This window comes from Loxodonta africana, chromosome 3 (genome assembly GCF_030014295.1).
Source record: "Loxodonta africana isolate mLoxAfr1 chromosome 3, mLoxAfr1.hap2, whole genome shotgun sequence".
Classification (NCBI taxonomy): Eukaryota; Metazoa; Chordata; class Mammalia; order Proboscidea; family Elephantidae; genus Loxodonta; species Loxodonta africana.
In genome coordinates, this window is record NC_087344.1 from 128,525,346 (window position 1) to 128,597,434 (window position 72,089).

The window sequence follows — 72,089 nt, forward strand, 5'->3', positions numbered from 1 at the left end:
TAGCAGTCCTTCCATAAGGCCAATCTCATAAGGTTGATGGGGTTTGAATGAGAGTACAATGTACCATTGCTGATATTTCATAAACAGTACCATAAAAAATATGGTATTATTACTATTATCTTACCCCACTTCAAGGCCAACCCAGTCACAGAATTAACAAGTGTATGCTGAACCTAAATACTGCTCATTTGATGTATCATAATATTGTAAGGAGCCCTGGTGGCTAAAAACAAAATTATAATTATTTTCTTAGGTCCTTGGATATTGGGTGGTTCTAGATGCTTTATCTTCATAAGGGCAAATAAATTAAGCAAACAACAGCAAAAAAAAAAAAAAAATGCTTGCATTGTTTAAGCTCCTTGAAAAACTGTTATCTGAGTTAGGAGAAATATGCTGAGCAAAATGCATATAAGATTTTATTGGTCCCCAGAGACCTAGAGAATTTAGTTTGATGAACTCTAAACATATCCTGTCCCCAGTCCAAAATGAACATTCAGTGACATTCAAAGTGGTTTATGAGGCTAATGAAAAGGAAATGTCTCCTACTTTGTGATTTTAATAAAGGCATGTGTGGGTCAAAAACAAATAGCAATAATAATAATAATAAAATTTTTAAAAATCTGAATGGAATCACATCATTAATTTAAGCCAATTAAGGTGACTCCAGTCTGCCTAACTGTGTATTGGGGCAGATTTCTATAACGAATTTTTAATGCTAAGGTGACTTCTTCCAGCCACCAGAATGTTTGTAGGTTATTCAACAGCCCTCTGTATGGTGTGCTTGCAGAATGCAGAGTAAGTGAAAACTAGTCTAATACACACAGTGTTAAAAACGACAATTTTGGAACTAGGGAGCCACATTGGAGGAAGAAGGGGACATTGGACTAGGGGTTAGGAGACCTGGGTTCTAGTCCCAGATCTGCTATTGTCTTCCCTGCAAGATCTTGAGCGAGTCTCTTAACCTCTCTGGCTTCAGTTGCCTCGTGTAAAATAAACAAGTCTGACTAGAAGTTTATTGAAGCATTCAATTCCTATGATTTTCTAAGAATTCATTCACTTGGTCTATGTGTGCCACAGCTTCCCTCCATCATTCAAGTAAAACTCACAGCATTGAGTTATAAATATTCTAAGATTTTAGTCTGGTTATGGTTCTCTCTCAGCTGTATAATGGGCTGGGAACTGCTGTTTTTCTTAAGAATTGTCAAGTTTGCTGATTGTTCAGCCTTATAGTTTAAAGTTTAAATCACTCTCACTGTGTTGCCTTGTGGAAGTATCTCCCCTCTAGGAATAGGACCTCTACACCAGCAGAGCCTAGAGTTGAGGAGATAGAGAAGCTTACCAAATGGGTTACTGGGATTGGTGGTAAGTGGGGCCATTCTTATTTCTATCCATTGGTTACCATACCCGTGTGTTCTACCCACTGGGGACATAGCACCTGTCTTAGTCATCTAGCACTGCTATAACAGAAATACCACAAGTGGATGGCTTTAACAAAGAGAAATTTATTTTCTCACAATCCAGTAAGCTAGAAGGCCAAATTCAGGGTGTCAGCTCCAGGGTAAGGCTTTCTCTCTCTGTCGGCTCTGTAGGAAGGTCCTTCTCATCAATATTCCCCTGGACTAGGAGCATCTCCATGCAGGAACCCTGGGTCCAAAGAACACACTCTACTCCTGGTACTTCTTTCTTGGTGGTATGAGGTCCCCAACTCTCTGCTTGCTTCCCTTTCATCTCTTATAAAACAAAAGATGGTGCAGGCCACGCCCCAGGGAAACTCCCTTTACATTGGATCAGGGATATGACCTGAACAGGGGTGTTACATCCCACCCTAATCTTCTTTAACCACAGGCAGAGATTATGATTTATAACATACGAAAATCACAAAATAGAGGACAACTACACAATACCGGGAATTATGGCCTAACCAAGTTGACACATATTTTGGGGGGACACAATTCAATCCTTAACAGCACCATATATGAGTCAAGCATATCTTGCATCTGAGAGGATTGTACCCCATCATCACAGAGTGTCATCTCCAAGTTAGTGCCTCAGTTGTATCTTCAAGAGACTATTCTATCAATCAGTCAGACCAGCAGCTTCTGGGTAGTGCAGTATGTGATAGGACAGTGGGTCTTATGGTCATTTGCTTGCTGCCACATCTCCTTTGCAGTAAAGTGGGTCCCTTGGTCTGAGTGATGTTATGCAAGATTCTGCAAGCCCTTGAAAGGTGATTCTGGCTAAGTCCCTGCAGGCATGAAAGGCAAATCCTGTACTCAGAATATGTAATCCAGATGAATCACTGCCTCTTTTAGAGTTAAAAGAGTCCAGTGTATTTAACTTGCTACCAAGTACCTCATTCATCTTCTCAAGGATTGGTGCCATATCAAGTTTTCATTTGGTATTGGTCTCTACTGTTGGGAGGTTGGATATTTGTTAGCAAGTTATAATCAGTCATGAAAAGTGGGATTCTGTGTTTTAGAGACCATGTTCATCCTCTATGCCTGCTACTATAGCTACTCTATTCATGATCTCATTGTGCCAACACTTGGATGGCCAATGACAAAAGCTGGCTAACATCAACTGGCCAAGTCCTTCTATCTACTTGATTACTTGATTGTTTAGTGACTCTTCATGGTTGATGCTCTTTGGTGCACATTAATATACAGTACAAAGATCTTCCCCTTTTGTGTCCACTCTCGTAGATCTATTTACATATCACTTCCTTCTCAATCTCTCAGTCTTTCTCTTTCCAAGTGCCTGACAACCAAACAAGCCACTGCCCATGAGGTTGTATACATCATACACCTAGGGCCACTTTTCTTTCCACATAAAGCAGGTGACCCTTTGGTACATTTCCAAAAGCTGTACCCTTGGGAGGATTTCCCTTCAGGACTGTCATAAGTGTGACCATAGGTGTGAGGTGAAGGAGAGGTGCTGGGGAAACAGTAGTGGATAACATGGGGGTCTGGGCCCCCTGCTCCTCGTCTACCTTATTTGTACCCTCCGATCCTGGATCTGTCATTTCCATCTTACAGTGGATTGCTGCTGGGCCTTTACTTGATGTGTATGATAGAACCTAGCTGATGATTACCAGCTGTGCCACAAAGTCCCTTGATGTCCCATGGTCAGATGTTCTGTCTTTACCAGGGCCCAGAAGCTATTTTTCAAATGGTGAATAATTCTCTGTTATGGGTAGTATGGCCTTTCTCCCAAAACCTATTGGGGCTTACCAAAAGCCCCACACAGCATCTTTACCAACCAGAGAAACCTCTAATAGCATAGGATCTGCTGATTCATATGGCCCACAAAACAGGAATGCTTGTATCATGGCCTAGACTACTAAAGAGCTTTTTACTGCTCTGGACCTCACACAAAACTGGAAGCCTTCCTTATCACTTAGTAAATAGATTGGAGTAGTATTTCCGAGTGTGGAATATAATGCCTCCAAAAAATGAAGAGGCTACCAAGCACTGTGGTTTCTTCTCAGTGGTGGGAATTTTGAGATACAATCATTTGTCCTGAAATGCCCGAGACCAGGGGTCAGAAAACTTTTTTGTAAAGGGCCAGTGAATAAATATTCTAGGCTTTGAGGGCCATATTGTCTCTGTTGCAGCTACTCAACTCTGCTATTATAGCACGAAAGCAACCATAGGTAATACATAAATAAATGGGCAAGGCTGTGTTGTTCCAATGAAATTTATTTACAGAAACAGATGTTGAACCAGATTTTTCCAACCCTCGCTCTAGGTAATTGGAGTTCTAAAAAACGTCACTAATGTAATGGAGCACTGATGGCTTTATCTAGCATCCTGTGAAGTACAAGTGTCATTTCTTGCTCACCCAGTCCAATTAACATGATATCATCAATAGAGTGGACCAGTGTGATATTCTGTGGAATGTCCAGGTTTCTCATACACCAAGGGCAGGAGGGTTAACATAGTCCTGGAGCAAGACCATAATTGTATACCACTGGCCATCCCATGTGAATGGAAACTGCTTCTGTTCCTCCTTCCTAATTTGAAGATCTGGTGGGTTTGTCAGATTGAAGGCCACATCCTGTGTTTCTGAGGCCATGCTAATCTGCTTTAGCAAAATACCACATATGAAATGGTGGCTGCAACTATGAGTTCTACTCAATTGATTTTTTAATAGTCCTCTGTCTTCCTCTAGGATCTTTTAGAGATCATACCGCTGAATTAAATGAGGATATGATGATTACCACCTCCCTCCCCGCCCCCCCCACATGGGAGGTAGCATATGATCAGGAACTGATGGTACTGAGGGAAGAAGTCCAAGCTGCATTGAACGCACTGACGAAAAACAAGGCTCCAGAAATTGACAGAATATCAGTTGAGATGTTTCAACAAATGGATGCAGCACTGGAAGTGCTCACTCATCTATGCCAAGAAATTTGGAATACCACTACCTGGCCAACCAACTGGAAGAGATCCATATTTATGCCTAGTCTCAAAAAAGGTGATCCTACCTAATGCGGGAATTATCATTAATATCACACACAAGTAAAATTTTGCTGAAAGTCATTCAAAAACAGCTGCAACTGTGTAGTGACAGGCAACTGCCAGAAATTCAAGCCAGATTCAGTAGAGGATGCGGAACCAGGGATATCATTGCCGATGTCAGATGAATCCTAGCTGAAAGCAGAGAATACCAGAAGGATGTTTACCTGTGTTTTATTGATTATGCAAAGGCATTCGACTGTGTGGATCATAACGAATTATGGCCAACATTGTGAAGAATGGGAATTCCAGAACACTTAATTGTGCTCATGAAGAACCTGTACATAGATCAAGAGGCAGTCGTTTGAGCAGAACGAGGGGATACTGCGTGGTCTAAAGTCAGGAAAGGTGTGTATCAGGGTTGTATCCTTTCACCATACCTATTCAATCTGTTTGCTGAGCAAATAATCCGAGAAGCTGGACTATATGAAGAAGAACAGGGCATCGAGATTGGAGGAAGACTCATTAACAACCTGCATTATGTTGATAACACACTCTTGCTTGCGAAAGAGGACTTGAAGCACTTACTGACGAAGATCAAAGATCACAGCCTTCAGTATGGATTACACCTCAACATAAAGAAAATAAAAATTTTTACAACTGGACCAATAAGCAGCATCATGATAAATGGAGAAAAGATTGAAATTGTCAAGGATTTCATTTTACTTGGATCTGCAATCAACATCCATGGAAGCAGCAGTCAAGAAATCAAAAGATGCATTGCATTGGTCAAGTCTGCTGCAAAAATCTCTTTAAAGTGTTGAAAAGCAAAGATGTCACCTTGAAGACTAAGGTGCGCCTTACCCAAGCCATGGTGTTTTTCAGTTGCTTCATATGCATGCAAAAGCTGGACAATGAATAAGGAAGACCCAAGAAGAATGGACACCTTTGAGTTGTGTTGTTGGTGAAGAATACTGAATATACCATGGACTGTTAAAAGGATGAACAAATCTGTCTTGGAGGAAGTACAACCAGAATGGTCCTCAGAAGCAAGGATGGCGAGACTACGTCTCACATACTTTGGACATGTTATCAGGAGGGATTAGTCCCTGGAGAAGGACATCATGCATGATAGTGGGTCAACGAAAAAGAGGAAGACCCTCGACGAGATGGATTGACACAGTGGTTGCAACAGTGGGCTCAAGCGTAACAATGATTGTGAGTGTGGCACAGGACCGGGCAGTGTTGGGTTCTGTTATACATAGGGTCACTATGAGTCGGAACTGACTCAACAGCATTTAAAACAACAACAATGATGATTATCACTCTTCAACCCTTTAGGTCCTTAAGGGTAGCACTAATCTCTGCCACTCCCCTTGGAGATGTAATATTGGTTTTTTGTTTTACTGTGGTAAAATGTATCGAATATCAAAACGTTTGTAATTTTAACCATTTTTAAGTGTAAAATTCAGTGACAATAACTGCATTCACCGTGTTATACAACCATCCCCACTAACCATTTTCAAATGTTTTTTTTTTTTTTTTTAATCTCTCTAAATAGAAAGTAAGTACACATTAATAATAACTCTCCATTTCCCCCTTCCCCTAGCCCCTGGTAACAAGTAATAAAGGGTCATCTCTATGTAATTCCTATTCTACTTATTTCATATAAGTGGGGTCATACAGTATTCATCCTTTTGTTTCTGACTTACTTCATTCAGCATAATGTTTTCAAGGTTCATCCACGCCATACCATGTATCAGAGCTTCATTTCTCTTTATGGCTGAATAGTATTCCATTGTATGGATATATTACATTTTATTTATCTACTCATCTGTTGATAGACACTTGGATTGTTTCCATCTTTTGGCTATTGTGAACAATTCTGCAATGAACATTAACGTACCAGTATTTAAGTCCCTGCTTTTGAGTCTTTTGGGTATATACCTAGGAGTGGAATTTCTGGGTCATATGGTGATGCAGTAGTTAAGTGTCTGGCCGCTAAGCAAAAGGTGGGCAGTTTGAATCCACCAGCCACTCCTTGGAAACCTTATGGGGCAGTCCTACTCTGTCCTGTAAGGGTCACTGAGTCAGTATCTACTCCATGGCAATTTTTTTTTTCAGTATGGTAATTCTATGTTTAACTTTTTGAGAAACTGCCAAACTGTTTTCCACAGCAGGTCCACCATTTATATTTCTACCAGCAATGGATGAGGGTTCCAATTGCTCCACATCCTTGCCAACACTCGTTATTTTCCACTTTTCTGATACTAGCCACCTTAGTGGGTGTGAAGTGCTGCCACATTGTGGTTTTGATTTGCACTTCTCTGATGATTAATTTGGACTCAAAATACCAACTATAATGAAGATGATGCAGGACCAGACAATGTTTTGTTCTATTATACATAAGGTCGGCATGAGTCAGAGTGGACTTGACAGCAACTAACAACAACCACAACTATTAATAATGTTGAGCATCTTTTTATGTGCTTATTTACATATATTCTTTCGAGAAATCCCTATTTAAGTCCTTGGCATTTTTTAATTGGGTTGTCTTTTGTTGTTGAATTACAGGAATTCTTTATAAATTTTGAATATTAAATCCTTATCAGATATATGGTCATCAAATACTTTTTCCCATTCTGTGGGTTATCTCTTCACTTTCTTGATAAAGTCCTTTGATGTACAAAGGTTTTTAATTTTGATGAAATTCAATTTATCTTCTTTGTCTTTTGTTGCTCAAGCTTTTGGTGCCATATGTAAGAATGCATTGTCTAAAACCAGGTCTTGAAGCACTGGTTTTTTCTAAGAATTTTATGGTTTTAGCTCTTATATTTTGATCATTGATCCCTTTTGAGTTAATTTTCATATATAAAGTATGGGTCCAACTTCATTCCTTTGCACGTGAAGATCCAGTTTCCCAGTGCCATTTATTGAAGAGACTATTCTTTCCCATTGAATGGACTTAGCACCCTTATCAAAAATCAGTTGACCGTAAATGTATGGGTTTATTTCTCTCAATTCTATCCTGTTGGTCTATATGTCTATCCTTATACCAATACCACACTGTTTTGATTACTGTAGCTTTTGAAATCAGGATGTTGAGTCCTCCTACTTTGTTCTTTTTCAAGATTGCTTTGGCTGTTAGGGGCCCCTTGCAATTATTTATGAATTTGAGAACTGTATTTTCCATTTCTTCAAAAACACTGTTGGGGTTTTGATAGGGATAGCACTGACTCTATAGATCACTTTGGGTATTACTGACATCTTAATAATATTAAGTAATCCACTCCGTGAGAAAGGGATGTCTTTCCATTTATTTATGTATTCTGTAATTTACTTTAGCAATGTTTTATAGTTTTCGATGCACAAGTTTTTCATCTCTCTACTTAAATTTATTCCTAGGTATTTTTTCTTTTAGAAGCTATTGTAAACTGAATTTTCTTAATTTCTTTTTCAGATTGTTTATTGTTGTTGTATAGAAACACAACTGATTTTTATGTGTTCATCTTTACCCTGCAACTTAGATGGATTCATTTATTAGCTCTATTAACTTTCTTGGGAATTCTTTGGGATTTTCTATATATAAGATCATGTCATTTGTGAATAGTTTTACTTCTTCCTTTCCAATTTGGATACCTTCTCTCTTATTTTTCATTTATTTTTGCCTACTTGCTCTGGCTAGGACTTCTAGTACAATGTGGGATAGAAGTGGTGAGAGTGGTATCTTTGTCTTGTTCCTTATCTTAGGGGGACAAATTTCAGTCTTTCACCATTGAGTACAATGTTAGCTATGGGCTTTTCATAATTTCCCTTTATCATGTTTAGGAATTTCCTTTCTATTTCTAGTTTGTTGAGTGTTTTTATCATGAAAGGGTGTTAGATTTCATCAAATGCCTTTTCTGTATAAAGTGAGATGATCATGTAGTTTTTCTTTATTCTATTAATGTAGTGTTTTACTTGATTTTCATATGTTGAACCACCCTTGAATTCCTAAAATAAATCCCACTTGATCATAATCCTTTTAATATCCTGTTGGATTCTATTTGCTAGTATTTTGTTGAAGTTTTTTTTTTTTCCTTCCTTCATCATTTTCTGTGTCAGCTCTAGCATTTCTACTTCATTTAACACCACCCATAGCTTTTACAAATGTCTAAGTTTGGAAAACATTTTTCCTAACATCCTAGCAGCATATTAACACTGTCTTCTGGATCCTTGTCAAGGTGTTAAATCCTAAATCATGAGGAAGTATTCTCATATTGATAAACTCTCCCTTATCCAAATTTATATTCCGTTCACATTCATCCAGCCTTCTCAGGATCCAGTCCCCCTATATAATCTCCCAGCTCCTGTATATATTGGTTTCGTCTTTGCAGCTCTTTTGGCAATGGCCCCTTTCCTTCCTTAGCAGGCCCAGCATGTCTATGACTGGTTTGTGATGTGATTTGACCCTATATATAGGTCTGGGGGCCAAAAGGGGTGGTGATAATAGATTCCAAGGGGGCATGTAGTGTGTTGCTAAGCAGATGTCTCTGCATTGTCTTCATGCAAGGGGAGTAGTGATAGCTTTTAAGAGGGAAGAGTAGACAACTTCTGCAGGCACAGAGGGTTTTGGGAAATCTGGGGATTCAAGGTTTCAATTGCATCAATCAGGGCCCTGACCTTGGTGTAGTGGACCTGCCAGGGTTGAGAATTCAGTCTTCTAAGCAGCTCTGCTACTCTTATAATTAAGTCCTGGGCCTAATCCTAAGTTTTTTCTGCCATCCGGCTACAAGAAAGTAGAGTCTCTTTATATGCTGTCAGGGATGCCCTCTTGCTTTCACACTTTGCCTTATATTGGTTATTAATCACCTCCAGTACTTCACTGTCTTTCTTCAGTGCATTAATGGCCCCCGGAAACAACTCTCTAAATTCCATAGTCCTTATAATAACTACTTCCCCAAACCTCTCAGATATTGTGCCTGCCAATATATTGCCTTCCTCCAGTAGCCTAGCCAATTCACCTTCGGTGTAGGTTTTAACATGACTACAGCATTTTGGGACTTATCCGGACCCCATCTCCAATGGTGGGGTTCTCACTGTCAGTTGGCAGTGGATGATCCAGCTCCCAAATTCCATTTTAGCGTGTCATTCCTAGAACTTCTCCCGGTTCAAGGTCGACTTCCTAAAGAAAAATACATGCAGGAGGTTTATTGCCTGTGAAGAGTAAAGGAAGCAGAATTGGGCAGAGGGAGAAGTTGAACTGCAATGCTGTTGCAACAGAGGCCTCAGCCAATCAGGAGCTCTGGAGCTAGAATGACCCTTTAGGTCTGTCCCTATTGAGACAAGAGAGTCAGAATGTTGTATCTCCCACACTGACTAGACATTGATTGTGCTGCTTGCAGGGAGTGGGTGTAAACAGATTCCTTTAGTCAAGGGTAATTCCTGGAGAGGGATGGAACTATAAGCCATCAGAGGTCAACACTTCCGGTATCTGAGAGGATGAGTGTTTGGCCCTAAGGGAGATCTGGGCAGCCTACCACAGCATCCATGACAGGAGTTTACCACCATTTTGTGGCCACAAGAGAGATATTATTACACCCTGAGGACGATAAAACAAAGGATGGGATGAACCCTACTGCTTAACGCTGCCATTAAGCTGCCAAACCAATCCAGGCATACTCTACCTCTAAACTTATTAAATAAACAAGATGTCCTTTCAGTTTAAGATACTCCGTAGGCATTCAGTTACTTGCAACCAAAAGCCTTCTAACTCATAAAAGTATTATCTCAGTTAATCCTCAATTATTCCATGAGGTAGGTATTATTATTCACATTTCACAATGAGAGAACTTAGGCATTATTATTCCCATTTCACATATGAGAGAAGCTAAGAGAGGTAAGTAACTTGTCCAAGGTTACACAACTACAAATTAGTGGAGCTCAGTCTAAAACTTAACACTATCTGGATTCAAGGCCCATGTTTTTCACCCTTTTATAAATGTCTACATGATAGCTAATCAAAATGGGAGGGGGATGTGACCATCCCGAGACCTGAAAGAAAGAGTAGCCTGGGTACAGCTAAAGATACAATGTGTACCAGAAGAGCTGCCTGCAAAAGAAAGCTTACTGTCCCCTTACCGGTCCATGTCCTAATTCCTGAAAACTGTAAATGTTATTTTCCATGAATAAGGGTCTTTGCAGATACAATTAAGTTAAGGACCTTGAGATGAAGAGATCATCCTGGCTTATCTGAGTGGGCCCTAATCTAATGAGAAGTGTCCTTATAAGAGACAGAGGACGTTTGACAAACAGAAGAGGAGGCAGCAATGTGACCATGGAGGCAGAGATTGGAGTGAAGCAGTCACAAGCCTAAAATGCTGACAGCCACCAGAAGCCACAAGATGCAAAGAACAAAATCTCCCCTAGATCCTTTAGAGGAAGTGTAGCCCTGCCAATACCCACTTTTTGGACTTTTGGCTTCCAGAAATGTGAGAGAATAAATTTATGTTGTTTTCTGACATCAAGTTTGTGGTGATTTGTTATGGCAGCCTCAGAAAACTAATAGGCCGCAGATCCTTCTGTTTTATTCTAAATATACTTATCTACTTTCTCAGGCAAAGTTGGTCAGTATGCCTCTCTTCTAAGTTTGGATGTATACATTCCTTATGTGGTAAATTTCTATTGGAATCCTTTGTACTTAAAGGATAGAGTATAAACTATTTCCTTAGCAGAGGCCGAGGCACCTGTAGACACATGAATGGATATTTTTCTGGGAAGAAGATCTATAGATGTTATCGTCTCAACAGGATCCAAAAAATTTTAAGAATTTCTATGTGGGTGTAGAGAATGAGAGGCAGCCTGAACTCTGAGAGAAATGAGAACAAAGACCATGAAAACTACAAAGAGATAAGTTTCAAATATTTGGAAACGGGGAACCAGTGTGTTTGGTTAGAAGGCTTGAAAGCCCCATCTTCAGAAACAAGCTTCAGTTCCTCATAAATGCAGGTGAGGAGGCAGGAATTACAATGGTTTTGCAAGGGAGACCACAAAGGGCAACTCCATATAGCTCAGAGTCCGAAGGAAAGTAAATGCTTTCTGGAAGAGGGTAAGGAGGTTACAGAACAGTTCAAATTCCATTAGTTAAAAAGTAATTGAAAAAGGTAAATCTTGTTTCAGTGACAAGTAAATTATTGTCTCTAAAAGAGTCATTTCTATTATATTGGGGGAAAGGAAGAGAAAGCAGGTGCTAAAAATAAGGAAAGGTATGATCTTAAGTCTCACTCTAAAAAGGAAGAGGAGCAGGATACAGTTTCTGGATCTGTCGATATTGAAAAGTTATGAGATGAAATTTAGAGGATTTGGAACAAGTCTTAGCCATAATCTTAACTGCCAAATCCACAAGCCCCTTATGATGGCCTGCTCCATTAAGTACCATGCAAACTGCCTCACAAGCAGTACGTGGGCTGGAATCACCTGCATTATTCCTCTGTGAAGGGACATGGGTGGTTCAGTGGCAGAATTCTCACCTACCACATGGGAGACCCGGGTTCAATTCCAATCAGTTCACCTCCTGTGCAGCAACTACCCATCTGTCAGTGGAGGCCTGTGTGTTACTATGATGTTGAGCAGGTTTTACCAAAGGTTCCAGACTAAGATGGACTAGGAAGAAAGGCCTGGCCATCTCCCTCTGAAAATCAGCCAATGAAAACCCTACGGATCACAACATTTCATTGTGCATGGGGTTGCCATGAGTCAGGAGCTGACTCAATGGCAGTTACTGGCAATTCCTCTGTGAAATTACTTGAGATCCCTGTTGGGGTAACGGTAGGGAGAGAGAAGAAGGGTCAGTGTGAGACAGCAGCTTGGCTTTCCAGAAAATTGGCACAGAGTCCCCGTAGCCTTCCATAACAAGATTATAAAATGTTTGCGTACAAATTACCTCACAGGTGTTTACAGTTCACTGCCCACCTGCCTGCCTGCCTGCAAGGAGCTGACAGGAGCAGGTGAAACCCCAGGTCTGGTTTTCAGCACCTAGTTTACAATTCTAACCACAAGAAAATATCCTTCACCAAATAGGAACCCGGCCCTTGAAAATGTCACAGACTATAGCCTTTCCTGCCACACACCTGGGATATAACATCAAATAGCTTGTTTGGAACCTGTTACAATAAACTGTTTTAATAGTTCACAAGAAGTAAAATGCATATACATATGCCGTGGGCCACAATTTCTGTCTAAGGATTCTGTTCTAACATCAATTTCTTCTCTGGAGAAAATATACTATTTCCAAAACTTACATGAAGAAGAGAACATCGAGTAAGAAAGGGCCTAATTAAGTTTTGGGGTTTTTATTTTATTTTGTTTTTTCTTTAAAGGAAAAGTCGTACTAACCTCTAAGTGCCTCGTTGAAGAGAATTATCAAATTAGCAGAGGAAAAAAATGTACCAGCCATTTGGCCATGTGGCCATGCAAGTTATATGACATAGCAGCACGTTTTTTAACATGAGAATTCAATGTAGCACAAAACCTTCCTTATCAAATTATTTCATCCTTCTTATCCCACATTCTTTCTAAGCAGGTGGTAGTTTGTAAATGGCCTCCAGCATCTTCTGGGGTTTGCTGCTCTCAGATCCCCCATATCCTCTCTTACTTCACCCACAAAACCCAGTGATGACTTTCTACTTGGATCTAACAATTAAGAAGAAGTAAGGTACTTATTTCATTTAGCATACACATATAGAATTTTATATGTGTCAGGCACCAAAACTTCCAGAGCACTTTATAAACATTAACCCACTTAGTCCTCAAAATCCCTATGAAGTAGGTTCTATTTTCACCTCCATTTTATGGTTGAGGAAACTGGGTCATATAGCGAGTTAGAAGTAGAGCCAGGATTTAAACTGAGTTTGTGTAATTAATCACAGCACCATGCTATCTATTAAGCAGTAGTATTATAAAGGAGAATAAAGCAGAAGTATTACCAAATAGGAAACCCTGGTGGTGTAGTGGCTAAATGCTACAGGTGCTAACCAAGAGGTCGGCAGTTTGAATCTACCAGATGCGCCCTGGAAACTCTATGGGGCAGTTCTACTCTGTCCTGTAGGGTCGCTATGAGTCAGAATCGACTCGACGGCAGTGAGTTTTTTTTTTTTTCATCAAATAACACTCAATGCTCATACATAAGCATTTAGTTTAAAAGTGAGATTCTTCAGGGAGCTTATCTATAATGTTCATTTGGACAGCTTTTCATCATGAGTTTCTAAAATTATAACTCATGAAGTTTTATGCTATGTATACAATGGTAGCATTAGTCAACTGATATAAAGATAATCACCCCTCAAGTCTGTATGCATTTTTAATCATCAATTATATTTATTCCTCTGATTATAAAAACAATAAATGTTCATATTGGGAAGATTCAGAAAAGCAGATGCAAAAATAAAAATCATCCATAATCCTACCATTTAGAAATCATCAGTGTTGATATTTTCATATATATACTCTCTAGTCTTCTTTCTATATGTATATCCATCCATTTGTATATTGACGTTTATTAAAAGTGGCTCTTTGTGCCAAAGTGATGCATTATTCACATAAAGACAATTTATATTTCGTCAATGCCTCAGTGTGTACTAAATATTCTCTAAGCATTGTAAAAGTCATAAAATCAATACATTTAGATTACAAAAGTACTATCAAGTAGAAATAAGCTCCCAGTACTACATATGTGGAACATTCTTAAAAATTCAAATATTCAGTCAAATTTAAATTATGGTAGTGATATATTTCAGCCTGATTTTGTCACTACATTTTCTGCATTACCCAGAAGCAAAGTTTTGCCATCCATAGAACAAACACAATGAATATTTGCTTCTTAAACTAATACACAAGTTAATCGATGTGACACCTCCGTTAATTCATGATTATTTTCTTAATTGATTTTAAGGCTTCTCTAGAATAAGAAGGCATAAGACAGCCAAAAAGAAATACTGATTTATGACTGCTGTCGTACTGCTTAGTATTTTTTAAGTAAACTGTATCCATAAACCATGCGATAATTACTAATCAGGTAATCCACAAAGCACCTTGCTGAGCTAGGTGTGGAACAAAGAAATTACTTAATGCAGGAGAAAAATGAACACTATAAATCAATCTACTAGGTGGAATATTTGCATGGCTACGCAAAACAATCTCCAGCATCACGTGAGTGGCTATAAGGCATTCCTCAGCTGACAGTGGACTCGTACTGGTGGCTACCATGTCACAGCCGTGAAGACAGCTTCCTCTTGAGTGTACCAGTAATTTTGCCATATGGGTTGTCTAAAGGTAGCAAGACCTGCAGAAAAACCACACGTTAATCTCAGAGGCATTAAAATACCTCCCCTCCTTTTTCTGTGAATCAATATTTAAACAGCTACAACCTGTTTAACAGGAAATTGTATGTGCTGTGCAGTAAAGTTACTTCAAACATGGCAGTGCATTATTTTTTCGGCAATGGATGAGAGAGGAGTTGATTTACCAGAAGATTAGAGAGTTTCTGAAAAACGTTTAATCATTGGGATATAAATGTTTCTGAAATGCATTACATATCCCTGCTTTTCCAATGAAGTATAGAGAACATAATTTGACCTTTTCTTGATGACTCACTTTGCACATCAATCATCGTCCAGTGCTGTGATATAGCCGTGCCCTCAGGAGCATATGAGGTCCGCAGGGCTGTTAGCCCAATGCTAATGGCTCCAGACGGCTGTGCTTTTAGAGTTCTTCCATCTTCCCACTTTGCCGTTTGTCACTTCTCTGCTGTTGTCAGTGTGTCCTGACTCATTGCTTCTTGTGTGTTGCCTTCACTTTGTACACACCTGCTGGGTCAGAGCCTGAGGGTAGTTCCAGCCAGCCCCACAGTGCAGACTCAGACTGGGACAGCTTGTTCAGCCTTGCACAGGCCTTTATGCAGAGCCTTGACTCACAGGAGCTTGGGTCTTCCTGCCTCTAGGTCCCTGGCTGGACTCTAGGAGGGAGCTGGGAGTCTGGCTTCTTGAATGAAGGGACACTACTGCCTCAGCCCACTGGCAAGCCCTTGAGCTGGATCAGTACAGGCCTAAGGTGTCAGGGGGCCCTGAGGATGCCCTTCTCATTCTGCCTGGGGTCCTGAGCTGAGCACTGCTCCAACTGAGTCATGAAACCTGACCTTTTTCCTGCTTGTGCCCATTTGTTTTGCCTCTGGTGGACATGGAATCCCTGGGTGATGAAAATGGTTAACATGCTAGGCTGCTAACTGGAAGGCTGGAGGTTCGAGTCCACCCAGAGACACCTCAGAAGAAAGGCCTGGTGATCCACTTTCAAAAAATCATTGAAAACCCTATGGAGCACAGTTCTACTCTGACACACATGGAGCCACCATGAGTTGGAATCAACTTAATGGTAACTGGTGGTATTTTTGTTTTTTCCTGGTGGACACAGCAAGGATTTCTTCCAGGTCCATCTCTTGCCCTTGAGAAGGTAATTGTTTAAAAGGGGCTTTAAGTTTGAAATAATGAAATTTCAGTAGTCAACAAACACCCTTTCCTTCTTCTGAAGTACACAGTGCTGCCCTTCTTTCAGCTAAAAGAACAGCCCATGGGATCAAGGTCACTCTCTCCTCTGCCACTCAGGGCTCTCTATCACCTACGGCAGGCACCTAAGCAAGACCTTTGTTCTCCAAAGCTGCCCCTCAACCACTACCAGCTACTGATGGCAGGGCAAAGCCAGGGAGTCTGCCAACAGTCACTGCAGAACAGAGTAAGGTATCTGACAGAGGGATTGTGACTACTGAGGCTGCTGAGTCAGCAGAACCAGAATGTAGGCTCTTCTTGAAGAACTGTTTATTGGCCTTCACCCACCAAAGGATATGATTCCAAGGAAGCAGAACTGTGTTAATTGATGGTCCCTTCTTTACCTTATTCCCCCATACACAACAGAAGAAGTTACCCAAAATGGAGCTTTTTAAATTATAGAACTCTGGGAGGATGGATCAAATAAAGAAATCGTATCATTTTAAAGTAGGAGTCCCTGGATGGCTCTTGACTACAAGACAAAAAGTTGGTGGTTCGAACCCACACAGAAACCTCAGAAAACAGGCCTGGCGATCTGCTTCTGAAAGGTCACAGCACTGAAAATGCTATGGAGCACAGTTCTACTCTGCACACATGGGATCACCATGAGTTAGAATCAACTACGGGGCAACTAACAACATCATTCTGAAATTGGTCCAAGAGTGAAAGACAGTTCTAATAGCCGAAAATTGACCCCAGAGACTATCTTGTCAGGATTTCAGGCTATCTAGTTGGATTTTTTGTTGTTGTTGTTGTTGGATACACAAGGAACCCTGAAGGGACAGTGGTTAAATGCTTGGCTACTAACTGAAAGGTTGGTGATTCGAACCCACCAGCCATTCTGCAAGAGAAAGATGTGGCAGTCTGCTTCTGTAAAGATCACAGCCTTGGAAACCCCATGGGGCAGCTCTCCTCTGCCCTGTAGGATCAGGTTGCTATGAGTTAGAATCGACTCCATGGAAATGGGTTTGGGTTTGATAATCGGATATACTAAGTGGTTTAACTTTCTGCCATGGCTAAAAATGGGTCAAGGTTTTTTCCATGACAAGGTTTCCTTTCAGAAAATGAATTTCTTCATCCTGCCTTCTGTAATTGCAATTAGAAACACAAATACTCTTTCATCTTTCTGTGTGTTGTGTATACTATTGAATTGACTACTTAATCAAAAGGTAGAGATGATGGAAAAAACTGAAAATAGCATCTTTTTCTCTCCCCATTGCCTCATGATGGAAGAATAACGAAGCTGTAACCTTGTGTGGCACCTTTTGAGGAAGCAGATCTCAGAGCTGTTTCCTTGGGCACACTCTGTTTTTTTTTTTTTTTTGTCTTTCCTTCTGCAGCTTCCAACCCTCCTCTATAATTATTCACCCACTTCTAGGGTACTCTAGCTGCAGGCATTGAAAGGCCCAGGGTCTGAGAGAGCTCTAATCAGTGGCGACTATAAATATTCCCCAAAGCAACAGCTGCTAAGAGTTTTAGTTGGTGATACTATCATTCCAAGTCTATAAAGAAGGTTGGGGGTGCGCTTTAAATATTTTTTAGAGTTCTCTTACCTCTTCCTTGTTGATCAGTCCCATTTTGGACATGTCTATGTTAAAATAGTGAATGTTCGGCAGACTGGTTTCCATGTCTTCTATCTGGAATGCACAATAATATGTATCACATTGGGCAATTGTGAGCCTCTCTCTATCACCACCCACCCCCTACCTTACTCAGGCTCCACCTCTGTCTCTGAGGCACCCTCTGCTGCCTCTCTTTGCCCTACACTCTTCTCTCCTACTTGTTCTGGTTTTAAAGGGTGGGCCCACTCTTCTCAGTGTACAAAATCTGTTCCTCTGAAAAGTGAAGGGTTCCTTGGGTCACAAACCTGGAAAACCTCTTAGATGTCCAACTGGTCTCTATATGCTGGCAAGTTAACCTCCCAAATTCCTCCTACAACCATTCCCTCCTCTCTACTACACCTTTCCCTAACATTTGCAGGCTCGGGGATAAGACTACAATTAGAGGCCCGTATTTGTTTTTGTTTGTTTGCTGTTGCCATTGAATCTATTCAACTCATAGTGACCCTATGGGACAGAATAGAACTGCCCCATAGAGTTTCCAAGGAGCGCCTGATGGATTCAAACTGCCGACCTTTTGGTTGGCAACTGTAGCTCTTAACCACTACGCCACCAGGGTTTTCTAGAGGCCCGTATAGCAGATGCCTAAACATTTGAAAGTTATGAATCAAACTAACAAACTGTTTGAAGTAAAATATGTTCTAGCCTTCTAGCCTTACAAATATATCTTTATAATGACCTAGAAGGTCAAGTTCAAATTTAAAATTCTCTCATTCCTTGGAGTCCTAGGCCAAGACATGGCAGTGTCGGAAAGGCCAGCCCTCAGCCCTGGCCCACCCACCTTTCTCTCTTGGACTCACATGGGTGGACACCCCAGCCTGCACATCTTGTCCCATTCATGTCTCCTGCAAACAGCTGCCCCTTTAACAACCCTCTAGCCTAAGGGTGTATACGCCAATGGCATGATCTATTATTTAAAGAGTAGATCTGAGGAAGACAATTGTACAGGTTCAGAAGTAGGCTCAGGGCAGGAAATTTTGGAGGCCCAGGTATACAGAGAAGGGTCTAGAAAGGGATGTGTGGGCTCTTAGAGGGCTTGTTCCCTTGGCCCCACAAACTTCACCCAGTGGACAGAGGCATAGCCAGAGGAAGGCCTGAAGGCAGTCTCTAAAGTACTGTGTCACAGCAGGAGTCCCTCTTGCCCAGATTTATGCAATAGCCTCCCAACAGGTCTCCTTGCCAGTGATCTGTCAGCCTTTTAATTCATCATACTTCTTCAGAGTGATCTTTCTAGAGTGCAAATTTAGTCATGCCACATCCTGCTTAGACCCTAAGAGCTCTCAGGATAAAGTATAGACTCTATGGCTAAGCCCAAAATAGTCCTTCCTGATCTGGACCCTGCCTTATTTTTAGGCACATGGAAATACTTGCACTCCTGGAGTTTCACATATGGTCAACAAGCTCAGCAGTAAATAATTATACCATGCTGACCTCCTGTCCCCATAACTCCCCCAGCTCCTTCACCCTCAAATGTGAACCCAGATAACCCCTACTTACCCCTAAAGTATCTACTCAAGATTCTTTCCTCCCAGAAAGCCTGGCTAGCCCTATCCTCTAAACCTGAGTTAGGTGCCCTCCTCTGTATTTCCAATAATACTCTATTCTCTAGCATATTGTTAGTTTACTTATTTTCTTTTTTTCACTGAATGATGAGCTCTTTCAGGGTAAGGAACATTTCTAATTTATCTTTGTATCCCTCATATGCTGGCAGAGACATAATAACCATTCAATAATATCAAATGGACAGACGGACGGACGGATGGAATCTCTCTACATCTATCCTTTATTCTCTGGCTCCCCTGAAACATAGGTCCTCCATTTAATTATCCCTCCCTCAAGGCATTCAAGTGTTGTGAATATGAGCCCTAAATCAGTGGCAGGTTGAAAGGACTCAAAGAATTCTCAACGAAACTAAAGAACCACAGCAGTGGCCTGTGTTTTTAAGTTAGACAGGCTTTTCCATTTTTTGCTCTCCTCTCACTTGCTATAACAAGCTTTTGAACAATAACAGATGTCATTTTACATGTGTCTTACAATTTCTTATTTTAACTCTCAACTCTTTTTCAGAGCTGACAGGAAACACAAGTTCTCTCAATCCTCAGAAATGGCAAGTGACAAAACATACCTCAGGAATCCAGCTCAGGGAGAGAACTTGGATGTCGTAGAGGGTCTTCTGGACAGAAGGTGAGTACTCGCCTTTGTCATAGGGCCCAGCAAATTTCTCCAGGACAATGTCCCGAACAGTGTCCCTGAAACCCAGAGAAGGGAACTAAGACTCTCACAAGGTCTCACATGGCAGTGTGGGAAAGCTGAGAAGCAGTGACCTTTCTACCCCCCAGAAAACAATTTTATTGCTGGTTTTAGAAGAAATTAGTATCCTATAATGCCAAAAAATCTCACTTCCTATTTCCCTTCACACACACACACACCACCACCACCACCATCCAATGAACATATTAAGTATCACTAGGCTGTCTCCATAGTCTGACACCAGGGCTGAATGGGTATTCCAAGGTAAACCTCCCTCCACATCTGAAGAACTTATAAAGAAGGACTCCCAAACACTCTCACCCTCTTAGTGCTCAGCTTGGCTGGTCCCTTGAATTGTTACTTGACTGACCTTCCCACATAAAGACAAAATTCCACTGTAGTCACTCATTCATTTAGTTTATTTTTCTTCATAATATTTATCACTACCTAATACCATATTGGAAACCCTGGTGGCATAGTGGTTAAGAGTTGGGCTGCTAACCAAAAGGTTGGTAGTTCAAATCTACCAGGTGCTCCTTGGAAACCCTATGGAGCAGTTCTACTCTGTCCTATAGGATCGCTATGAGTCAGGTTCAACTTGACAGCAATGGGTTTAGTTTTTTTGTTTGGTTTAATACCATATTGTTCTTGTTTTATTTCCCCTATAGAGTTAAGCTCCACAATGCCAGGAATTTTGCCTATTTCATGTTACTGTTACATTTCTAGTTACACGTAACAAGTGATCACTAAACATTTACTGTTTTGCATAATTCATTCTCCAAATATTTCTTAGATACTTACAATAAGCCAAGCACTCTGCTAGCCACTGTGATACTAATATGTACAAGATATGGTCTTTGTTCTAATAGTTAAGACTGGCATGTAAACAAATATTCAGTCATTCAAGAATATTTGATTTCCCATTAAGTCCTAGGCAATACATCGTAATACCCACAATGCACAAAGGGCAGAACTGCCCATGGTTGGAAGTTCTAGAGAGAGTTTCACCCAAAAGGAGACATTTTGAGCTCAGTCTTAAAGGATTAATAGAAGGTTATCAGGTAAGGACAGGAAGGGGAAGGTCAAAAATAGCCACAGACACTGATGCAAATAAGAACATGGTTTAATCAAGCAACTTTGGGAACTTGGAAGTGATCTGATTTGAGTTGAGAAGGAAGGAAGTGTTTATAGATGTTGCAGAGCCAGATTTTCATATTATCATATCATTAAAGGAGCAAAACAAAACTATATCAGTGGGAGGAAGCTACTGGGAAGCAAATTCCAGCTTATCACAGGGTACAAGTTTCTAACAATTAGAGCTTCAGCAAGGAAACGAGATGCCTGGTCAAAAAACAAGTTCTCTGTCTCTGGAAGTTCAAAGGCCTAATTACTGCTTGTCAGATATTATAATAAGAATCATACCTTTATGTTTTTAAAGCATTTATCATTTACAAAGTGTTTCTATGGATATCACATCATTTTGAGTTTAGCCAAGGGTGACCAATTGTCCCAGTTTGCCTGGGACCAAGGGGTTTACCACGGCACAGGACTTTGGTTGTTAAAACCAGGAAAATCCTAGGCAAACTGGGAAGAGTTGGTCACCCTAAACTAGTTTAACCCTCTCTGCAACCCTCTGAGGTAGTAAGGCCAGATATTGTTGTCTTCATTTAGTCCAGTGGTTCTTAAGGTTTGGTTTCCCAGTCCAGTGGCATCAGCATCACCTGGGAGTTCATTAGAAACAGGAATTCTTAGGTCCTACCCCAGACCTACACAATCAGAAACTCTGGAGGTGGGGTCCATCAATCCGTGTTTTAACAAACCCTCCCACTGATTCCAATACACACTGTTTGAGAACCACTGATATAAAAAATTAAAAACAGAGTTTTAACCTAGAAATTCCTTTCAGACATAAGACTCCGTGAACTCTGAGCCCCTGCAAACAGAGCAAATACTACCTGCCTCAGAGCCAGACCCTAGAACCCATTTGTACCAGGTGGCCTTAAAGTCCACATCTCTGCATTGGCGGTAGTACCACTTGCAGTACACTTGGGTGGCAAAGCACCGGTCCTTCACCTCAGGGAGGGTGGTGAACTGGTCTTTAATGAATCCTTCAAATCCAGACTGAGTCGTTTTCAAGACCTTGAGGTCTTTGAGTCCGGAATGAATGGCTGGAGGTCCTGTTTTAAGTAAACAAAAAAGGTAAGAGAGGATGAGGTCATAAACAAAACAGTGTCTTCTAACTGAGACCTAGCAATGAGAACCCTAGTCATTAAAACATGGCACACTACATTAATAAAAAGAACTACATTTCTCCTCCTTGATTTCTTTTTTCTTACCTCCCGTTCAGTCTGAGTGATGAGGATGATGTGCCTTTCCCTCTATGTAGATTCCACGAATCCCTGCTCTGAAAAGTCAGTGCCAACTACAAGGCTTAGAGGGCACACAGCGTCCACACAAAACTGCGTAGCCTCACTTCTGACACAAACTGCAAGTTCAAGGACTTCCCAAAATCACCCTTAGGTTTGATAATTCTCTAGAAAGACTCACAGAGCTCAATGAAAGCTATTATATCCACAGTTACAGTTTTATTTGAGGGAAGGCATACAAATTAAAATCATCCAACGCAAGAAGTACATAGGGTAGAGTCCAAAAACCAAACCAATTGCTGTCGATTCTGATCACTGAGACCCCATGTGTTGCAGAGTAGAACTGCCCTATAGGGTTTTCTTGGCTGTAATCTTTATGGAAGCAGAACCCCAGGACTTTCTCCTGGGCTACTGCTGGGTGGGTTTGAACAGCTAACCTTTAGTTTAGTAGTTGAGCACAAAGCATTTGCACCACCTAGGCACCACAGGTAGAGTCCAGGGAATACCAAATATGAAGTTTCCATGTCCTTTCCCTGTGGAGTCAGGAAACCCTGGTGGCGTAGGGGCTAAGTGCTATGGCTGCTAACCAAAGGGTCGGCAGTTGGAATCCGCCAAGCGCTCCTTGGAAATTCTATGGAACAGTTCTACCCTGTCCTATAGGATCACTATGAGTTGGAATCGGCTCGACGGCACTGGGTTTGGTTTTGGTTTTCCCTGTGGAGTCAGGACACATTAAAACCAAACAAACCAAACCTGTTGCTGTCAAGCTGATTCCAACTCATAGCGACCCTATAGGACAGAGTAGGACACAATACTTACCCAAAACTGATACGTGATAATATGCATAAATATTGCCAACCAGGGGAAGCTCACTCGAGTCTTGGTGTTCAGAGTTTTTATTGGGGCTTCATTACATAGGCACGATGGATTGATTGATTACTTCTGTGGTTGATCTCAGTCTCCAAGTCAACTGATAGCCCCCAGCCTAAATCACATGGTTGGTCTTTCTGTCATGCCAGCTCCCACTTTAAAAATGTCCACTGACTCAAGACCCCTAGGCAAGCGAACATACTCCTATCAGGTATAACATTCCAAGAGCCCAGAGCTTACCTTCCAGAAGCTGAGAACAAAGGCCAGAAATTATCTTTGGCCACGGCCAAATTATTTACTACATACCTGCCGCCTCCTGTCCTAGGGGAACAGAAGGCCAGAGAATAAACTTCCTAGTTGTGATGAAGCCCACAAAAATGAATGCCCTCCTCTCAGTTACTTGCAGGGGTGTTTTCTAGGCCAAAATACCTTACATGTTTGGAGCTCCATATCATTCAACAGGTAATTATGTCAAAATGAGTTAATAAGCTCCTCAAGAGCCATTCCTCTATTTACTTTTGACACTGTGACTCATTTTACTGGAGATTGTTCTCATAGGACAACCATCTACACTGGCGGATGACTCCGCCAGCCTCTAATGGTGTCTCAGTTCCCTTGTAGTAATGAACTCAGCAAAACCAGACAACTTATGCATGAGTAGAAAGAAGCGTATGCCTGGCTGAGTCTAAGGAGAGACTGGAAAGATGAGGCTGGTGACCCAAAGATATTAATCCACCTGTACTGATACCCATAAATGCTTATGATTTTTGACTGAAAAAGAAAGGAGAAAATAGGTTCATGTATACATACCTAGGTGACAGAAGGAAGGTTGAAAACAATGGAGGAGGAGATGATATGGCTCGCCTACTGTCCCTGAGGTCACCCCATAAAGTGAATGGAGGAAGTGGAAGGATGTGAGCATAACCTGAAGAAGCTGTTTACTTGTGTGCCAAGCTGTTCTGGCTTAAAGCCCAGGTGGCAGGTGGGGCACAGAGTTAGGGAGGGGAAGAGTCTTTCTCTCCTTTCCTATATGGGACCTACTGTAGCTCCAGCACTTGGGTGGAGCCTGAAGAGCCATGTAACATACTGGGAAGTCCAAAGGTACAATGCTCTGTGGGAAGCAACCTTTTTCCCAATTGACATGGCAAGTACAGGCAGAACCAGTCAGGTGGTAGTTCTACCCAATGTTCAAGCTTCTTCCTCAGCATGTGTGCGACTGCTGTTGGAGGCTGTCAGAGGAAGGGGTGGGAGAGTGTGGCTAGAGAGGCTCTGTATCTTTGTGGTGAGGAGCTACAAAGCCAGGGAAATATGGTGATCAACATTAGCACCATGACTTTATTTGTATATTCAGGCTGATGAGGTCGGGAGGATGTTGAGGAGACAGCTGGGTACAAATTTCCAACTCCAAAGTTCCAGAGGAGGATTACTAAGATCACCTCTCTTAAGTCTCTAAGTTCGTTACAACTAATATCTATCCTTCCTGTCCTATTTCTGTAAATCAAGGGCCTAAGGTATCAGGCATCACCACATTCTATGTGGTCTTCTTGAAGAACAAGAATGTAACTCATGATCTGCAATTAAAATCCAGGGTAGCTCTTAATAATCCAATCATTTATATCCCCTGTGTGGTTTTAATTGCTGCAGTTAACTCAGTGGCTGTGGAGTTTCAGAACTAGGTAAATATTGGCTGTATTTCGATATTTTTCTCTGCTATACATGTGCACCTACCAGAGAGAGCCACCATTTGTCTGTCAGTTTGTCATAGTGTGGTGGTTTGAGTGTTGCTGGATGGTAGAAGCTATGCCACCAGTATTTCAAATACCAGCAAGGTCACCCATGGTGGACAAGTTTCAGCGGAGCTGACAGACTAGGAGGAAGGACCTTGAGTATATTCCACTTGAATTTAGAGACCATCTCTAGAATAGATTTGATGCATTGAACACTCATGACGGAAGACCAGACAAGGTGTGGAATGACACCAACGACATCATACATGAAGAAAGCAAAAGGTCATTAAAAAGACAGGAAAGAAAGAAAATGCCAAAATGGATGTCAGAAAAGACTTTGAAATTTGCTCTTGAATGTAAAGTAGCTAAAGCAAAAGGAAGAAATAATGAAGTAAAAGAGCTAAAAAGAAGATTTCAAAGGGTGGCTCGAAAATACAACGTAAAGTATTATAATGAAACGTGCAAAAACCTGGAGTTAGAAAGCCAAAAGGGAAGAACATGCTCGCCACTTCTCAGGCTGAAAGAACTAAAGATAAAATTCAAGCCTGGGGCTGCAATACTGAAGGATTCTACAGGGAAAATATTAGATGATGCAGGAAGCATCACAACAAGATGGAAAGAATACAGAGTCACTGTACCAAAAAGAATTGATCAACATTCAACCATTTCAGGAGGTGGCATATGATCAAGAACTGATGGTGCTGAAGAAAAGAAGTCAAGCTGTAGTGAAGGCATCGGTGAAAAACAAGGCTCCAGGAACTGATGGAATATCAACTGAGATGTTTCAGCAAACGGATATAGCACTAGAGGTGCTCAGTGGTCTATGCCAAGAAATTTGGAAGACAGCTACCTGGCCAACTGACTGTGCCCATTCCAAAGAAAGGAGATCCAACAGAATGTGGAAATTATTGAACAATATCATTAATATCACACACAAATAAAATTTTGCTGAAGATCATTCAAAAGTGGTTGCTGCAGTACATTGACAGAGAACTGCCAGATATTCAAGCCAGACTCAGAAGTGGATATGGAATGAGGGATATCACTGCTGATGTCAGATGGATCTTGGCTGAAAGCAGAGAATACCAGAAAGATGTTTAACTGTGTTTATTGACTATGCAAGGGCATTCGACTGTGTGGATCATAACGAATTATGGATAGCATTGCAAAGAATGGGAATTCCAGAACACTCAGTGGATCTTATGAGGAACCTGTACCAAAAGGCAGTCATTCAAACAGAAAAGGGGATACTGCATGGTTTAAGGTCAGGAAAGGTGTGTGTCAGGGTTGTATCCTCTCACCATACCTATTCAATCTGTATACTGAGCAAAAAATCCAAGAACCTGGACTATATGAAGAAGGACACAGCATCAGGGTTGGAGGAAGACTTGTTAACAACCTGCATTATGCAGATGACACAACCTTGCTGCTGAAAATGAAAAGGACTTGAAGTACTTACTGATGAAGATCAAAGATCACAGCCTTTAGTATGGATTACACTTCAACATAAAGAAAACAAAAATCCTCACAACTGAACCAATAAGCATCATGATAAACGGAGAAAAGATTGAAGTTGTTAAGGATTTCATTTTACTTAGATCCACAATCAACACCCATGCAAGCAGCAGTCAAGAAATCAAACGGCATATTGCATTGGGCAAATCTGCTGCAAAAGACCTCTTTAAAGTGTTAAAAAGCAAAGATGTCACTTTGAGGACTAAGGTGCACCTGACCCAATCCATGGTATTTTCAATTGCCTCACATGCATGCAAAAGCTGGACCAAAGAAGAATCAACACCTTTGAATTACGGTGTTGAGGCAGAACACTGAATATACCAAGGGCTGCCAGAAGAATGAACAAATCTGTCTTGGAAGAAGTACAGCTAGAATGCTCCTTAGAAACGAGGATGGTGAGACTTTGTGTGACATACTTTGCACATGTTATCAGGAGGGACCAGTCCCTAGAGAAGGAAATCATGTGTGGTGTCTTAGTTATCTAGTGCTGCTTTATTAAATAAGGTATTCATGTAGTCTTCCAGGATAAGGTGGTGAAACAGAAAATGGCATTTGTTTAGAATTTTGAAGTTCTCATTGTAAGCTGTATCTGAAGAAGGATAAAGAGAAAGATACCAGCAATGCCTTATGTGGCTATGACACTCAGGCCAAAGAATGATCCTCTCCAACGCCCACTGTAGCAACTGGCTTTATCAGAGTTAAAGCAGAACCTCTAAATGTATAAAGACAAAACTTATTAAAGATCTGTGAACATGGTTCCAGATCTTTAATAGAACTGCTGATTTCTAATGCAGTGTACAGCTAATCAAAGTGAGTCTAAGTCTCAAACCCGAGAGAACTGTAGAAGTGTAAAAAGATCAATTCGAGTCAAGGAATAACTTATTTTCCTTCTCTTCTAGACAGTGCACCCCCATCAGTCTTTACCATTTCCCTTCCTGATGCCATCAACTCAGACACAGTGTGGCAAGAGAGAGAAGGAGGGAATCAACATTGGCTGAGAACCCCCTGACTGTCAGATGCTGTACTGGATATTTTTTAAGTCTTTATCTTATTTAATCCTCACAACCCTATAAAGTAGGTATTTTTATACAAGTGACTTTAATCATTTGCCACTGTCACATGGCTAGAAACTGGCAGAGGCAGAGTTTGAACTCAGTATCACACTATGAGATTCTGTGTTTTCTTCCCTTTTTTTGGATCACTCCACATCCATACAATGCTTCTTCCTTCCTTTATCCCTCTCTCCCCACTTCTGTACTATCAGAAGCCTTTTCAGGAGACAAGAAGGTTGTCACCTCTCATCCACAGTGTATTTTGAGGAACCGAGAGCTCTGAGCCTGAAAATACCATCTCCATTGTTCTGAATTGGAAATTAAAATGGCACTGTTAGAAATGGCCCCTGGATGTCTTGAAAACTCCTTATTCTTTAAACTTTTTTTCCTAATAAAATGCAAAGACCCCTTAAATGAGTGACTACTTAAGTCTTTATAAACTAATATTATAATTCTACTTCCAGCAGAAATCCCTTCTAGAAAACAAAATTCTGCAGAAATGAAACATGGGTTTGCAATGAAGGGAAGTGGCAGAACGACTAGGGAGAATGCTTGAATGGGGATAAAGAGAAGATGAGAGAGAACTAAAGGGAAACTGTACCTACTTTTCATCTTTGCATATAGGGCTGGCCTTGATCACCAGCACCTAAGTAAGTCAATCAGACTTTGGCTTCTCCGAAGGTCTTAAAATCATAAAAGGATTCCTAGTTGCAGCGTTGCATAATGGTTGAGTCCACAGCCTTGGGACTCAGATTCCCTGAATTCAAATACCAATAGCCATTCTTCTTATGAGCACTATGCCCCTGAGGAAATTGCTTAACTTCTCTGTACCTTTATTTTATCATCTGTAAAATGGAGACGATATTCATACCTACTTCCTAGAGTTGATACATGTCTAATACACAAAAAGGACTTAGTAGATTGTCCCATAGGGGGTGCTCTATAAATGTTAGTTATTATGACATCTTTTCCCATAATTGTGTTTTGCTTTTTGATCCCGAACACCTGTAGCTATTTGCCATGTTTCACAGAAACTCAATGGATTTTGAAAACCCCTTCTGATAGTCTTCCCCTGGCTGCCTCCAGCTCTGGGATGAGATTTATTTACTTCAGGGAACTTTCAGCCTTGCTAGGCAACTTTGAAATGGTCTCCTTTCTTGCTAGAATTTAAAGATGGAGAAAGTGGTTGCATTTTCTCATGTGTCTTGGCTTCGGTTTCACACAAAATAAAATGTCTCATGTTCCCAAAGACTAACTATTGCCACAGTTTTGGCAGAATGCAAACCATCAGCTTTGGCACTCTCATCTTACTATAAACAACAACAATAAATCTATTTTCTTTGATTTAAAAAAATTTTTTTTCCCTTGGCACACATTGGACACTGTGGATGAAATCAGAGAGCTTATTTTATCTTCTCTGTTGGCAGTGCCCCAGCCATCTGAACACTGGTAAGAACCCAAGGCTTTCAAATTCACGGGCCCATCAACTAAAAATATGATGCCTAACACACTTGAAAAAGATTCCAATTTAGACTAACAAGAAGTAATTCAACCAAAATGACTGTCCTTTTCTAGGTTACTTCCCATGAAACCACTTAATCAGCTTTTTTTCTTTTTTGCCCTTTCACCATGGTCATAGAGTAATGCAAAAGGAAGATTTTTCGCATTTTATTTTGGTAGGACATAATCTTTTCAAGCTTTTCGTGTCCTCCTACACACTTAACAGATTGTGGTTTATCTCTCAGAGAAGCATACGTCCTACTCTTTAGCTCTCTAAGGGAAAGAAACTCACCGAGAATTAATAGAAAATAAGCCCAATTCTTTACCTACGCATCAGGTGTCACAAGGCACAAAGCTTTACTGAGCCAAGAAAAAAATCCTGTCATGAAGAGGATAATTGCTTCCATGTTTAACACCTCCAAAAAGGACACAAATAGCTGAAAGGAGGATATTTTTAAAACTATATTAAATCGTTCTAGTAGAAAATCTTAAACTTGTAAAGTGCTAGAAAAAGTGAAGATCAATTAAATATCATTTGCCTTTGAGAGTCCATTTAACTCATGCAGGGAGAGTGAGAGCTCCTTCTGTGAAATTCTGGATGAGGAGAGATGACATCATCCAGAGGCAAAGAAGTTAACTGGGATTTTGTATAGCTAGGTGAAGATCAAGGTGATTTTTAAAGAACCTGTGTTTGCCAAGAATTGTTCTTTGAGAGGAACTGAAGAGTGCTTTTAGCCTTGATATCATAAAGACATAAACAGACTCCTTGCCCTGGGCCTCCCCCTTTCTCAATCTCACTTCTTCTGTCTGCCCAGCTTGTCTCCCTCAGGACTCTGTTTTCATCATCCCCCTTCCTCAAAACCGTCCTCCTGTCCCCTTTAACCTCCATGTCAACAGATGGGTTTTTTCCCCTACTATTTGAGACATCTGGTTGTGTAGTGGTTAAGTGCTACGGCTGCTAACCAAGAGGTCGGCAGTTCGAATCCGCCAGGTGCTCCTTGGAAACTCTATCAGGCAGCTCTCCTCTGTCCTATATGGTTGCTATGAGTCAGAATCGACTCGACGGCAGTGGGTTTGGTTTTTTGGTTTATTTGAGACATCTTCTCCATCTGCTATTCCCTTGCTTAGCTACACCTTAGCGAAATTCTTATCATTAGTGTCAGAATGGGAGAAAGTTGATGCTTAAAGAATTGAGAGTTATAATTCACATAGTGATGAGATTTGGGGGCCGATTTAGTTCAAATCAGTGAGTCAACAGTCCCAGGGATTTCAAGGCCCACTAAGCTTGCAGTTCAGCAGAGACACATGAGAGAAAGAGTTTGAGACTCAAGATTCTGTGCAACGCCTAAACCAACAGCCTGCATAACACATGCAGGCTCGTTCTCCTCTCAGAGCTCAAGAAGTCGTAAACATACCACCAGCCCTCATCCCTTTGGGTGAACAAATTTCTCTCTCTTCCATATTCTTCCATGGAGCCAGCAGACTTTGAAACACCTAAAAATACAGTTTAATGATGTAGCTTTAAAAGATCTACCAAAGAAAAAAACAACGTAATGGGAGTTTTACAGCAATTTTCAGCACCTGGAATGGTGCTTGGCATTTCGTAGGCTTTGTATAAACGTCTGTTCAGTTGGTAAGAATGAATCCAGTCCACTAGAAGAAACCCAGTCACATTTCCCACTGAGAAGAGTCCCTTTTGGCTGAATTTGTATTTAAGTAAATGTGCTTGAAAGTGCAGTATTCTCCCCACCCTAGCCTGTCCTCCCACCGCAGGCATTACTTAGGAATTTATAACAACAGCCTTCACCAGGTGAATTGGTGGGAGGGTGTGTGTACATGCATGTGTCTGAGTAAGACAATGATTTTTTTCTTCAGTTAAGCCTATGAAGTAAGGGCAATGATTGTAACATTGACTCACATTACAATTCCTGCAGTTTTGACTCTTGCATAATAAGCAAATTAATTAAACTTTCCTACCAAAAGAACATAAATCCCCACTGTCCAAAAGATGGACACAGTACAGTGTCATCTTTCTATACCCAACACTGGAAGATACACACACTCATACACATGTGAACACACATACCTGCAGCCACTTAAGGGAATAGATGCCTCTCCTCTACCTCATCCCTGCCCACCCTGCATGAATATCGGGGGTGGGGCTGGACTCTAAATGAGCCAAGCTGGAGCTTCCGGGAACACCACCACAATGATTGTAATACCCTGAAGCTTTGTAATTTTCTGCAAAAAGAAAAAGCTTTGGCCTGATCATGTTGTTGTAATGTGCCATTGAGTCAATTTTGACTCATAGTGACCCTGTAGGACAGAGCAGAACTGCCCCGTAATGTTCCCAAGGCTGTAGTCTTTATGGAAGCAGACTGCCACATCTTTCTCCTGAGCAGCAAGAGCCGGTGGGTTTGAACCACAGATCTTTCGGGTAGCAGCCAAGTACTTAACCACTGCAGCATCAGGGTTCCTTGGTGTGATGGATTGAATTGTGTCCTCCCAAATATCTGTCAACATGGCTAGGTCATGATTCCCCGTATTATATGACTTTCTACCATTTTGTCTTCTGATGTGATTTCCCTATGTGTTGTAAATCCTATCAGTATAATGTAATGAGACAGATGAGATCTACAAGATTAGATAATGTCTTAAGCCAAACTCTTCTGAGATATAAAAGAGAGGAGTGAGCAGAGAGACATGGAGGCCTCATACCACCAAAAAAGCAGTGCTGGGAGCAGAGCGTGTCCTTTGGACCTGAGGTTCCTGCAAGGAGAAGATCCTAGGCCAGGGGAAGATTGATGACAAGAACCTTCCTCCAGAGCCAAGACAGAATGCATTCCCCTGGAGCTGACTCCCTGAATTTGGACTTGTAGCCTACTAGACTGTGAGAGAATAAATTTCTCTTTGTTAAAGCCATCTACTTGTGGTATTTCTATTATAGCAGCACTAGATAACCAAGACACTTGGCCTGATTATGGTGACAAGTTTTTCCACTCTGTAGCAGCCAAGTGACTAGAATTCAGGTGGCTACTAAACCTATACTAAACTCAGTGCCATCAAGTGAATTCTGACTCATGGCTGCCCTGTAGAGCAGAGTAGATCTACCCTATAGGGAGGGTTTCCAAGGCTGTGAATGTTTTTGGAAGCAGACTGCCACATCTTTCTGCCATGGAGCAGCTGGTAGTTTCGAACCACCAACCTTTTGGTTAACAGCCTAGCACTTAACCACTGCATCACTAGGGCTCCTTAGGCTAATACTTACCTGTTGCCATTGAGTTGATTCCAACTCATAGCGACCATATAGGACAGAGTAGAACTGCCCCATAGGGTTTCCGAAGAGCAGCTGGTGGGTTTGAACTGCCAACCTTTTGGTTAGCAACTGTGTTGGCTATCTAATGCTATGAGTTGGGGTCGACTCGACAGCAACAGGGTATACTTGGCCACTCCATTTCTGCCTCCATGGCTCTGTTAAAAATATTCTTGAGGAAGACGCTATGATGCCTATTTGCCAAACTCCCCAGCTTCTTTTCAGTTCTCTTTCAACACAAACTTCTTAACCCTTCATGCAGGGACTCTTGGCTGTTCACTAAATCTATTTCCTCCTCCCCCTAGATGCCCAGCTAGATAATATTTTCTAGCCTCCCTTGTAGTTAGGTGTGGCTCTGTGATTGCATTCTTTCCAGTAGAAGTGATGTGTACCTTGTCCAGGCTTGGAGCTTATGCTTGAGGGACTTTGCCCCCTCCTTTTCCTCCTCCAAGCTCTTCTCCTGTCCTGGTTGTCTGGTATAAAGGCCTACTCTAAGGGTGATCCTAAAAAGTAAGTATTAAAAATTTAAGAACTGGTTAGCTATATGCACAAAAATGAAGTTGGATCTCTATCTCACACTATACACAAAGATTAACTCAAGAGGGATCGAAGACCTAAATAAACGTAAGAGCTAAAACTACGAAATTCTTAGAAGAATATATAAGGGATTTGGCAAAGCATTCACAGATACTACCTTGGATTTGGCAAAGGATTCATAGATATTACACTGAGATCACAAGCAACAAAAGAAAAAATAATTTCAACTTAACCAAAGTTAAGAATTTTTGTGCTTCAAAGAACATCAGGAAAGTGGAAAAGCAATGCGCAGAGTGGGAAAAAATATTTTCCAATTATATATCTGATAAGAGCCTTGTATCTACAATATATAAAGAACTCTTAGTACTCAATAATAAAAAGGCAAATAACCTAATTTTAAAAATGAGCAAATGGGATACTAATTTAGAAACAAAAAGTCAGATAATAATAAGTGTTAACAAGAATGTAGAGAAATCAGAGCCTTCATATTCTGCTGTTGGGAATATAAAATGATACAGCCACTTTGGAAAACAATCTGGCAGTTCCTTAAGATATTAAATATAGAGTTACCATATGACCCAGCAATTCCACCCCTCAGCATATGCCCTAGAGAAATGAAAATATATGTCCACACAGAAACTTGTACACAAATGCTTATAGCAGCATTATTCATAATACCAAAAGGTGGAAACAACCCAAATGCCCATCAACTGACAAATGGATACACAAAATGTAGTATATCCATACAATGGAATATTATTTGGCTGTAAAAGGGATGAAGTACTGGTAAATACTACAACATGAATGGATGTTGAAAACATTATGGTAAGTGACACAAGCCAGTCATAAAAGACCACATATTATGATCCCATTCATGTAAATGTCCAAAACAGGAAAATCCATGGAGGCAAAAAGTGGATTAGTGGTTGCCTGGAGTGAGAGGTGGGCTGAGAGAGTAGAGGGTGATAGGGGAAAAAATAGAGTAAGAGTTACCATCAGCCTGGGTCCCTGAATAAATTTACGGGAACAGAGCATGTGCACACACGCATACATAAATAGAACTGGACTTTTATGAAAATAAAAAACTTCTATTGTGCTGATCCTATTTGTTATGCATCCTGCTACCCTAATAACTATCCTTGATTTCTTAAAATCTAATTTTCTTCTGCTTCCATGATAACACTGTCTCCAATCCTTCTATTTCTCTGACCACTCTTTTGTCTCACCCTTAAACTGGGGAATATTCTTGCCTCTCTCATTTTTTCTCTTCTCGCTTTGTATATTCTTCTTGAGTTATCTCCTTCCTCCCCACAGCATCATCTACCACCAATCTGTTTGTGGTTCCTGAATCTATCTCCCTCCCATTTCTCAAACTCACTAGCTTCCCCATGAAAATTTCCTCCTTTCGTGTATTCTCCATATAGTCAATTCCCCCAACTCTCTCACTTTAGGGCCAGCTCTAACCCCTCCTTCTCTCTAGCCTCCCATCCCTACTTAACCACTAAGACCTATTGGTTACACTTCAAAAATGCCTTACATAGTGCCCCCACCAACCTATCCATCTCTATTGTTACTGCCTTAGTTAAGACTCCATCATTTCTTAATGTCTACTGTTGTTGTTGTTAGGTGCCGTTGAGTCGAATCTCTACTACAAGTCTCCAAATATCTCTCTACTGCCTGTTTCTCTAGCCAGTCTGTCATACCTTCATCATAATTACCAAACAAACGTACACATACACACATATCTTGGAAGACCTTCCCTGGCTCCCTGTTGTCATTTTAAATAATAATAACAGTTATCATTTAAGGAGTGCTTCCCATGTGCCCATTACTGTGCTAAATGTTTTACATTTTACATTTGTCTCTATTAAATCTCTGGATAACCCAATGACCTGGGCGCTGTTATTCTCATTTTACAAATGAAAAACGACTGAAGTAGGGTAAGTAACCTGCTCAAGGTCACAAAATTATTAAGTAGTAGAGCTCAAATTCAGATACAGTCCAGTCTAACTCCAAGGCCTGTGGGCTTAACCAGCATGCAAAACGGCTTCCAAGTTATATCAAACTTGTCAATATGGCACACATGACTCTTCAGAGTCCAGCCCAAACCAACTTCATCTTCATCTCAACTTCATACATACTAAGAACTAGACCACCAAACATGCTACCATTCCTCAAATGCTTTGCCCTTTCTACAATAAAATTAGCCTCCCAGTATGGTGATCAATAAAAGATAGGTTCTCAAAATATTTTAGTTTCCCTCCTCTACTCCTTCACACCTCCTACCTGCATAAACATCCCATTTATTCTGCTTATAATTCCCTGTCCCCCTTCTGTGCCCAAATATCCTGCATCATTTTTCAAAAGCCAATTACAGTATTTCCTCCTTCCTGTCAAGCCTTCCGGATTGCCCTAAGAAGAGCTAGTTTTTTGCACCTCTTTTCTCTCACAGCATGTCTTTAATCCTTCCATTGTAGTCTTTAGACCCTCACATTACAGTATATTCTGTTTATAAGTCTGTCTTCTACTATTCACCTACTATGAATTCACTAGGGTCAAAGAATATCATATTCATCTCTTTACCTACAGCTCCTAGAAAACGTAAGCCCTCAAAATCTAATTGTTGAATGAATAGTATATGAATTAATGACATAAAGCACTTTTCATAAATGCTTTCATCTTTAAATTAATAAAATCTTATTCTACACTATCATTTTACATAGTTGAAGGTGGAATAAGGAATGTGCTTAGTATCCCAAGAGTCACTGAAAAACCGTTTAGAGCTGTCCTGACCCATATGGTAGCCATGAGCCACTGTGGCTATTAAGCACTGGAAACATGGCTAGAGTGAATTGAAATGTGCTATAAAGAAGCCCTGGTGGTGCAGTGGTTAAAAGCTCGGCTGCTAACCAAAAGGTCAGCAGTTTGAATCCACCAGCTGCTCCTTGGAAACCCTATGGGGCAGTTCTACTCTGTCCTATAGGGTTGCTATGAGTTGGAGTCAACTCAACAGCATCAGGTTTGGTTTCTTTCTTTTTTGTTGTTTATAAATATAAAATACACACAAAATTTTGAAGACTCAATTTTTTAAAAAGAATGTAAAATATTTCATTAATAATTTTTATATTTATTACATACTGAAATGATATTATTTAGTACATAATGCATTAAATAAAATATTAAAATTAATTTTCCCTATTTCTTTTTGCTTTTCTAATGTGACTGCTAGGAAATTTAAAAATCACACACATGGCTTGCACTATATTTCTGTTGGCAGTGCTGGTTTAGAGCTTATAATTTTATGAGGGTAGTCAATATAGTTTGGGTAGAAAAATACCAGCCTAGGAGTTAGGAAACCTTTCGTTTTCTCTCTCCTCCAAAATCACTAATCTCTGGCAAGAAGGAAGAAGAAAGAAAGGAAAGAAGGAAAGATGGGTTATGGGTTGAATTGTGTCCTACAAAAAATTATGTTGAAGTCCTAACCCCTGTACCTGTGAATGTGATCCTGTTCGGATATAGAGGTTTTCTTCGATATGTTAATAAGATCATACCAGAGTAGGGTGGGTCTTAAACCTAATCACTTCTCAGTGGTGTCTTATAAAAAGAGCAGAATAGACACAGAGACAGACAAATTAATCTACAAACCCAGGAATGCCAAGGATTGTTGAGAGCTACTAGGAACTAAAAGAGACAAAGAAGGACCCTCTCCGAGAGCCAACACCCTGAATTAAGACTTCTAGCCTTCTGAACTATGAGAAAATAAATTTCTATTCTTTAAGACACCCACTTTGTGGTGTTTTGTTATGGTAGCACTAGCAAATTAGAACAGGAAGGAAGGAAGGAAGATTTTAACTAACAGCACTATCAGAGTTAATGTATCACATGACTAAAAACAATTCATCATGGAGAATAAAAAATCAGTATGTTTTCAACTTAATTCAACAACTGTTTATTCAGTCTCTTTTTTATGACAATAATTTTACAACTGTTAATGAGACAGAGAAGACCCTAGCTATGTCTACAGTTTATCACAGATGTAAAAATATTAAATGATTGCTAATATACTAAACTTTCTAAAGGGAGTATTATCCAATGGGACTCAAAATGAAAAAAAAGGTTGCATATTTTGTTAACCTTATAATATGTCTTACATTTATTAAATGCTACCTCAAATTCCTACTCAAGAGAGCTAAAGAATACAGAAAGGAAAAACAGGAAAGGAAAGTAAAAAAAATAAATTTCAGAGCTCACACCCTCTATAAGGATCACTAAAGCCTACTTCTCACTGGGATACAGATACTTCTACCATGCTTGGCTTCGTGAGTCTTAGAGGTTTTCTAGTCTAATTATTAGCAAATTATTGAACTCTACTCTGACAACCTCAACAAATCAAAAGACAAACTTTGAGAATTTTAATAATATTTGCTAAGTTGAATTATCAATACTAATAAGGGTTGTATTATAATTATCTTCCACAGTTAACTTTAAAATTTCTTGGTAAATAGAATTAAATAGTTGTTATTGCTCTTTCAAATGAAATTCATTTTATAATAGTTATAATTATAGCAGTGGTTTTATTATTATACAAATAAAATGTCATGGAAACTTGATTGCTATTTAGTAAAAATTTCTGATAAAGACTATTATAATTATAGCATGGTATGGTACAAAAAATACCGGTCAGAAAGTTGAGGGGTTTTGTTTCTCGTCTGCTGGGTGTTTTTTTGCCTCACCTCAAAACTGGGTAATAAAAATAATTTACCCCAATTAACCCCCTGATTTGTTGTATAAAGAATTATTTCATTTTTATATTTTTAAGATAAAAAGTGGAGAGTAGTTTAATATAATCCAAAATCACAACTCTCATTCCCATTTCAGATTTACAAGGCCTCAAAATTCTCTATAGTTTCCTTGGTGTTAATAAACAGGGTTGTTTAGAGGGGGGAGAAAAAAACAAAAAATGGTCGCCATCAAGTCAATGCTGACTCATAGCAACCCTTAGGACAGAGTAGAACAGCCTCATAGAGTTTCCAAGGAGCAGCTGGTGGACTCAAATTACTAACCTTTTGGTTAGCAACCTAGCTCTTAACCACTGTGCCACCTGAAAATGCTATTGCAGAATCAAGGCATGAAAAATCTCTCACCATTCCTTATCTGCACAACCTCACAGAAGTGTGTTCCAGTGGGAGTGTGAATAAACGCATGGACATGCTCAACACCATTCTGAAAATTAGAAAAAATATGTGAAAATTTTAGCATATGTCATAAATCCAATTTCTTAAACTGGGAACACAAATAAGTGAGATAACCTTTTCAAGTTGCTTCCAAGGGACTTCTTCCACATAAACTTGAACTCAGATGACATGGTTGAAAGAAGAAAGAAAGTGCTCACAGATATTCATAGCAAAAGTTTCTATGCTTTTGATCTGTAAAAAGAAACAAAATGCTAGCCATCAGCCATAGCTACCCCATTTAAAAGGAATTTTTAGATACCCATGGTATCAAATTGCTTTTTAGAATCAGAGAAATGGAAAATTAGAATCTTAACAGATGAGTTGATCCTTATTCCAATTTTTCACTAGAGTTCCCAAGTGTAGTTAATAAAGCACCATCACCAGGTGAGACTCTATCTTGTTTTTAAAAGAAATCCATTTTGCAGAAGAGGATGTCAATGGCTGAGTAAAAAGTAATTCAACATGCACATTCTTCTTATGGCAAGCTCAGTCACCACACGCACCAATAGTATATTTCATAACACTCTTTATGAGGTTTGTGAATGGCCCTCCCAGTTTCTGAAGGCAAGATATTAATGAAGGGCCACCTCAGCTTCCTTGCCTTGTATGTTGCTATTGTTAGTTGCTGTTGAGTCGATTTCTACTCATGGCGACTCCATGCTTTTCAGAGCAGAATTGCACTCCATAGGCTTTTCAAGGTTGTGACCTTTTGGAAGCAGATCGCCACGCCTTACTTCTGAGGCATCTCTGGGTGGGTTTGAACCACCAACTCTCTGGTTAGTAGTCTAGATCTTATCATTTGTGCCACATAGCGACTCCTTGCCTTTCATACAGGCTCTCTACCACCAGAAAGAGGCTCTCCATTTCTACACAAATCCTTCATGTTAATCTCTAGGCAATATTTTATGGTCCTCACACAGTCTATGAATTATTTGTGGCTTTGTCTATAATTAAGGTGGACTATTTGTACAGATTTCCCTGGGACTGTTCTGTTTTATACCTGTCGTCCCAGAATAGCATCCTATTTCACTCTCAAAATTATCATGATTGGAAAGGAAATTATATGCTCACTCTATCTATAATGAATGAATTTAAATTGTTGACATCCAGGTCCATTTTTTCAGTTTTCTGCAACTTCTCACACAGTATAGGAAATATAAAGATCTGGGTACCTGGTCCTCTTCAATAACACAGCACAGATGGCTTCTTTCGACTAATTTTTTTAAAGAGAGCATCGACTTTTTCTATATCCCTGCCAGTGCTTCCTGGGTCATTCTGATTAGCAAGAGAAAGAAAGGTTCAGGGTAGGAATAGGCCTTACAGAAAAGTACATCTCCAGTTTGTTCATTTAATGCGTCCTGGACTTGACTTTCATGCAAAGCATAAGAAAAGAAGCTTTCCAGTCTACATTTCTTGCCTTTGAAGGCTTCTAATCAAATTAAAAATTATCTTAAATTGTACTTATTATAGTTGATCAGAAATCTTCTGGTGATCCAGCACAGCTTCACTCACACTTACAGAAACCCTGGGTAAACAACAACAAAAAAAAAACCCATTGCCATTGAGTTGATTCCGATTCGTAGCCACCATATACCCTAGGTTCAAAAAACCAAACCAGCTGCTGTTGAGACAAATCTGACTCATAGTGATCCTACAGGACAGAGTAGAATGCCCCATAGGGTTTTCTAGACTGTAATTTTTACAGGAGAAGATCGCCAGTTCTTTCTCCCATGGAGCTGCCGGATGAGTTCAAACTGCCAACCTTTCGGTTAGCAGCAGAGCTCTTAACACTTGCACCACCAGGACTCCTTGGAGAGTGCGATTAACCACAGTATATGGATAGAAAGTAGCCTGGTGGCACAATGGTTAAAGCACCAGGCTGCTAACTGAAAGGTTGGTGGCTCTAACCCACCAATGGCACCATGGGAGAAAAGACCTGGAAATCAGCTCCTGTAAAGATTTACAGCCTAGGAAACTCCATGGGGCAGTACTACTTTGTCCTATAGGGTCACTATGAGTTGGAATTGACCTGACAACACACAACAAACACACACACATACAAATATACACATATGGATAGTAAGCGGTAACAGTGTTAGGAAAGTTGTTAGCTGCCTTTGAATTGGTCCCGACTCATGGCAACCCCATGCACAACACAAGGAAACACTGCCTAGTCCTGCACCATCCCAATGATTGGTTTCGACCATTGTGACCCATAAGGTTTTCATTGACTAATTTTTGGCAGTAAATTGCCAGTCCTTTCTTCCTATCCTGTTTTAGTCTGGAAGCACTGCTAAAACCTATTCAGCATCATAACAACACACAGGCAACCACTGAAGGATTGGTGGTGGCTGCACATGAGGTGCACTGGCTGAGAATCAAAGCGAGGTCTCTCACATGGAAGGCAAGAATTCTATCTCTGAACCACCAATGTCACCTAGAAAAATTAGGAAGGCAATAAAATTTGCAAAAATGAATGTTGTTGATAAAAAGAAATCTATCTTATACTCAAGATTTTCTTCTATAGTAACAACAGGAAGAAAAATGGCACTTTTGTCTATAAATCTATACCCTTCCTATAAGAGAAAAAAGAAAACATAATAGGACTCTGTCATGGATTGAATTATGTCCCCCCAAAAATGTGTGTATGAACTTGGTTAGGCCATGATTCCCAGTATTCCGTGGTTGTCCCCCATCTTGTGATTGTAATTTTATATTAAAAGGATTAGGGTGGGACTGTAAAACCTTACCAGGTCACATCCCTGATCCAATGTAAAGGGAGTTTCTCTGGGGTGTGGCCTGCAACACTTTCTATCTCTCAAGAGATAAAAGGAAAGGGAAGCAAGCAGAGATTTGGGGACTTCACACCACCAAGAAAGCAGTGCCAGGAGCAGAGCACATCTTTTGGATCTGAGGTTCCTGTGTTGAGATGCTCCCAGACCAAGGGAAGACTGATGACAAGGACCTTCTTCCAGAGCTAATGAAGAAAGAAAGCCTTCCCCTGGAGCGGGTGCTCTGAATTCGGACTTCTAGCCTACTGGACTGTGAAGGAATAAATTTCTCTTTGTTAAAGCCATCCACTTGTGGTATTTCTGTTACAGGAGCATTAGATGACTAAGACAGACTCAAAGAAATGTATGATAAAAATATGTTAAATTCCATTCTGAAATTCTCTTAGGCAATCATCCTGATTAAGAGATACCATGTGAATGTTTTTCTACCTAAGAGATATTGTAATGAGAGCCATGAAGGCAGCGCAAAGAGGTAAGTAAAAATAGGAAGAAAGAAAATATAAAACATAAAAAAAAAAGAAGAAAAGCAAACTTTTCTGTAAGCCTGAGAATTTTAGGATAGAAAAAGGACATTTTTTTTTTTAATGGCTTAAATGTAAAAATAACAAATGGAGTAAAAAAGTAAAGGGAACTTGAAATAAGGAAGTGACAACCCCATGCTATATCATAGTGAATTCTGCATCAAGATAGGCAGCATCTAAGGAGAAAATGACACATACCCCTTTGACTTTTGCCAAGACATGGACTGTGTTCTTGATGGTGTCTGTAGGGATGATGTCTGAATTGTCTCCATACAGGTAATCTTTTTTGGAACTCAGAGTAAGTTGCACTGAAGCTGCCACCTCTTTAATGGTGTGGTATTTTCCATCTCTCTGAATATGGAGAACTTTTACCATATCCTTTCCATAGCCAGTTTTGACAAACTCCACTTCATCATTCTGCAATGAAAACATAATCATCTTCTTGAAGAAGGCTAAACAAAAGTAAAAAGTCAGCTGCAACTTAAGTTCTAACTTCATCGCACAGTTATAAAGGGTGAGATTTAAAGTATTCATGAGAGTGAGACAATACTGACCTTTGAAGAAGATTGAGAACTTGTGTGGAAAGAAGGGAATCCCAAGAAACAGATGAAAATATAACAGATTGGCCTAAAAAACAGAGATTCTTGATAATAACAATAAGCAATAATAGTACCTCCGGTCACACTATGCTAATTTACTCTGTTTTATCTAATCCATGCTAACTGAATCCTCCTAACAGCTCTGTGAACTAGCATTATTCCCATTTGACAGGGGAAGAAACTGAGGTTCAAAGAGATTAAGTGACATGCCTGAATTCACATAGCCAATAAAAGGTAGAGTTAGAATTCGCTCAAGTCTGCTGACTCCAGATCTGTACTCCTAACCACTATGTAAACTGCTTTTCTTCTATAGAATTTCTTGACTACTACATTAACTGGAGATAATTATAATCCTTTCTTATAGAGAGTGATTTTCTGGGGAAAATGCCCTGAGATCAATATAAACAATTTGAAAATTGCTTCTACTTGCTGCTGGGAAAGAGAAGAGTAATTGGTGATAGGGTCCAGATTACCTTCAGGAGTGCAGGGAAAACTATGCTTTTAGCAAAGAGACACTTAATTAAAGCCTGGTGATTGATTCATTAGTACCTCATCTGAAGCTAGAACCCTAGCTAAGGAACATGTCTATCACCATTGCTAGAATCTACAAGATTTGTCCCTGGGCTTTACTGGTGGTTGAGAGAAGAAGCAGGAGGGGGCCGAGAGACAGAAAAAACTACTTTATTTAGCATGGTAATGTAACATTAAAATGGTCATGAAAGAAAGTGACAAAAATAAGAGTGAACCAAAAACAACATGCAGTGAGGGTCTGGGGAAGGCAACAAAGAAGGATCCTACCTAAAAATCACACTTTGGTTGTGCAGGTATGGCAAAAAAAAGGTAAATTGCTGCCTAAAAATCTATTTGTGTAAAAACTCATCAGACCCTCTGAGAGAAATTTGGGAATACTAGCCAGTATCAGAAATTATTGCTGTGTTCTTAAAGTGAAACATAGAAGGATAACCTAAATTTGGTGGGAGGGTAGGATGGGGGAGGCCATGCCATTGTTGGCTATTTAACACGCACTGATGGTCTGAGATGTCTGAATTCTGTCCTTCCTACATGGGAGGGACACATTTAAGGAGAGACCCTTGAAGAGGACCCTCAAAAGCCTCTGACCCAATCTTTGGTGGACTCATCCTCAAGAAAAGGGTTAATAAGAAAACCAAAGGAGCAGAACTGAGGGATGTTAACAGAGTTGTGGTGCCAATGGTGGTTTGGTGGTAGAATTCTCGCCTTCCACACAGCAAACCCTTTTTCAATTCCCAACCAATGCACCTCATACACAGCTACCATGCATCTGTCAATGGAGACTTGCACATTGCTATGATGCTGAACAGCTTTCAGCAGTTTCCAGACTAGGAAGAAAGGCTTGGTGGTCTACTGTCTGAAAGTCAGATAACTAAAACCCTATGGATTACAGCTGTCTGAATCTGATCATGAGAATGGGGCAGGACCTGGCAGTGTTTACTTCTACTGTGGATGGGTTGGCATGAGTTGGGGCCAACTCAGTGGCATCTAACAACAATAAAAATGATAATACTGACAGGGAAAGAGGCAATGTTGTGTTGTGTAGTTTTGGAATCATAGCAGGTTCATATCCTGTCTTGCCACTTATTAGCTTTGTGGCTTGGGGCAAGTGATTTAATGTTTCTGAGCCTTAGTTTCCCCATTTGTCCAAGTGGATATAACCACCGCTACCTGGTAGAGTTGTTGTTGTATGTGAAAGGGCCTTGCTTAGTTCCCAGTCCGAGGAAATATTAAAAAACGTTAATTTCCCTTCCCTCTTTCCTCCTGTGAAGTAAGAACAACTTCGGTGGCTACATCAGTCACTGGGAAAGGGGTACAACAAGGCCAACCCCAGAAATAGCGACCATATCAGGCCTGGCTGTGGAAGCAGCAGCAGCAGAGGCAGCAGAGAGAATCTTGACTGAGGGCACCAGTTAATGGTGTGGAGAGTGCTGCTCACAGCAGCAGGAGGAAGACTCCAGCAGATGCCAAGGCAAATACCTTGAGCCACGAGGGATTCTACCCGGGAGAGGGAGGCACTTGGCTGGCGTGAGGCTCCTGGATGATACAGGCTAAGGTCCAGGACCAAAGATCTCTGAGATCATTCCTAGCCCCAACACACATCAGTACTCAAGAAATGTTACTCCTTAGTCCCATTCTCTGCCACTAAATATCCAAGCTACAAAAGTTTAGTCTGTGAAAGCAAGTGTTACCTACATGATCTATAGAGAGATTAAGCAATAGCCACCCCTCATATCCACATCCTTGCCCACATCTTCAGCTTCATATCTTATATCAAACTCAGCTTCAGCCATCCTGACTGAATTGTTGCTCTCCAAGCTTTGCAACCTTTCTGTCTCCAGATCTTTGAATTTTCTCTTTTCCTTCCTTCCTACCCTGCCTTCCTTCGTTCCCTCCCTTCCTTCCCTCCTTTCTTCATCCCTCCTTTTTTTTTTTTTAATTTGGAACTTATGTTTTTAATTGTGCTAAAATACATATAACATAAAATTTGACATTTCAACCATTTTAAGTGTACAGTTCAGTAGTTTTGATTATATTCACACTGTTGTGCAACCATCACCACCATTTACTACACTAACTTTTCCATCGCTTCAAATAGAATCTCTGTACCCATTAAGGAATATGTTCCTTCTTTCTTGAACACTCTTTTTCTACCAACCCCTTCACCTGCCTAACTTCTAGTCATCCTTCAGGTCTTAGCTTAGAAGTTGCTTCCCCCCAAGTCCAGCCCTTCCAGTCTGGGATAGGTTCCCTGTTCATGTGCTCTCATAATGCTCTGTTATGGCCTGTTGGAGCCTTTATCAAATTGTATTTCAGTTGCCTCTTCATGTGTCTGATTCCTTAAAAAACAGTTATCCTTATGAGAGCAGGAACAATTTCTAGCTTGGTCACCATAGCAACCCTAGGCTTAGCACAGTGCCTAGAGCATACTAGGTGCTTAGTAAATGCATAGTGAATGAATGAATGATGCCTTGTCACTTCCCCTGCTGATGTGATAACACAGAATAGTTAATGAAAAATTCACCAAGGAGTTTAATACAGGAAGGGCTGCTTCTGCTCAGACCCCAATCAGGAAGTATCTCTTCCTGGAAGAATGGGGAGGGAAACTTACACCCTCTCCTCACCACAGCCTGGAGATCACAGGCACACCTGGCCAGAGGACAAATGCTCAGAAAGGACAGAATTCCACACGGAAAGAGTCATAGCTCTAATAAGACAGAGCACACTAGTTCACACAGCCATTCCAGAGTTCATGTGTGACACATGTGGAAGAGGTTAGTGCTCCTTAGCAAGGTCCTGACTGGGCCTTGGCTCTTAAACAAAGCTTGAATAATCGAGGTTACTGAGCAATGAGTCAGAATAAAAGAATGTAACCATATGAGCCCACAGCAGGGTGGAACAAATCTGCTGTGGCCCCCAAAAGAGGCTCTGCAGGAGCTGACAGAGGAGATAATGGACTGGACCAGAACTGAGGCTGTTCTCCTCTTCAAGGCTTCCATCAGCTCTGTGGTTAAAGAAATCAGTAACAGGTGTGCAGTGCAATTGATTACTCACTGATTATTTTTGTATGGCCTTTCTATCCGTGGTCTTGTAATTCCCACCCAGGTGATTGGGCAGGACTGTGTGACAGGGTAGTCCAAGAAGATTGGGCAGTTTTGCCTTAAAAGAGAGCCAATTCCAGGTCAGAGGAAAAGAGCCCACCACCACCAAGAAGACAGACCAGCAGGAGGAGATGGTGCAGTGGGCTTCCTGGGCCACGGAAAGAGAAAGCTCAGTGCCTTTGGGCAGAGACTGAGGGCCAGGGAGAGGCATACCTTCAAACACGGCTGGGAAGAGGCTATCTTGATGGAAGAACTGGATCCTGAACATTTCTGAGCCTAAATTGTAACTATTACTTTCCTAATAAACCCCATAACTATTAGTATAATCTGTGAGTTCTGTGTGGTCATTGCAGTAAATTATTGAACCCAGCAGAGAAGTAGAGTGCTGTGGGAGGAAAGGTTGGTGTCAGATTTAGTAAAGATGGCAGAAAGAGGAGGCTTGTCTGGCCTCCACCTCATGGGAGTCAGTCTTATGCTGTTGATGTTGGTTCTCCTCCGTGCTTGTGGGGTTGGAGGAGGTCAGACACTGCCCACAAGATGTTTTTACAAGGTGTCAGAACCCCATGCTGTATAATGTACAGTATGTATAATGTACAGTATGGGGTAAAGATCCATGTCCAAGATAGCTAAATAGTAGATAAGTGGTAACTTTGGTGAAGGGTAAGACGGTACACAATACTGGGGAAGCCAGCACAACTTGACGAAGGCAAAGCCATGAAGCCTCGCAGACACATCCAAACACCCTGAGAAACCAAGATACTGGGCTGAGAGCTGGGGACCATGGTCTAAGGGAACATCTAGCTCAGTTGGCATAACATAGTCTATAAGGAAAATTTTTTACATCCACCTGTGGTGAGTAGTGACTGGGGTCTTAAAAGCTTGCAAGAAGCCATCTAAGATACATCTACTGGTCCTGTTCCAGCGGGAGCAAAGGGGAACGAATAAGACTGAAGTCACAAATGAAAGATTAGTCCAAAGGACTAATGGACTACAACTACCACATACTCCACCAGACTGAGCCCCAAATAATTAGATGGTGCCCAGTTACCACCACTGACTGCCCTGGCAGGGATCACAACAGAAGATCTCGGACAGAGCAGGAGAAAAATGTAGAACAAATTTCAAATTCTGGAAAAAAAAAAAAAAGACCAGGCTTAATGGTTGGACAGAAACTGGAAAAACCACTAGAGTGTGGCCCCTGGACACCCTTTTAAGTCAGTACTGAAGTCGCTCCTGAGGTTCACCCTTCAGCCAAAGATTAGGCAGGCCTATAGGGCCAACAATAACACACGTGAGGGAGGTGTTTCACAGTTCAACTGTATATACAAGATTAGTAGGCACACCAGCCCAAAGCAAAGACAAGAAGGTAGGAAGGGACAAGGAAAACAGGATGAATGGAAACAGGGAACCCGAGGTGGAAAAAGTGAGTGCTGACATATCGTGGGGTTGTCAACAAATGTCAGAAAACAATTTGTGTATTAACTATTTAATGAGAAGCTAATTTACTCTGTAAATTTTCACCTAAATCATAATTTTAAAAACAACAATATAAAGGTGGTTCTGGAGGGTGGGTGTGGGGTTGCAAGGATGGGCTCTGGGCTCTGGATTCAGACAGCCCAAGTATGAATTCTCATTAGCTTTGTGGACTGAGGCAAATTTCCTCATCTATAAAATGGAAATAATAGCCATGCCCATCTCTCAGGATTACTGTGAGGATTACATGAGAAAAACTATAAAACACTTATAAAAGTGGTGGGCAAATAGTAAGTGCTCAGTGTTAGCTGTAATTGTTATTGATAAATAATTGATAAAATTACTGCTAAACATGACGTTTAATTTATGTGTCAACTTGGATAGCCTATGGTTCCCAGTGGTTTGGCCAAACACTAGTCTAATTGCTGTCATGGAGTAGTCGTTGTTGTTGTTAGGTGCCGTCGAGTCAGTTCCGACTCATAGCAACCCTGTGCACAACAGAACAAACCACTGTCCGGTCCTGAGCCATCCCTACAATCGTTGTTAGGCTTGAGCTCATTGTTGCAGCCACTGTGTCAATCCACCTCCTTGAGGGTCTTCCTCTTTTCTGCTGACTCTGCCAAGCATGATGTCCTTCTCCAGGGACTGATCCCTCCTGACAACATGTCCAAAGTATGTAAGATGCAGTCTCACCATCCTTGCCTCTAAGGAGCATTCTGGTTGTACTTCTTTGAGGCGGATTTGTTCATTCTTTGGCAGTCCACGGTATATTCAATATTCTTCGCCAACACCACAATTCAAAGGTGTCAACTCTTCTTTGGTCTTCCTTATTCACTGTCCAGCTTTCACACGCATATGATGCGATTGAAAATACCATGGCTTGGGTCAGGCGCACCTTAGTCTTCAGGGTGACATCTTTGCTCTTCAACACTCTGAAGAGGTCCTTTGCATCAGATTTGCCCAATGCAATGCGTCTTTTAATTTCTTGACTGCTGCTTCCATGGCTGTTCATTGTGGATCCAAGTAAAATAAAATCCTTGACAACTTCAAACTTTTATCCATTTATCATGATGTTGCTCATTGGTCCAGTTGTGAGGATTTTTGTTTTCTTTATGGTGAGGTGTAATCCATACTAAAGGCTGTGGTCTTCGATCTTCATTAGTAAGTGCTTCAAGTCCTCTTCACTTTCAGCAAGCAAGGTTGTGTCATCTGCATAACACAGGTTGTTAATGAGTCCTCCAATCTTGATGCCCCGTTCTTCGTATAGCCCAGCTTCTCGTATTATTTCTTCAGCATACAGATTAGATAGGTATGGCGAAAGAATACAACCCTGACACACACCTTTCCTGACTTTAAACCAATCAGTATCCCCTTGTTCTGTCCGAACAACTGCCTCTTGATCTATGTAAAGGTTCCTCATGAGCACAATTAAGTGTTCTGGAATTCCCATTCTTTGCAGTGTTATCCATAGTTTGTTATGATCCACACAGTCAAATGCCTTTGCATAATCAATAAAACACAGGTAAACATCCTTCTGGTATTCTCTGCTTTCAGCCAGGATCCATCTGCCATCAGCAATGACATCCCTGGTTCCACGTCCTCTTCTGAAACCGGCCTGAATTTCTGGCAGTTCCCTGTAGATACACTGCTACAGCCGTTTTTAGATGATGTTCAGCAGAATTTTGCTTCCATGTGATATTAATGATATTGTTCTATAATTTCCACATTCGGTTGGATCACCTTTCTTGGGAATAGGCATAAATATGGATCTCTTCCAATCAGTTGGCCAGGAAGCTGTCTTCCATATTTCTTGGCATAGACGAGTGAGCACCTCCAGGGCTGCATCTGTTTGTTGAAACATGTCAATTGATATTCCGTTAATTCCTGGAGGCTTGTTTTTCGCCAATGCCTTCAGAGCAGCTTGGACTTACTTCTTCCTTCACTACCATCGGTTCCTGATCATATGCCACCTCTTGAAATGGTTGAACAACAACTAATTCTTTTTGGTATAATGACTCTGTGTAGTCCTTACATCTCCTTTTGATGCTTCCTGCATCGTTTAATATTCTCACCATGGAATCCTTCACTATTGCAACTCGAGGCTTGAATTTTTTCTTCAGTTCTTTCAGCTTGAGAAATGCCAAGCGTGTTCCTCCCTTTTGGTTTTCCATCTCCAGCTCCTTGCAAATGTCATTATAATACTTTATTTTGTCTTCTCCAGGGGCCCTTTGAAATGTTCTGTTCAGTTCCTTTACTTCTTCAATTCTTACTTTTGATTTAGCTGCTCGAGTCTCAAGAGCAAGTTTCAGAGTCTCCTCTGACATCCACCTTAGTCTTTTCTTTCTTTCCTGTCTTTTCAGTGACCTCTTGCTTTCTTCATGGATGACATCCTTGATGTCCTTCCACAACTCGTCTGGTCTTCAGTCACTAGTGTTCAATACCTCAAATCTATTCTTGAGATGGTCTCTAAATTCAGTGGGATATATTCAAGGTCATATTTTCGCTCTCGTGGACTTGCTATGATTTTCTTCAGTTTCAGCTTGAACTTGCATATGAGCAATTGATGGTCTGTACCACAGTCGGCCCCTGGCCTTGTTCTGACTGATGATATTGAGCTTTTCTATCGTCTATTTCCACAGATGTAGTCAGTTTGATTTCTGTGTGTTCCATCTGGTGAGGTCCATGTGCATAGTCGCTGTTTATGTTGGTGAAAGAAGGTATTTGCAATGAAGAAGTCATTTGTCTTGCAAAATTCTATCATTCGATCACTGGCATTTTTCCTATCACCAAGGCCATATTTTCCAGCTACTGATCCTTCTTCTTTGTTTCCAACTTTCGCCTTCCAATTGCCAGTAATTATCACTGCTTCCTGATTGCATGTTTGATCAATTTCAGACTGTAGCAGCTGATAAAAATCTTCTATTTCTTCATCTTTGGCCCTAGTAGCTGGTGCATAAATTTGAATAATAGTCGTATTAACTGGTCTTCCTTATAGGTGTATGGATCACTGACAGTGTTGTACTTCAGGATAGATCTTGAAACGTTCTTTTTGATGATGGACGCAACACCATCCCTCTTCGAGTTGTCATTCCCGGCATAGTAGACTATATGATTATCAGATTCAAAATGGCCAATACCCGTCCATTTCAGCTCACTAATACCTAGGATATTGATGTTTATGTGTCTCATTTCTTTTTTTTAATAATTTTTATTGTGCTTTAAGTGAAAGTTTACAAATCAAGTCAGCCTGTCACATATAAGCTTGTATGCACCTTATTCTATACTCCCACTTACTCTCCCCCTAATGAGTCAGCCCGCTCCCTCCTTCCAGTCTCTCCTTTCCTGACGATTTTTCCAGTTTCTAACCCTCTCTACCCTCCTATCTCCCCTCCAAACAGGAGATGACAACACAGTCTCAAGTGTCCACCTGATACAAGTAGCTCACTCTTCGTCAGCATCCCTCTACAACCCATTGCCCAGTCCCTTCCATGTCTGATGAGGTGTCTTCAGGAATGGTTCCTGTCCCAGGCCAACAGAAGGTTTGGGGACCATGACTGCTGGGATTCCTCTAGTCTCAGTTAGACCATTAAGTCTGCGCTTTTTATGAGAATTTGGGGTCTGCATCCCACTGATCTCCTGCTCCCTCAGGGGTTCTCTGTTGTGCTCCCTGTCAGGGCAGTCATCAGTTGTGGCCGGGCACCATCTAGTTCTTCTGGTCTCAGGATGATGTAGGTCTCTGGTTCATGTGGCCCTTTCTGTCTCTTGGGCTCTTAGTTGTCGTGTGACCTTGGTGTTCTTCATTTTCCTTTGCTCCAGGTGGGTTGAGACCAATTGCTGCATCTTAGATGGCCGCTTGTTAGCATTTAAGACCCCAGATGCCACATTTCAAAGTGGGATGCAGAATGTTTTCATAAGAGAATTGTTTTGCCAACTGACTTAGAAGTCCCTTTAAGCCATGGTCCCCAAACCCCCGCCCTTGCTCCACTGACCTTCGAAGCATTCAGTTTATCCCGGAAACTTCTTTGCTTTTGGTCCAGTCCAGTTGAGCTGACCTTCTATGTATTGAATATTGTCCTTCCCTTCACCTAAAGTAGTTCTCATCTACTAACTACTCAGTAAATAACCCTCTCCCACCCTCCCTCCCTCCCCCCCTCGTAACCACAAAAGTATGTGTTCTTCTCAGTTTATACTATTTCTCAAGATCTTACAACAGTGGTCTTATACAATATTTGTCCTTTTGCCTCTGACTAATTTCACTCAGCATAATGCCTTCCAGGCTTCTCCATGTTATAAAATGTTTCACAGATTCATCACTGTTCTTTATCGATGCGTAGTATTCCATTGTGTGAATATACCACAATTTATTTACCCATTCATCCGTTGATGGGCACCTTGGTTGCTTCCAGCTTTTTGCTATTGTAAACAGAGCTGCGATAAACATGGGTGTGCATATATCTGTTTGTGTGAAGGCTCTTGTTTCTCTAGGGTAGATTCCGAGCAGTGGGATTTCTGGGTTGTATGGTAGTTCTATTTCTAACTGTTTAAGATAACGCCAGATAGATTTCCAAAGTGGTTGTACCATTTGACATTCCCACCAGCAGTGTATGAGAGTTCCAATCTCTCCGCAGCCTCTCCAACATTTATTATTTTGTGTTTTTTGGATTAATGCCAGCCTTGTTGGAGTGAGATGGAATCTCATCGTAGTTTTAATTTGCATTTCTCTAAGGGCTAATGATCGAGAGCATTTTCTCATGTATCTGTTAGCTGCCTGAATATCTTCTTTAGTGAAGTGTGTGTTCATATCCTTTGCCCACTTTTTCATTGGGTTGTTTGTCTTTTTGTGGTTGAGTTTTGACAGAATCATATAGATTTTAGAGATCAGGCGCTGGTCAGAGATGTCATAGCTGAAAATTCTTTCCCAGTCTGTAGGTGGTCTTTTTACTCTTTTGGTGAAGTCTTTAGATGAGCATAGGTGTTTGATTTTTAGGAGCTCCCAGTTATCTGGTTTTTCTTCATCATTTTTGGTAATGTTTTGTATTCTGTTTATGCTTTGTATTAGGGCTCCTAGGGTTGTCCCTATTTTTTCTTCCATGATCTTTATCGTTTTAGTCTTTATGTTTAGGTCTTTGATCCAGCTGGAGTTAGTTTTTGTGCATGGTGTGAGGTATGGGTCCTGTTTCATTTTTTTGCAAATGGATATCTGGTTATGCCAGCACCATTTGTTAAAAAGACTATCTTTTCCCCAATTAACTGACACTGGGCCTTTGTCAAATACCAGCTGCTCATGTGTGGATGGATTTATATCTGGGTTCTCAATTCTGTTCCATTGGTCTGTGTGCCTGTTGTTGTACCACTACCAGGCTGTTTTGACTACTGTGGCTGTATAATATGTTCCAAAATCAGGTAGAGTGAGGCCTCCCACTTTCTTCTTCTTTTTCAATAATGCTTTACTTATCCGGGGCTTCTTTCCCTTCCATATGAAGTTGGTGATTTGTTTCTCCATCACATTAAAAATGTCATTGGAATTTGGATCAGAAGTGCATTGTATGTATAGACGGCTTTTGGTAGAATAGACATTTTTAGTATGTTAAGTCTTCCTATCCATGAGCAAGGTATGTTTTTCCACTTATGTAGGTCCTTTTTAGTTTCTTGCACTAGTACTTTGTAGTTTTCTTTGTATAGGTCTTTTACATCTTTGGTAAGATTTATTCCTAGGTATTTTATCTTCTTGGGGGCTACTGTGAATGGTGTTGATTTGGTGATTTCCTCTTCGATGTTCTTTTTGTTGATGTAGAGGAATCCAAGTGATTTTTGTATGTTTATCTCATAACCTGAGACTCTGCCAAACTCTTCTATTAGTTTCAGTAGTTTTCTGGAGGATTTCTTAGGGTTTTCTGTGTATAAGATCATGTCATCTGCAAATAGGAGATAATTTTACTTCTTCCTTGCCAATCCGGATGCCCTTTCTTTGTCTAGCCTAATTGCTCTGGCTAGGACCTCTAGCACAATGTTGAATAAGAGTGGTGATAAAGGGCATCCTGGTCTGGTTCCCGTTCTCAAGGGAAATGCTTTCAGGCTCTCTCCATTTAGGGTGATGTTGGCTGTTGACTTTGTATAGATGCCCTTATTATGTTGAGGAATTTTCCTTCAATTCCTATTTTAGTGAGAGTTTTTATCCTAAATGGGTGTTAGACTTTGTCAAATGCCTTTTCTGCATCAATCGATAAGATCATGTGGTTTTTGTCTTTTGTTTTATTTATATGGTGGATTACATTAATGGTGTTTCTAATATTAAACCAGCCTTGCATACCTGGTATAAATCCCACTTGGTCGTGGTGGATTATTTTTTTGATATGTTGTTGAATTCTATTGGTTAGAATTTTGTTGAGGATTTTTGCATCTACGTTCATGAGGGATACAGGTCTGTAGTTTTCTTTTTTTGTGGTGTGTTTACCTGGTTTTGGTATCAGGGATATGGTGGCTTCACAGAATGAGTAAGGTAGTATTCCGTCATTTCCTATGCCTTGAAATACCTTTAGTAGTCGTGGTGTTAACTCTTCTCTGAACGTTTCGTAGAATTCTGCAGTGAAGCCGTCCGGGCCAGGGCTTTTTTTTTGTTGGGAGTTTTTTGATTACCTTTTCAATCTCTTTTTTTTGTTATGGGTCTATATAGTTGTTCTACTTCTGATTGTGTTAGTTTAGGTAGGTAGTGTTTTTCTAGGAATTCATCCATTTCTTCTAGGTTTTCAAATTTGTTAGAGTACAATTTTTCGTAATAATCTGATATGATTCTTTTAATTTCAGTTGGGTCTGTTGTGATGTGGCCCATCTCGTTTCTTATTCAGGTTATTTGTTTCCTTTCCTGTATTTCTTTAGTCAGTCTGGCCAATGGTTTATCAATTTTGTTAATTTTTTAAAAGAACCAGCTTTTGGCTTTGTTAATTCTTTCAATTGTTTTTCTGTTCTCTAATTCATTTAGTTCAGCTCTAATTTTTATTATTTGTTTTCTTCTGGTGCCTGATGGATTTTTTTGTTCCTCACTTTCTATTTGTTCAAGTTGTAGGGACAGTTCTCTGATTTGGGCTCTTTCTTCTTTATGTATGTGTGCATTTATCGATATAAATTGATCTCTGAGCACTGCTTTTGCTGTGTCCCAGATGTTTTGATAGGAAGTGTTTTCATTTTCGTTGCATTCTATGAATTTCTTTATTCCCTTCTTAATATCTTCTATAACCCAGTCTTTTTTCAGCAGGATATTGTTCAGTTTCCAAGTATCTGATTTCTCTTCCCTAATTTTTCTGTTATTGATTTCCACTTTTATGGCTTTGTGGTCTGAGAAGATGCTTTGTAATATTTCGATGTTTTGGATTCTGTAAAGGTTTGTTTTACGACCTAATATGTGATCTATTCTAGAGAATGTTCCATGTGCGCTAGAAAAAAAAAGTATACTTTGCAGCTGTTGGGAGGAGTGTTCTCTATAAGTCTATGAGGTCAAGTTGGTTGATTGTAGCAATTAGGTCTTCCGTGTCTCTATTGAGCTTCTTACTGGAAGTCCTGTCCTTCTCCAAAAGTGGTGTGTTGAAGTCTCCTACTATAATTGTGGAGGTGTCTATCTCACTTTTCAGTTCTGTTAAAGTTTGCTTTATGTATCTTGCAGCCCTGTCATTGGGTGCATAAATATTTTATATGGTTATATCTTCCTGGTCAATCGTCCCTTTAATCATTATGTAGTGTCCTTTATCCTTTGTGGCAGATTTAACTTTAAAGTCTATTTTGTCAGAAATTAATATTGCTACTCCTGCTCTTTTTTGCTTGCTGTTTGCTTGATATATTTTTTTCCATCCTTCGAGTTTTAGTTTGTATCTCTAAGTCTAAGGTGTGTCTCTTGTAGGCAGCATATAGACGGATCGTGTTTCTTTATCCAGTCTAAGACCCTCTGTCTGTTTATTGGTGCATTTAGTCCATTTACATTCAGTGTAATTATAGATAAGTATATGTTTAGTGCTGTCATTTTGATGCCTTTTTGTGTGTGTTGTTGACAATTTCATTTTTCCACTTACTTTTTTGTGCTGAGACGTTTTTCTTTGTAAATTGTGTGTTCCTCATTTTCATAGTATTTGACTTTATGTTTGCCTAGTCGTTATGTTTTTCTTGGTTTTTATTTTGAGTTATGGAGTTGTTATACCTCTTTGTGGTTACCTTAATATTTACCCCTATTTTTCTAAGTAAAAACCTAACTTGTATTGTCCTATATCACCTTGTTTCCCTCTCTATATGGCAGTTCTATGCCTTCTGTATTTAGTCCCTCTTTTTGTTTATTGTGATGTTTTACATATTGACTTCAATGATTCCCTGTTTTGAGCATTTTTTTCTTCTTAAAATTAATCTTAATTTGTTTTTGTGATTTCCCTATTTGAGTTGATATCAGGATGTTCTGTTCTGTGACCTTGTGTTGTGCTGGTATCTGATATTATTGGTTTTCTGACCAAACGATTTCCTTTACTGTTTCTTGTAGCTTTGGTTTGGTTTTTGCAAATTCTCTAAGCTTGTGTTTATCTGTAAAAGTTTTAAATTCGCCTTCATATTTGAGAGAGAGTTTTGCTGGATATATGATCCTTGGCTGGCAGTTTTTCTCCTTCAGTGCTCTATATATGTCATCCGATTGCCTTCTTGCCTGCATGGTTTCTGCTGAGTAGTCTGAACTTATTCTTCTTGATTCTCCTTTGTAGGAGACCTTTCTTTTATCCCTGGCTGCTTTTAAAATTTCCTTTTTTCTTTGGTTTTGGCAAGTTTGATGATAATATGTCTTGGTGATTTTCTTTTTGGATCAATCTTATATGGGGTTCGATGAGCATCTTGGATAGATATCCTTTTGTCTTTCATGATGTCAGGGAAGTTTTCTGCCAACAGATCTTCAACTATTCTCTCTGTATTTTCTGTTATCCTTCCCTGTTCTGGGACTCCAATCACACGCAAGTTGTTCTCCTTGATAGAGTCCCACATGATTCTTAGGCTTTCTTCATTTTTTTAAATTCTTTTATCTGATTTTTTTCCCACTATATTGGTGTCAATTCCCTTGTCTCCAGATCTCCCACTCTGCATTCCAATTGCTCTAGTCTCCTCCTCTGACTTCTTATTGAGTTGTCTAATTCTGTAATTTTACTGTTAATCTTTTGGATTTCTGAATGCTGTCTCTCTATGGATTCTTGCAGCTTATTAATTTTTCCACTATGTTCTTGAATAATCTTTTTGAGTTCTTCAACTGCTTTTTCAGTGTGTTCCTTGACTTTTTCTGTAGATTGCCTTATTTCATTTCTGAGGTCATCCCTGATGTCTTGAAGCTATCTGTAAATTAGTTTTTTATATTCTGCATCTGGCAATTCCAGGATTGTACCTTCATTTGGGAAAGATTTTGATTCTTTAGTTGGGGGAGTTGTAGAAGCAATCATGGTCTGCCTCTTTATGTGGTTTTATATCGACTGCTCTCTCTGAGCCATCTCTAAGATATTGTAGTGATTTATTCTATATTTGCTCACTGAGTTTTATCTTGTTTTGTTTTCTTTGAACATACATAGATGGGCTACTAGATTGCACTGTCTTGATCGTTGTAGCCCTTGAATCACTTATGTCCTATTACCAGCTGGTTTGGGCCGTTACCAGATATATAAACCTAAGAGTCCATTCTTGAGTAGAATCTGATTTTGCGTCATTAAGTGTGTGGCGCAGACTGTCACCTATCCACCTAGAGAAGTAGTGGTGATAGTTGTGTGCACCAGATTCTAGTAGCAGCAGGGGTTCACACTCCAGGGGAGGCAGGATGCTGACAGGCTTTCCCCCAAGTGCCAGTGAGGTAGGTGTGTCCCTATTCCTAAAGCACTTTGGTGGGTGGGCTCTGCAGCTGTACCTTAGGCCCCCAATGCAAGTACCTCTACAGATTGGTAGGTGTCACCCTCCTTAGACCCCTAAGGCAGGAGGCTAGGTGGTCTGGGGGGAGCTTCAGCCCTCAGTTCCCTGTTGTGGGTCAGTGAGGGCTCTGTTGAATACGCGGAGATATCAGACCTGGGAAACTTGTCTTTCCAGTAATCCCCTAAAACAATTACAGTCAGATCCCTATCAGAATTGCCTTTGCATTATAATAGCCACCTTGTTCTCTGTAGGGATGAAAGCCCAAGACTGTGGATTACATATGCTTGGCTGGAGCTGGTTCTGTATTTTTAGTCCAATTAGGGAAGGAATTTTGGTCCCTGGGTTTTTTGTAGCTGCTTCTCTCAGGCCAGGAGAATGGGTTAGGAAAAGACCTAGAAAAAAATGAAAAACACAGTGCACTTCACTTTCTGGCTCAGGAAATTCCAATGTTAATGAAGCCGCCTGGGAAGGGGAGGGGAGGGATCAGATAAATAGGAGAGAATAGCACCCCACAGAATATAGACTAAGTTACTTATCTTGTTTGGTGATGACTATTTTATCTGAGATTCCCAAGTGATGTGTAGCCTGTGTGCGTTGGCTTGGTCAAGATTGCCCCTGAGGGTGAGGCCCACGTCCCGTGCTTGTACTGTCTCAGAAGCTGTGGTCAGCTCCTCTGCTCCCAGTCCAAAGCCCAGAGCCAAGGTTCCCCGGCTGGGACGCCGCACTCCAGGCTCCAAAACAAGTTGCTGCCTCTGGGTGACTTCTCCCCCTGTCAGCCGCGTCACTGCGCTGCCTGCATGCACTGGCTGGGCTTCCCCCGAGGTCGCTTCTGGGGGCTAGGGCTGCGTCCTATGTTTGTGCCGTCTGAGGATGCTGTGCTCAGCTCCCCTGTGCCCAGTCCAAAGCCCGGGGCCAAGATTTCCTGTCTGGGGCACTGGATCCAGGCTCTGAAAGCAGTTGTTGCTTCCCCGTGGTTGTTCGCTCTCAGTCTCTGTCACTCAGGTCAACTCTTTAGATCTGTGTTTGATGGTCAGGGTTCGTAGATTGTCATGTATGTGATCGATTCACTTGTTTTTCTGAGTCTTTGTTGCAAGAGGGATCCGAGGTAGCTTCTACCTAGTCAGCCATCTTGGCCCCACCTCCTCATTTCATTTTTGACGATTTCCAATTTTCCTAGATTCATACTTTGTACATTCCAGGTTCTGATTATTAATGGATGTTTGCAGCTTTTCTTGTCATTTTGAGTTGTGCCACATCAGCAAATGAAGGTCCTGTCATTAAGGTTGACTCTACTTTGAGGAGGCAGCTCTTCCCCAGTCATCTTTTGAGTGCCTTCCAACCTGGGGGGCTCATCTTCTAGCACTATATCAGACAGTGTTCTGCTGCTATTCATAGGGTTTTCACTGGCTAATGCTTTTCAGAAGTAGACTGCCGGGTCCTTCTTCCTAGTTCGTCTTAGTCTGGAAGCTCAGCTGAAACCTGTCCTCCATGGGTGACCCTGCTGGTGTGTGAATACCAGTGGCATAGCTTCCAGCATCGCAGCAACACACAAGCCCCCACAGTACGACAAACTGACAGACACGTGGGGGGTCATGGAGTAGTTACATGTGACTAAATCAATTGGCCTTGGGTAGAGCAGATTACTTTCCAGAATGAAATGTAATGTAATACAATCACTTTCCATAATGCAGTCTGAGTTAATGTAATCAACCAGTTCAGATCATACCAATATATACCTAATAATTTCTAAGTTGTAAAAAGACCAGAATAGACACAAAGATACACAAATACACTTCATGCAGAAATTCTCTATTTCTAACATCACGTAAGTGACTCATACATATGAAATTACAGAAAACATACAATCATATGTAATTTGAGAGTATTATGGAGTCATGTGTGATTTGCCCTGACCAAGAGACAGCCTACATCACTTTTCAGTTTGGCCTGGAAATAAAAGAACACTCACTATCTTATTGCAGAAGTGAAAATTCATGATTCATTTAAAATCTCTGAGTTCTTTCCAGAAGTACTTGCCGGCAAATAAGGTATTTTTATGCAAATAACACACACCTTCTACGTTTGTTTGCCAACTGCTACCTCCCCCATGAGGTATTTTTGTAATTGCGATATGCTAATTTTTTTACAGCAACATGTAAAGGAAAAAACTGGCATAGCAGCACTTTTGAAAATACCTGGGTAGTGGCAAGGGAGCAGCTGGCAAACAAATGTAGAAGGTGCGTGTTATTTGTGTAAAAATATGTTAATGATTCTCTACCCCTTTATATTTCAGGACATGTCTAAGAAGATTTTTCTTGTGTAGTACTAGGTAAAGATTTGTTACTGCTGAAATTTGTATTATTCTAGGAAATTGAGTTTCCTCTTGTAGTTTTAATTCCTCAAATTGCACAAACCAGAGGAAGGAAAACCAAAGGCATGATAAAAGAAATGTAACATATAGAAAAATTCCTGTAAGGTGGCCTTGAGACATAAGTATGTCATAAACAATCCCTTTAATCTATAATCTTCAAGAAATATGTCTGTCATCACCACAGCCTGGAGATCACAGGCAAAACTGGCCTCAAGGAAGCAATGTAACACACTAGTGTTTGGTTAAGCATGACATCACCTAGGCCTTAACATGTGAAGCCAAGGTTCTAAAATCACATATAAACCCTGAATTTCTGCTCATTCACTGAAAGAAGATAGTGTCAAAAGGTCTCTCTGTCTCTGAAGACTGTGAGCCTGCTGAGATACTGCCCACTATATACAACCTCAGCCCCTAGCTACAGGGGACCTCCTCCTAGTTCAAGCTGTGGTAAGCCTTCCTCTTGAGGCCACTTTTTAAAGGTAAACAGCTGAAGTCTAAAGGTTTGGTCTCTAATCATTTGACTAATATTATAACTGTTAATTCTGAATCTCCAGTGCTAAATCAATGTCTTGAGATCTTGAGTGCCTTGCCACGACTACCTTGCAAAAAAGTAAGCAAATTTATCCATTATAAACCTGAGGATTTATTTACTTATTCTTAAGATAAAAATCATACAGGACTTAGGGGCTCTTAACCAGGAGCCTATTAACTAACCTCTAGAAGGCCCAATGGATAGATTTGAGACAGAAGTGTGTACGCTGTGAAGTTGTAACCAAAACTTTATGTGTATGTGTTTGCAGAAGCAGATATTTTTCTGGTGAGAGCATTTATAGATTTCATTAGATTCTAAAGGGGTTCATGATTCATAAACCTTCAAGAGCCATTGACCTGTGTAATTAGGGTCTGAATTGTTTGGGTCACCTTTGACAAATGGACTTTGTCATGGTGTGACAATTAGTCATGAAATAGCAGGAGGGGGAAGAAGAGTTCATTCTTGACGTGTAGCCACATGGATGGAATGCGGCAATGGTCTAGAAATAAGAGCATATGAGCTCTACAGTCAGACTGCCTGAGAGTGACTATTGGTTCCACCACCTGCTAGCTCTATCGCCTTATGTTGAGTCAGCTCCAACTCATGGCAATCCCACGTATAACAGAATTAAATGTTGCTCAGTCTTGTGCCATCTTCAGAATCATTAGTATGCTCAAGTACATTTTTGCAGCCACTGTTTATTTTGAGTGCTTTCCAATCTAGGGGGCTCATCTTCCAGCACTATATCGGTTAGTGTTCTGTTGTGATCCATAAGGTTTTAATTGTCTAATTTTTGGAAGTAGATTGCCAGGCTTTTCTTCCTAGTGTGCCTTAGTCTGGAAGCTCCACTGAAACCTGTCCAGCATGGATGACCCTGCTGATATTTGAAATATTAGTGGCATAGCTTTCAGCATTGTAGCAACACACAAGCTACTGCAGTACGACAAACTGGCCTGATACAAACTGTTTAATCTTCTTATTCCTTCCCCTTTTGATCTGTAAAATAGGGTAATGATAGCACCTATTTCCTGTAATTGTTTTGAGGATGAATTTAATGATGTGAATAGTGACTAGCACATAGTAAATGTCAGTGAATTTAGCTATCATGATCTGGCTTGCCAATTTGACAAAAAGTCACAGTTGGAACATTTAATATTAGTTCTATCACCAAGTATGAGGAGACAGCCTCGTTTCTCTTTTTGACAAGGAAGAGTAAAGATCCCATAAAGGTGTGCATTGCTTTGTGCTGTAGGTATGCTACAGATTAAACAAACCTTTGCTAATATTAAACATACTTTAAACAAATTCTAGCTGTTTATAAGCATTTATGGCAAATCTCTTTATAAAGCTAATACACACCATTCACAAGACTTTCCAGCCTCTGTGTATTTATCCATGATTCCTTTTAATAATAACAGTCACATATTAGATACCTACATGTACCAGGTACCAAATAAATTTTCCCCCATTTTACAGACAAGGCCTGAGGCAGAAAGAAACACATTTTCCTGGCCCCACAGCTAGGATCTGACTTCAGGTCTTTCTGTGTTTTAACCAGTAACCAGTACTCCTTCCCTCTACCTGGAATGCCCTCTCTCCACATGTCATGACTCATCCCACAAGTGACCTCCTCCATATGCTTCCACTAACACCCCCAACAGGAAATAACTGCTCTTGCCTTTGAACTCCCAATCTTCGGCGAAGAGTCACTAGCCGCTCAGGTCACGTTCTTCCTTTAATATTCTTATTTGTGTACATTTGTTAGTATTCTCACTATGGAAGTCTTCAAAGTAAGATCAGGTCAGCTTTGTCTTCCTCATGGTACTTAACAGTGTTTCGTAAATGGTCATTTTTTGTCCAAGGAATGAGCCCACTCATTTTGCAGATTATTTTTTAAAAACTTAGCTTATTTTTATCTTAGTAGGGAAAACACTGTTTTCAGTTCCAAGTCACTCTAGTAATTCAACTTCAGGCTCAGATTCTCAAGTAAGTTACAGGGTATGGATGCAGGAAGGGGGACAGTGTCTGGCCTATATCCGTTTATATCTTCCTTATAAGAACTCTTGTTTAAAGAAACAAGACTTATTTGTATCACTTGTGCGCTCAAAATTATTCTCAGGAAATATAAATCATTGTGAATCTATCCCTGGGTCTCTATAATATTAAACGTTATCAGAAGCAGTAATAATTATGGCACAGTTGCCAACTATTTAAACCTTTGGCACACGTTTTTTTGGACAGAGCTATTTCTGCATTTTAGTGGCTTCTTTTAGCTATGGTCTTATGTTTTTGATTCCAGTATACCAAACTTCAACCACTGAATTTCTCTACTCTGCTGGAGAAGAAAGATACTTCATTTAAGACCTTTTTTAATTTTAGAGTCTTCCCAATATTTAGATGTTGTTGTTGTTTGCCATTAAGTCGATTATGACTCATAGGGACCCTATATGACAGAGTAGAACTGCCCCATAGTGTTTACTAGGCTGTAATCTTTACATTAGCAGATCACCACGTCTTTTCTCCCACGGAGTGGCTGGTATATTTGAACTGCAGACCTTTCAGTTAGCAGCTGAGCACTTAACCACTGTGTCACCAGGGTTCCTTAATATTTACATAAAAAGTTTGATTTGATTTGATGTGTGTGTGTGTGTCTTCACAAAATGTGTGTTCACATATGTCTTAGTTTCTAGTGCTGCTATAACAGAAATACCATAAGTAGAAGGCTTTAACAAACAGAAATATATTCCCTCACAGTTTATGAGGCTATTAAGTCCAAATTCAGGTCCTGGTTAACAATCTTCCCTGGTCTAGGAGGTTCTTTGCAGGAACCCCAGGTCCAAAGGAAGTGTTCCACTCCTGGCTTTTCTTGCCTGGTGATAATCAGGTCTCTCTCCTTTCTGCTCACTTCTCTTATATCTCAAAAACTATTAACTCAGATACAGTCTAGTCTTGTAGATTGTGTCCTGCCTCATTAACGTAACTGCTTCTAATCCTGCCTCATCAACATCAGAGAGGTTAGGATTTACAGCACATAGGAAAATTACATCAGATCACAAAAGAAGGACAACCACACAATACTGGGAATCAGGGCCTAGCCAAGTTGGCATACATTTTTGGGGGACACAATTCAGTCCATAGCATCATATGTAGATTTTAATTAGAGGACATCTAATCGGGCAGTGGGTTTGGTTTTTGGGTTTTTTTTTGTTTAATGAGAAAATATTAGGATAGATAAGGGAAAACTACTGTAAATTTCAACTTTAAAATGACTAAAAATTTCCCTCAAGTCTTAGAAGAGCTTCTATAGTCATCACCTCTATCCTCCCTAATAGGGAGAAATATAAAAAACCTAGCTATTTAGGACCTATCACACATATGTAAATATCAATTCAGTTGACACATGCTGTGATGGATGAAAAACCACATGGAGGCTGGCCCTCTCTCTGTGTTTTGAAGATGCTAGAGAAGGTCTTCCACTTCTCTGACAGGTTTCTCCTGGCTATTTCCTTAGACTTTTGTGAACTAAAAGACTTCAGAGAAAAATGCTGAACTAATATGAGAAGAAAATAAGCACTACTATGAACAATCTTGATATAATTTTGTTGGGTCTTAACAATATGTAATAACAGTTAAGAACCGTTATGGTGAATAATAATCTTAAAGGCAGCTGGCATTTTTTTGGCTATCCTAAATCTACTAAATGTTAAATGGAAAAATGTTGATATCAGGCAGAAAATGTCATGTTGCCACAGCATGTAGAGTAGCTTATTATTACTTTCAAGGGGGATACAGCCTGCCTTAAGTTCACAGTATGACTCTAAAGGGATTTGTCAAGCAGATATTTCAAGAACAGTATAAAAACTTACCTGCATATCTATGGCAGAAAGGGTGACCTGTTACCTAAAGAAGAAGCCATTTACAGGTGCTCAGTTATTTTCATTCTTTTATCTATTACAAAGGAAAAGAAACTCAGCACTAAATACCGCCGTTACCCTTTGACGCTGAGTCGATTCTAACTCATAGCAACCCTACAGGACAAAGTAGAACTGCCCCGTAGGGTTTCTAAGGAGCAGCTGGTGGATTCGAACTGCCAACCTTTTGGTTAGCAGCCATGGCTCTTAACCCCTGTGCCACCAGGGCTCCGCTAAATACTGCAGGAAATGCTACTTTTCTTGCCAACCCTCTTTACAGCACCAACAGCCTTAGGGTAGGGAACCTGGAGCAAGGCCCACAGGAGAACCTAGGATTGGGAGCAGAAAATCCACAACACAGAATTGATGGAGAACTCAAAAAATGTGGTTGAAAGCAAATTTTACTGAAATGAATACATTGAAAGACATCTCTTCCCTAATGTATAAGTCTTGAAAGTAACAATAATAGTAGCAACCATTTATTGAAGTTTTGCTGTCAGGAAATTTACATATATTATGCAAATATATTTGAATTATATATGCAAATTTCCTGACAGGCAGCAAATCCTCAATAAATTTCCTCTAAAGTGGGCAGTGGGGGTTCAGTGGTAGAATTCTCAACTTCCATGCGAAGACCTGGGGTAGATTCCAGGCCCCTGCACCTCACACAGAGCCACCACTTGTCTGTCTACGGAGGCTTTAATGTTGTCATGATACTAATCAGGTTTCGGTGGAGCTTCCAGAATAAGATGCGCTAGGGAGAAAGGCCCAGTGATCTACTTCTGAAAATCAGCCAATGAAAACCCTATGGCTCACAATGCTCTGATCTGCAATGATCATGGGGATGGCACACGATCAGGCAGCATTCTGTTCAGCTGTGCATACGGTCTCCATGACTTATGGCCCACTAGACAGCAACAATTTCCTCTTATTCTTACAAGAACCCTGTAAGATAATAGGTATTATTATCCAAGTTTGAAAAGGAAGACACTAGGATTAGGAAACCTGCCAAGGTCATACAATTACTAGGTGATAGAGGTAGGATGAGAACCCAGCCCATCTTCTCCAAAATGACATGCTCTTACCTACATTATACCTATGAAAGATGGAAGCTGTGTAAGGTGTAAATCTATCAGAGAAGGAAAATATTTTCCACTAAAATGAGTGATAGAAACTGACAAGACTGTACCCTGTCAAAGGCAGAAAACTTGCAAGACTCAGAAAAACAAGGCAGTGCTGTTGAGCTCCAGCTCTCACAGGTTTCACTGTAGTTCTAATGCTCCCTTTGATGACCAGTCCCCTCCACTTATTAGATGGGGAAACAAACTATTCTGAACCCAACAGGAGGGAAATGGGCATGCTACCATAGAAACTTGTATCTTTATACTATTTTTTAGTTTTCTACCTACTGAGACGTACATTATCTTATCTATTCCTCACAACAACCCCATGATTTGGTAGATAGAATCCCATACCTCCTGGCTTTCAAGGGGTGGGGCCACAGCCTCCTAGATTTCAAAGAGTCCATTCAGGAGTGTGGGGCTGGCTGCATTAAGGTGTGGCAGGGGGATGGGGCTGCCCCCAAAACAGAGAGAGCAAGGCTGCCATGCCCAAGGGGCAGAAGAATCAGGCCTGCCAGCACCAAGGGGGTGTGGTGGCCACTCAGATGGACTAGGAGAATGGGTCCACCGAAAGCTTAGGAAGCTGAGTTGCCTTCCCAGTGGGCCTGGAAGGTGAAGCTGAGCCTGGGCTTAGGGGCCTCTACCCAAAATCCAGAAGGCGTGGCAAAAAACCACAGTCTGGAGAGTGGGGCCATTGCCCAGATAGTATCAGAAAACAGAGGATTATTTTCAAAGCTTGAGAGCTAACGTAAATTGTTGGGCTGGGTTTTGGACTTGCTGGGTACCCATTATCTCTTCTTTCACTCCAATTTTTTCCATTTATAATGGAAATATCTACCTTGTGCCTGTTTTACCATTGTACTTTAGAAGCAGCTAACCTGTATTCTAGATTTCACAGGTTCTCAGATGAAGAGAAATTTTGCCCCAGGATGGAATATGCCAAACATCTCACCCATATTTGATTTAGATGCTTCAGAAGACGAAATTTTGGACTTGGAGTTGATTTAAGACTTGTGGGATGATGTGATGGGGTGAATGCGTTTAACATGTGGCAAGGACATGAATTTTGGGGGACCAAAAGACAGAATGTTATGGATTGAATTGTGTCCCCCCAAAATAATGTGTTGTAAATCCTAACCTCTATGCCTGTTATAATCTCATTTGGAAATGGGTTGTCCTTGTTACGTCAATAAGGCAAGATTAGTATAGGGTATATCTTGAGTCAATCTCTTTTGAGATATAAAATAATTTAAACAAGCAAGCTAGGAAGCAGAGATGGGGGAAGGTTGATGCCCAGGTACGTGGAGATCTCCAGGAAACCAGGAAGCAGAAGCTGAAGAGACAAGGAACTTCCTTCAGAGCCAACAGAGACAGAAAGCCTTCCCCTAGAGCCAACACCCTAATTTCTGTTTGTTAAAACCACTCATTCGTGGTATTTCTGTTACAGCAGCACTAGATAACTAAGACCAAATATGGTACCAAGAAATAGGAGTGCTTCTCTAACAAATACCTAAAATGTGGAAGTGTTTTTGAAATTGGGTAATGGGTACAGGCTGGAAGATTTTTAAGGTGCCTGTTTTTTGGTAGTAAAAGCCTAGATTGCTTGAAAAGACTATTGGTAGAATTATGGACATGAAAGGCAATTCTGGTGAGGACTCAGAAGTGAAGAGAGCTATAGAGAAAGCCTCTATCATGTTAGAGAATACATATGGTGGCAAAAGAACAGGAATTTATTGTCTCACAGGTCAAGAGGTTCAAAGTCCAAATTCAGGGCCCTGGCTCTAAGGGAAGTCTTTCCCTCTCTGTCTCTGAAGGCAGATACTTGTCTCAGCTTCTATAACCCTGGCATTCTCAGTTCCTTGGCAATCTCCATGTGGCATCTATCTTTCCTCTATTTGTGCTTGGCTGCTTTTCTCTGTGTTTAATCTGCTCTTTTGATATCTCAAATGTCATTAGGTTTAAGACACACACTACATTGATATGGCCTGATTTACGTAACAAAGAAAACTTTATTCCCGAATGGGATTGCATCCAGAGGTGTAGGGGTAAAGATTCCAACACATATTTTGGGGGAATACATTTCAACCCATAACACCATCTTAATACAGATGTCTCCCAGCCCAACCACAGGAAGGGCTCAGGTTGCAGTAAGAAAAATTTTAGCTAACATTTGTGGATCATTTATTTGCCAGGCACTGTGCTAGGCATGTAATTAGGAGAAGAATACAGGAATTATTTTATACCTAATCAACAAACATTCTTTAGTCTACATGACTGAAAAGATGCTTACAGTCTCTATAAATGCACCCATGAATCCTAAGCCAGGTGTGTTCAGCTATTACCACTATAACACCAAAAAGTAACAAAAAATAAAGTTTATTTTATTTCACTTTAACTTAGAAAAATAAACTTCATGCCATAAAATCAAACAAATGACAAAAAGATTGGGTTGTTGAAATCCTTTTCCTGAACGTTGTCAAAGCATATAAAACAAGACAATGGGGAAAAAAAATGGCTCTTGGTTTAGCTGATTCAGTCCATTCCCTGCAGAAGGCTGTGAATCTACAAGATACAGCATAGCCTTGGTCTCAGGGTAGCGAATCCCAAAATTTAGAGTCCACAGAATCACCAATGAACTTGTTAAAAATACAGATTCCTGAGCCCAACCAGAAGGATTCTGATTTATCAGGTTTGGGATGATACTTAGAGTTCTGTTTTTTTTACAGGTGCATATGGATGAGTGGTCCAGAGCACCCCTTAAAAAATTCTGTCTTAGGAGAAACAGAGCTCAAGATCTCCTTTTCCTAAAAACACTGAGAGTCGTGAGCAACTCCAGCCAGACCACAGAAGTAATCCACTCTGCAAGGGCCCAGTTTGGTCTGGATCTCTAAAGTGGCTGATCTGGATCCACAGTCAGAGGGAAAGATCAGAGCCAACATGATCTGCAAGCCTGAGATAAACTGCTACTGACTATGAGAGCATCTGTAGTAATGGATGCAAACAGCATCATGCATTTAATTAAATTCTTTTTGTATGTCTATATACCCTCCTCCAAAAAGCGATTGGTCTCACCTTTTTATACTCCGTGTGGTAATGGGCCATTTTCCTTTGGCCTTCAACTTCAGATTCAGTTTCAAGAATAACTGAGAAAGGATAGATTGGGAAAGACAGGCATTTGTAACATTTTTTATTTGACCTAGAGTGGCCGATCAATATGTTTACCTGATCGCAATACAGCTAATGGGACACTAGGATCTCTTGAGAGTAAGGCACCACGTTGAGTAGCTAAAACAAGGGAGGTGGAGAGAATATGTAAACATCTTTGGTAAAATCCAACCGAATTTGCTCCTACTTTGGAGCAGCCCTTTTAGGTATCCTTTAGCAACTGTTTCATTAAGATAGAGAATATTACAAGTGATAGATTCTAATTATTACTAAGATATAATATTTTGTAATATCTGTTAAATGTATGAACCCTAAGCATTTTTTCCTCACTTATAGAGAGTCAATCAGGAGGGAAAAAGCAAAAACAAAACCATGAAATCTATTTATTTCAACATCTACTTATCAATGTGGAGGTCCCCGTCCACTGAACATTATACTGCACAATGCTCACTCCAAACAGTTAACTATATATCCCTTTTTTTCCACCCAGAACTTTTTGATGACTTTGCAAACCAGTCAACAATTCACCACAAAGGCATTCTGAGTCACGCTGGCATGTTGTGACAGAATCACACAATTGCAGGAGATTCGTCCTATTTTGAAAATGCCTGAATAGCAGAGGCAAATGGAATCGAACGTCAGAACCAGCATAGCCTGAGAGAGACTTGTAATTCAGACTCTTCAATCTATGGGGAAAGTCTCTTGCCATAACATGGAATAAAGTTGACAAATAGAAAATGACAGCAAGACTTCTAAGAACAACTCTAGCTTTGCTCTTCCTTGGACTCTTTGGGGTACTGGATGCAACAACAATATCATGCAGAAATGAAGAAGGTGAACCTGTGGATTGGTAGGTAAATGAAATGTAAAGATGGGTATTTGAGAGAAAAGCAGAGTATTGGAGGCAGGCTGGTTCACTATGAAGTTCTTAAGAGGAAAGGGGAGTTGAAGTGTGCAAATGCATCAAATATCCAGACAGAGTTAAACTTCCAAGTGAGGGAGTTTCACTGGGAGAAAGAGCATAACAGCCCCTCACTACCTGATACACAGGTCTCAGGAGGGTAATACTGGTGGCCATAGGAGTGGGATAGAGCTGACAACTTCTCTCAGTTAGCAATTTCCTTTTATTATATTATGGTTTTGCCTCATAGAACCTTTCCAACATCCATTTAGAGGCTGGCAAAGGAGGGAAGGCAGATGACCCTTTTTCTGAAACTGGAGTTCTCCTATGAGAACAAGAAAGAGGATCTGATCATACATAGCACTGCTTGGTTAAACTCAGTTTGTTAAGGCAGCTTAGCAGGAGGTGGAATGGGTAGCAGGTCACCGGCCTCTTGCTCCATGTTAAAGAGACTAAGTGCAGCATTGCATTATAGTCATGGATTCTCCTAAAGCATTCATCCCTTTCCACTCTTTAATTAGGGTGTTTAGGTTTGCTATTATGGTGGGCATCAAGCTTTGCATAAACTTCAGACTAGAGAACACAGATATACTCACTTATTCACTCACTCAGCAAACATTTCCTGAGCTTATACCAGGCCCTGTGCCGAGTTTTAAAAATACAAATATGAAGAAAACACGGTTCCTGCACTCACAGAGCTCACAGTTATGTGGTAAGGGCATAGATGGAGCATTGGGGAATAGAGAGCCAAGAAGGCTTCTCTGAGGAAATGGATTTTGAGCTTAAGTTTTAAAGAATAATTATGAGTTAGAAAAAGAAGGGTGATGCAAGGGTGGGTCGATGAGGAGGCACAGAGGCAAGGAGCAGTGTGAAGAGTTTGAGAGCTGCAAGTATTCCCATATTGCTGGAGCTTCAGGAGACTGTAGGGATATAAAAACAGATTGGGGACAGTGTTTGACCTCCTCTAACTTTACAAGGAGAAAGGAAAACCAAGATCAACAGCCCAAGACTGATTCCTGTGAGGCAGAGGTCAGATACCTCTTCTCTCTTGGCCATCTTTACCAACTCTGACACCAACCGTCCCTCCCACAGCACTTCCCCCACTTCTACTCATTGAGTGGACCCAGGTGGTCACCACAAGTGAGCAGGCCAAGCTGTCTACTGGCTGACTCCCTTTAACTTCCAGTCCTGGGAGGGGGTTCCTTCTGACAAGCACTGACTTTTCCTGCCTAGATGCATCTAACAGCAAACCTCTTGCTCAAAAATTTAAAAAGAAAACAGCCATTTTTTTTTCTGAAGTTCTTCCTTCAAATGCAAATCTATTCTCTCAGCAGTTCTGGGTGGTTCTACATGTCTTTTCAAATGCAAATCTGGGTGGGACTCAGGTATTCCACCTAAGCCCTCACTCTATACACAGGGCTGCTGCATTCAAACAGCCTGTGTTTCTTGGAGCAAATCCTAGTTCCCCTTTTAGCATATCCAATCAAGTATTGGCTGAAGATGGAGTCACACGGTCTCTCATCTATAATACCCAATATTCATTTTTTACCATATATTTAGGTCTGCTTTACAACACTAAGTAGAAGAAACATTCAACACCCATAGTATATTCAGTTAAACACATAATCCAGAACACACAACCCTTTTTAAAACATTCCAGTTGCATCTTCTCTTCTCCACACCTTAACTTTCTTTCCCTTAGAAATTCTCATGCTTCCTTGAGTCTGGAGCCATTGCAAACAATCCCGCTTCTGATGCCAACTGTAAAAAATGGCTTGGGGGACTGTCTGACTCCTCTAACTTCACAAGGAGAAAGGAGAACCAAGATCAACAGCCCAAGGCTGATTCCTGTGAGGCAGAGGTCAGACACCTCTTCTCTCTTGGCCATCTTTACCAACTCTGACACCAACCATCCCTCTCACAGCACTCTCTACTTCTCTGTTGGGTTCAATAATTCATTGCAATGGCTACACAGAACTCACAGACCATATTCACAATTATGGGGCTTATTAGAGAAGTAACAGGTTACAATTCAGGCTCAGGAACATCAAGTATACAGTTCTTTAATCAGGACAGCTTCTTCCCAACTATGCTGGCAGGCAGGCATGCCTCTCCCTGGCCCTAAGCCTCTGCCCAAGGCACTCAGCTTTCTGTCTCCATGAGCTAGGAAGCCTACCATGCCTTCTCCTGCTGCTGGGTCTCTCCTGCCCCTGCTCATCGTCTTCAGGGTTATAGCTTGCTCTCTGTCTCCTGGTCCCAGGAGCCTCCCAGTGCAGGGATCCCAGGTCCAAAGGGTGTGCCAGCTCCTGGCTGTTCTTCCTTGGTGGTGCTAGAATATTTTCTGCTCTGGAATTGGCTCTTTTTTAAGGCAAACCTGACCCATCCCCTTGGTGGGCCACAATTACCCTATCACACAGTCCTGATCAATCACCTAGGTGGGAGTTAATAAGTCCACGGCTGGAAAGGCCACACACAAAAGTAATTAATCATGCTGCAAGAGAAATGGCAGGAGATGAGGCTAAAAAGTTAGGTGAGGGCCAGGTCATGAAGGGTTTTGTGTGCTGAGCTGCACGGTTTGAACTTGAACTTGACCTTGAAAGGAGGGCACTGAAGGACATCAAGCAGTGGCATGATATGGTCAGATCTGTATTTTAGAAAGTTCACTGGCAGCACAGTGAAGGCTAGATGGAGGAGAACCAATCCAAAGTCAGAGAAACCAGTTGGAATTTTGCAGTATTACAGATGAGCAGAAGTGAGGACCTGAGTTAAACAACTGGCAGTAGACATGGAGAGGGAGGAACATTCTGAGAGGACTTGGTAATGGATGAGATAAAGGATGCTGAAGCAAAGAAGTTAAGATTTTCAGGTTTCAAGTTTCTGTGACTGCATGGATGTGTTCCCTAATAGTGGGGGATGAACAGATTTAGAACAAAATATTACAAGCTTGGTTTCAAAGGTATGGCGTTGGAGGTCTCTGGGACATGTTTGTGTCTAGGTTCATCTAGACCTACAAATTGATTCAGGAATGTTCAGCATATACTTGGAGACAGTCACCAGGAAGAATGTTTTAAAAGCAGTAACCATGGCACACTGGTGGGCCAAAATCCCTTCAATGGTGGGCTACCAATTTGTCATCCGTATTTAAAATTTAT

The 72,089-nt window shown here is 40.6% G+C and overlaps 2 protein-coding genes across 2 annotated transcripts in view; one reads left to right on the forward strand and one right to left on the reverse strand.

Annotated features, from left to right (window-relative positions):
- Positions 1-13,819: 13,819 nt before the first annotated feature.
- On the reverse strand, positions 13,820-42,194 carry LOC100668450 (uricase-like). The gene is given in 7 exon segments (XM_010591320.3): positions 13,820-14,775; positions 17,584-17,667; positions 19,775-19,898; positions 21,890-22,076; positions 37,924-38,002; positions 38,089-38,205; positions 41,525-42,194. Coding segments are annotated over 7 exon segments (1,002 nt in total). The 5' UTR covers positions 41,861-42,194; the 3' UTR covers positions 13,820-14,700.
- Positions 42,195-68,678: 26,484 nt separating this feature from the next.
- DNASE2B (deoxyribonuclease 2 beta) overlaps positions 68,679-72,089 on the forward strand; it is a 16,358-nt gene continuing 12,947 nt past the window's right edge. The window contains exon 1 of the mRNA XM_003411118.4: positions 68,679-68,886. Within this exon, the coding sequence (XP_003411166.1) occupies positions 68,774-68,886 (113 nt within the window). The 5' untranslated portion in view covers positions 68,679-68,773. The remainder of the gene's footprint in view (positions 68,887-72,089) is intronic.